At 39.3% G+C, this 72,089-nt stretch overlaps 1 pseudogene; it reads right to left on the bottom strand.

The window, feature by feature from the left end:
• Nucleotides 1–17,294: 17,294 nt before the first annotated feature.
• LOC148009192 (thiosulfate/3-mercaptopyruvate sulfurtransferase 1, mitochondrial-like) lies at nucleotides 17,295–24,791 on the bottom strand (annotated as a pseudogene).
• Nucleotides 24,792–72,089: the final 47,298 nt, after the last annotated feature.

Raw genomic sequence — 72,089 nt, 5'->3', positions numbered from 1 at the left:
TATTCAGGGTTATTTGTGTGTGATAAAAAATTGTGAACTTTGTGATAGACGTGGGATTAATTTTTGTTAAATGTGTGCTTTAATGCTTGATTAGACAACTATTTACGCATAATTTAAAAGATATCTATTGTGATCATGCTAACAAGCTATTAAATGATTGTTTTCACACACTGTGAAAATGCGGAGATCCCTAGTTCTCTACAATGGTTATCTTCACATTTTTATGAATGATAATTTCCACGAATTTGTAAACACTACAAGATATAGGCCTTATACTGACGTTAAAAGTGACGAAAATGTAAATAACAAAAATTTCCCTCGTCATCGCAAAAAGCATCATTATTAGCGACACCATATAACAGTTAGTATTAGCATCATTATTGGCGTCGGTATCTGCGTCGCAAATAATGACGCTGATACTAATGCCAATAACGACGCTGATACCGACGCTCTGCGATGATAATAACGACGTCAATAATGATGCGAGTAGTAAATTTACGACGCTAATAGCGACGATAACAGGGGAAAAAAAATTGTGGCAGGGCAAACATATAGCACTGTGTGCTTTATTTAGGCCTTACAAAATAATTTCTGCACTGTGTACAATACTCGTGTAAACAAAAACAAAGTATATTGAAATCATAACACTAATACATGAAATAAATACATGATTGCATAATGAAAGTGACTGGTACAATCATGATAAGATATCACTACTACATAGAAAATGTCTACACAGATCAGGCGACCAAAAAAGAAAGGTGTGTGAGCTCTAGGGATCCAAGGGGGAGCTACATATCCTTGCCATCCGAAAGCTCATCCCGCCGCAAAGGAGCATCAAACAGACTCTGCAAAAAAAGAAACAACAACACATCAATCCACCATACAATAATACATTATAATTAAACATGGTAACTACGGATAAGAAAGATGAGTGACTTACAGGGCCGCCGCATCTATACAATTGGTGGATCAATGGAGTGAGATCATACCTCTCTGCATATCGAGTCTCAAGGCCAATCGGATCGAATCGCGATTTGTAATTGAGTGCTGCAAAGAAAACAAAATACTAACTGTTAGAAACATGATTGTCAGTACAAAGGATATTGCAAAAAAATAAACAAGCAAAACAAAAGAAAAACTAACAAAGTCCTCCAAATATATCCTGTGGCCGCCACTCCCAAGATGATGGACCACTCCGGCCTCAAGTCGTGCCCTCGCTGCCTTGCACTGCCTCGCTACCTCATGCTCCGGACTCCAACGTCCTAGAGAATCTGTAGCCTTCTCCCTCATTCGGCGCTAGTCGTTCGTGTCTAGCCACACAGGCTTTGCAGCCCCACTCTTGAGTGCCTTGCGTGTGTCCGATCGTCTATGTGACATATATGCACACATGTAGTCCATCATCTAGCCCGTAGAAAATCTATCTATTGAGGCTAGAATTGGAAACTCCTTATGCAAGGATGCTACTATGTAGTCCTTGCTCCCCTACAGTATGTTCTTTCAATGATCTAAGACGTTGTGCCGAAAAACTTGTTGGCACAACTCTCTCATGCGAGCCATCACCCTCCTCCCCTCATAATTCATGATGATGGCTCCTGACCTATCATCGACTAGATAGGCATATCCCCCCTGGGGTATGCCTAAGATGGGTCCTCTCCCACCTGCATCCATGCTCCTTGGCATATCCATGAGACCCCTGTGCATCTGGTATACCGATCGGGGTAATATTTGTTGGAGTGGCACCCATAGGGGTACCACCTTGCACGCGGCTGAGAAAAAGCCGGAGTAACTAGAGTAGACGTCCCCACAGGTGTGACAAATCCTAGAGGTAACACAACTCCAGCTGAATGAAGAGACAGAGACAATGTGTCCGTACCTCCACACCATCCCCTTGAGCCTGAGCCACACTCCGTGGAACCGCTACGAGAGTGAAGAGTCGCAGCTATATCCCGTGTCGACCACGGGCTCATTGCCTCGCATCTCTATAGCATCCCCCTGACCCTGAAGCAATCCCTCCCTCTGGCCCAAATCTGAAGCGTCGACCTCATCTACTCGAAGCTAAAGCATTGGATCACGTTGAAGTAGATCTAGCAAAGAGACCTGACGATGTCCGAGACAGCTCCTTGTCTGCCATGTCTCCGAATCTCGCGATCTGGTTTGAAGTCATGCGCATGAAGATATCTTGTAACTCCTCATCGCTCATCCTCGACTCATCCTAAAAATGTCACCTGCATAGATAAAAAATGATGTTAGAATAATCAATTTAAATCATACAAAGCATGATAATATAAATCCTAAAAAAATAATCTCACTTAAAATGCATATCTTATATACCCTTATAAGTGATTGGTCAACGAATTGAGTAAGTGGATGCTCCAAGTATGAAGTATCCTATGGTCCCATATCAATCTCCTGACACAACTCCACATACACTCGGAGGTCGATAGACATATCACCACAAAAGGATGAGTGCATCTTGTTCTCAAAGAATTCTTGGACTCTTGTATTTCCATATTTGTTAGCCGATGCTGGCTCCAAGCTTTTGGTGGCCTCCACCTCTTGCAATATCGATCTCTCTATTTGCATATTGTATTCATTTATGCTCGGAACATCGCTTTGATCATATACTCTTGCACTTCGGGGAGCTGAAGATATAACATACCACCATCAAGGTTTTCGAGGGTTTGGATAGAAGATTACATGCTCACAAACATGAACAAGAGAGTTTAAACTATTGTGACTTGTACCATGTCATAATACAATTAATAAACAAATGAGTCCATGCACCTGTTCACAATGGGCCGGCAACACAAAGATATCGTGCAAATCCATCCATTTTTTTTCAGAATCTATTTTGAGAAATCTAGATGGACCTCGTTGAACTATTGCTCGAGCTCTTTTAAGTACCACTTTGAACCACTACACATCGAATAGTATCATGAAGCATCTACGGTAATCCACTGTAACAATACTTTGCAAGTTTCCAAAATACTCCATCTCATCTATAACCATGTTTGGATCCGTTGCTCGTCGCTAACTCTCCTGTTCGAACCTTGCCATGATACCATAGTCCATTGTAGAGTGCATTTTGTCAATACGCTCCACGCGAAAATGCCATCCGCACGACCTCGCTGCACTATATATTTTGTATTGTATATTGAAACACTCAAATTAGATGTCGCATATAAAATATAGATACAACAAATCCTAAATACCTCATCACCTTTGGACTACATCCCCTTGAGAATTCCCACTCCTCCATTGAGACCTCTGCCCCTTCGCAAGACGCTGCGATCAAAGCTCCATGCAACCAGCACGTTGGCATGAAGCGTGGCATATCCTCCATGCCCTCGGGATATCGAATCGATCGATGATGAGTACTACGTCGAAATTCAGATCACGCTTCCTCTCGATCTTGCCTAGCGATATGGTACTTAGCGAGCCATATCTCCATAGAGGCATGGTGCAGCATACAAAAGTGATTCACCTTCTCCTCCATTGTAGCATCCATTCTTTTTTCTACCCTATTTCCAACCACCACATCTCCAGTTAGTCTATCATCGTCCTTCAACGACCATAGCATTTTGTTGTCTGGATCCACCATTGGTAGCCATTGTGAAATATGTACTAGTGCCTCAGACACCAACCAACCTTCAGCCATGCTACCTTCTCGCCAAGCTTGTTGTCGCACAAAACCTTTCAAGGTTTTCATGAAACGCTCCCAGAAGAACATCCATCGTGTATGGACAGATCCAGAAATCTCCACTTTATCTATAAGATGCACATCATGCAAGCAACGATGTAGGGTTTCTACCTGAAGGATCATTGGACTGAATGCTAAAACTTGGTTTGAGTTGGAATCCCTAGGACTGAACATTGTCAGCCTAGTGCAATTAGGATTGGGGTGGGTAAGAAGACACCCTAAACCCCGCTTCTTGTCTAAACATAATTCCTTGATAAGGAAATGCCATTCAATGGGTGCAATGATCCCATGGAATAGATACGACACTTGTGCAATAGGTTGCAATGTCGCATGACCTTGTGGTTTGATCACAAGAGAGTTTGCCATTCCTTGGAATGAGGTTGGTAGGCTCTTGCGCAAGTTCAACTTGCAAGAGGATGAGTAGTCATCCTGTTATATCACCTTTCTTGGGGAAAATTGCCAAGTTAAGCGAAGTTAGGTATTTACTTGGAAGCAAAGGATCAATCAATAATTTGGAGTGACATGGTCACTAGGATTTACTGTTAATTTATGAAACCTAAGGTATTGGTTAAGTTAGGTTGACATGATATGGCCCTAACCCAAGGACAAAAGGGTGAACAAACAAACACTTGGGGGAACTTTCCAAGTCGTAATTGATCCCAGATCGAATGTTGGATGCATTCGGAGAGAAGGAGTCACTCCTTCAAAAATAAGTGACCACTGGATTGATTGTGCTTATAACAGTTTAGGAGCACTGTTTGCATTGTTTGCTCAAGGAACTAAAGGATGGAAAGATATTTAAATGCTTTAGGTTGAAGGCCTGAAGGGAGAGGCAGTTTTAGTTACCCCCGACTGTCTGCCTTACCCTAACGAAGGGGGTTGTTAGCCGCGCCGGGAACATGGACCAAATCCACCGCGTGAGGTCTCTTTGTTGAGGGCTAATACTTGGAGCAGGAGGACCTTTGGGTGCTAGGGGGGGCTCTAGCTGTAAATCCCTTGACTTCTGGGCTTTGCACAAGAGGCCAACGTGACTTGGGATTGGATCTCGAGGCCCGCATACTAGTCTATGGGTGGAATCTTGGATTAGTAGTCCCTATGGATTGAAGGATAGCTTTCAAGCAGATTATGGATAGCCTTTGGGCAGATTATGGATTAGCCTGCAGACTGGACTTTATGGATGTATTCCAAAGATAAGTAAGATAACCTATTAAAAAGGAACTTGTTTGACATTGTTTTTCTATGTCAAGTTCTAAGATTACGTGAAGGAACTACTGTCTAATGGGATAATTAAGGAAGCTCCTTGATACATGTCCAACTAAATGTGGATGTAGGTAATTAGACAACTTAAGCATCCTTGAGGAAAGTGTTGTGGATGTGGCCATGGGTGCGTCCTACGGATGGGTGGTCCCAGTTGGCTGGGAACTTTTCTCAAATGAAATGGACAGCAAGGAGCTCTTCTTGAAGGAAATGAATAGCAAGGGCACTGGCCTAGAGTTTAGGTTACTAGAATCTCGATTCATGTTGTTTTAGGGGGAACGGAACGAGACTATGCCTTATGGGCAGAGAGGTCGAGCCTTGCATCCCTCTTATTTCCCATTCTCCTTGAACCAAGTGCAGCATGAATCCGCTTCGTCCCTGGCATTTCTGTGTAAAGTAGTTCGCTTGGGGTTCAACACTAGCTGCCGTTTAGGAAAGTGACCATTAGGGGAAACCCTAATTTAGGTTGGTCCTAAGTGGGAACGGCTGGAATACTTCCTCTATGTGGCAGACACGGGAAGTCCTAGATCACAAACCCCATAACATTCCATGGGAGTGCCAGGCAGAGCTTCCTAGACTCTCTTTTTGATGGATTGCTAAGACGTATCCTAAAAGGGAGCAGATGGATACGTTACAGTTGGTATCAGAGCGAACCAACGAAGGATCTGTCTTTATAAGAAAATTTAATAAGAAAAAGTAAAGCAAATGTTACTATCAGGAATATTTCCTTACTTATTGATGTTGTCTTGCAAAATTATGAAGCATGGAACAGATTCATGGTGTTCCAGGTCATGTTTATGACCACGATGCATGCCTCAGATTATCGATGAAGGATCGATATGATGAACATCCTAGACCGTATTTACAATCCATTGCCTTTGTATGTGGAATGGAGATGGTCGGGTGACTCAGGAATCTATTATATAGCTACCCACCGGTTCGCATACCTTCGAACCAACCTAAAGAGAATCAAATGGTTGGAGGACCTAAAGATCATGAAGCTATTCATTTTTGTTGAGGCTCACGTAAACACAACTTTACATGTCGAAGGTCGGAGGGTTGAGCTGAACTCATATGTATACGAGGAAGTGACCCGCATAATCCCCGTCGACAGGATCAAGGTGTTTGGACGCTATGAGAAGAATGGGTACCAAAGGAAAGGATATCCTAATCTTCTGATGACTTATCGATTCATGAAGATCCATGACCCAAATCCATACTATTATCTAGTTCACATGGCTAAATGTAACACAACATTATTCTCCCCAAACTAATGTACTAGTTACTCTACCATCCCAAGAAATATTGTACTCCGAAAGGGCTATGCCCATATGAATGAAATAAGACTTTTTTTATCAATGATTATCTTTTCTATTAGTATTGATAAAAAGTTAAGTGGCTAGGTTTCTTGGCTGAAAGCTGAATTGGGTATGAAATATAATCATAACTATTAGCGAGTTGTTAACGTTAAGAATCCTCTACTCAGGCGCAAACCCAGGTACAGATTCCCAGTCCAACCCCTACATCAAGTACGGCTGTGATTCAGGAGAAGAAGTTTCCTCTCAAGCAGATCAAGTTGCTAAAATTTGACTAGAAAGGAAGGACTTTCCAAGCTGATACTGAGATTTGGATAGATTCCATGGAAGTTTACTTTGAAGTGGCCGGTATTGCACTCGCCAACTAGGCAATGCTCGCCAAGCTGAAGCTCACCAACAAAGCCAGGCTTTAGTGGAAGCAATGGTGCAGAGATCAAGGGATCTCGGAAGGATCCGTTACTTTGGAAAAGCTAAAAAAAGCTATGCAAGGAAGATACTTACCACCTCCGTACCGCATGCAAAAAATGAATGAGTTCTATGAGTTGAAACAAATAGGGCTAACTCTTGATGCATACTACTCAAAGTTTGTCTCTCTTCTGAAGTATGCACCACAAATGGATATGACACAACAGGTGTCAAAATTTTGTATCAATTTAAACCCACCAGTGAATACCCGCCTTGAATCTATGCACCCAACAAATCTACAAGACACACTCATTCAAGCTGCGCCCATAATTTAGGAAGTGCACGCCAGGCCAAGAAGTAACAAAACTTGGTCTTATAATAATTAGAACAGAGGAGCATATAGGTCCCAAGCCAAGAGAGTTCAAGGTCAAAACTAGGGACAAAGAAAGAAAGCAAGGACCAATAATGTCAATAACTTTGACCCTACCCAAGGTAATGGCCACAATCTCCGTTGTTTCCATTGTAATGAGCCCGGTCATTTCAAAAGGCAATGTCCCAAACTTGGCCGAGGACAACATCAAGGACCTTTCCAAGGAACTACCCTTGACCAAGGAGCAACCAACCAAGGCAGAGGAAGAACCGTCTATATTGCCAACAGAGAAATGTGCGAAGAAGAAGATCCGACCATGGAAGCAGATTTTGAAAGGGCAACGGTCCATGCTACCCTTCACAAGAAAGGCCCGAATTGCCAGTTTTTGGTGATTCAGACACCATCGGACTATCAAGGTAAAGGTTTCAAAACCTTGATTGATTGTGGTAGTATGCATTCCTTTATCTCACCAGCTTGTGCAAGAAGATTAGGAATAGCCACAGTAGAAGCACCTACCTTGCTTGTGGAACTAGCAAATGGTCGTGCGGTCACTTGTACCAGGAAAACTGCTAAGGTGGAATTCTTTCGACTTCGGTCAGATTCAGGGTCATGAACCTGGGTATCCATGAGTGTTTGCTCAGAATGGATTGGCTTAAACCTAATGACGCCCACATTCATTGTGGAAAGGGCCAAGTTTCCTTTCAAAAATCTGAAGGGGAATTGGTTACAACTCAAGGAGAGGTTGGAAAGCTGAAAATTCAATTGGCCAAAGCATCTTGGATTATAAAGGGAGTTAAAAAGGGACTACCTATCTACTTGATTAAGCTTAATAAGCTAGATCAGAAGTAGGAGTCTAATGAAGGACCCTCATGGCTAAAGGAGTACGTGGACGTATTTCCTGAAGAGCTGACAGAACTTCGCGTCAAAGGGAAGTGGATCATGAGATCAAGCTAGTGCCAGGAGTTGCACCAATTGCAAAGAGGCCTTATAGAATGTCCACCCCGGAAGTAATTGAGCTGAAGGAGAAACTCAAGCAACTGTTAGATCAGGGCTACATCCATCCCAGTAGTTTGCCATGGGAAGCTCCATTGCTGTTCCAAAAGAAGAAAGATGGAACGCTTCGACTGTGTATTGATTACAAAGGGTTAAATCAATCGATGATTAAGAACAAGTATCCTATTCCTAGAATAGATGAACTTCTTGACCGTCTTCAAGGTGGGAAGATCTTCTCCAAGATTGATCTTAGGTTTGGATACTATTAGATAAGGATCAAGGAAGAAGATATCCCAAAGACAGTCTTTAACATAAGATATGGATACTTTGAGTTCCTAGTCATGTCATTCAAGCTTATGAATGTACCTGCCACATTCAACAGGTTAATGTAGGATATCTTTAGGCCACATCTTGATGACTTTGTACTCGTCTTCTTTGACGATACCTTAGTCTACTCCAAATAGGAAGAAGATCATGAATTCCAGCTTCGGATTGTCCTTGAGACAATGAGGGCACACAAGCTTTATGCTAAGATGAAGAAGTGTGCATTCTTCAAGTGTTATATTGAATATCTGGGACTCATTGTGTCAGTGGAAAGAATCTTAGTGGGTCCCACCAAAGTCATAGACGTTCTAGAATGGCCAATACCAACAACTGTCAAAGAAATACAGAGTTTTCTTGGATTGACAGGATGGTATAGGGTCTTTATCAAAGACTATGCTTTGATTGCAGCACCTCTGACAGATCTACTGAAGAAGCTAACATCAATTGCATGGTCAACTGCCGAACAATCTAGCTTTGATAGATTAAAGCAAAGTTTGGTATCAACACCTATCCAGAAACTCTCGGACCTCAGTAAGGAGTTCAAAGTAGTAACTGATGCTAGCACACTTGCCCTAGGATGTGTGCTTATACAAGAAGGTCATCCTGTAGCATACTCTTCAAGAAAACTAAAGAGCCATGAGAAAAATTATGCTACCCATGATCTAGAGCTGTTAGCTGTCATCCATGCTCTCAAGCTTTGGAGACACTACCTGCTCTGTAACAAGTTTACCCTAGTGATGGATCATAAAAGTCTCAAGTGGATCTTTACCCAGAATGAACTCAATATGAGGCAACATCGGTGGATTGAAGTGTTGGAGGAGTATGATTTTGAAATCAAATATCGGCCTAGAAAGGAGAATGTAGTTGCCGATGCACTCAGTCTCACAAGGCATTCCTTAATTCTCTAATCTTGAAAAATCCATCAACAACTAGATCTCTTGCCACAAAGGTATCCATGCCAAACAACCCAATACTTGAGCTAGCTAGAGAAGAAGCATACCATGATCCAACCTATCAAAAGATGCTAAGAGAGATCCGTATCAAGGATCAGGACCAAAAGCTACAAGCTAAATATCATGAATTGTCTATCAATAGTGGACTTGTCTACTATAGAACGAGATTATGTATACCGGCAAGCCAATCACTCAAGCAAAAGATACTTTGGTAAGCTCATGATTCCCCTTTCGCAGGACATCCTAGCTATGCCAAGACGCTCAATGCAGTCAGGAAGTGCTACTATTGGGAGAGGCTTAAAGGTGACGTTCTCAAATCTGTCACTGAGTGTTTGTCTTGTCAATGTATTAAAGCCGAACATGTCAAAATGCCAGGAAAGTTGCAACCACTTGACATTCCCCAAATGAAATGGAAATTCATCAGTATAGACTTTGTTGTTGGCCTACCCCAAGTTCACGGAGGATACAACTCCATTATGGTTATGGTTGATATGCTTACTAAGGCTGCACACCTTATTCCTCTTAAGAAAAACTATAAAGCCTCAAACATTGCAAGGTTGTTCATCAAGGAGATATTCAAGCTACATGGGTTGCTGAGAAGAATCATTAGTAATCGTGATTCTCTCTTCACATCACACTTTTGGAGAGCTATCTTTGAAGCCATGGGGACTCAACTCTCTTTTAGTACAGCTTACCATCGCCAAACCGATAGTCAAATGGAGCGAGTCAACCAAGTCATCGAGGATATGCTAAGGGCACACTACTGCCGTGAACCAAAAAGTTGGATTCAATACGTGCCTTTGGTTTAGTTTGCCTACAATGATTCTTACCAACAAAGCATTTAGATGACCCCTTTTCAAGCATTGTATGGGCACGACTATCGAAGTCCTTTAAATTTCTCAAATCCAACCCTGAGGGTTGAAGCTTCAAGGCAAATGCTCGAAGATATGGAGGACCAAATGAAGTCAATAAGATAGGACATTCAAGCCGTCAAGGATAGACAGAAGGCATACGCGGATTTGAAATGTCCCGATAGAACCTGCGATGAAGGAGACATGGTCTTCATTCCCGTACGCCCAAAGAAGAGTTCCCTATCCTTAGGAGATTGCAAGAAGCTAAGTCCAAGGTATTGTGGACCATACAAGATCCTCAAGTGCCTACGACCCAATGCTTATAGACTGCAACTCCCTAAGAACCTAAAGGTTCATAATGTATTCCATATCAGCCTACTGAAGAAGTATGTACCTAACCCTAGCCATGTACTTGATGACCAACAAGTTGTAATGCCTAGCCAAGGAGTCCTTGAGCTACGGCCTGACAGGATCTTAGATGTTAGGGAGAGTCAATTGAGATCTAGAACCTTAAGAAAATGCCTCGTCCAGTGGAAAGATTATCCCGAGGAGGATGCTGCTTGGATGGATGAAAGCACTCTCAACCAACAATATCCCCAATTCTTCTCGAGATGAGGACATCTCAATTACTCCAAGGAGGAGATAATGTAATATTCTCACTCAAAATATTACCAAACTTGACTTCCCGCACATTGCGTAAACCCTATGCAAGGTTATCTTCCGCATTGTAATTGTCGGTAGTTTAATCCGTAATTACCCACACGTGCAAAAACAGGACCTCCGCATTGGGAAATCGAGCCCGGGGGTTCAAATCTGCATAACCGCGAGAGGAAACACCCTCTTGGGAGGGAGATAAATGGAAAATGTTCAATTTAATGCAATTTTTTTTGCTAATTCCCCCAGCCGATGCATGGCTGGAGGGAAGGGAATGGGAGAAGGGGGAGATGTGGTGAGTTGGGTGTATGGGGGGAGAGCCATGCACTAGCCACGTGGTGGCTCCCCTCTCCCCCTCTTGGGCTATAAAACCCCCATAGCCTTGGAGTAGAGGGGGAAAAAGGCTACATGGAAGAAGAAGCTGCGTGAGAGGCTGCCATGCAAGAAGTAGCTGTCGCCGTGTAGCGGGAAGGGCCGCCGCCTGTCGTGGAGGGCTCCAAGATCGCCGCCAGCTGCCAATGCAGCACACTGCCGCCATCACGATCAACATAATTATCCCTTGTCATTGTTAATATTCTCCCCCCTGCCCCCCCAATCATTTCCTTTGATCCCACGAGGTTCCTAGGGAGTAGAAGCTTCCTAGAATCTTTTGGAAGCTTCTAAAGAACAAGGCTTAAGGCCTTGTGCACATGGGTTCCACCTTGGGTGTTAAAAAACCTTCCCTTAAAGCCTCCATTCCCGCATCTCCATTCATAAGAGCCCCATTTCCACAAACCTCCTCGTAAAGCCTCCATTTTCGTAGCTCCATTCGTAAAAGCCCCATTCTCACAAACAAAGCTCCAACCCCGCATGCCCTCCCATAAGCCCAAATCCCACAAGCCTAGTATTCTCAAGGATCCGCACTTTGGTGAAGGGATCTCCTGTGTATGAGGGAGAAGGGCCAGATCTTAAGGCTTCTTATCAAGGCTGAGGAAATTCACCGATCATGTAAGGGTAAAGGCAAACCGAAAGTCCGTAATCACACCTACAATGGCCCCTAAGAAGTTGCAAGGTGTGCATGCGGGAGGTTCTTCTCCTAACATTCACATGGACATCTCCGCGAGCCCACAAGCCCAGGTTTTTACTATTTTGATTCCATGCAAAAGTAATGCATTAAGAACGATAACTTCATGGACTAGGAAGCACCTATGCATGTCAGATGCACCTAGCCTACTTAAATGCAATTGGAAATAAATTGACTATTTGAACAACTACTAGAATTAATTCATGACATGCAATTGGGTCATTGGTATTTTCAATGTGATGAACGTAAATTGTTTATGCATCTTACGACCTTATCATTAAGTTTCCTTTTCATGCATTTCAAAGTGACGAGCCTAGAACACCTATTGCCTATCATTATAAGGTTGAAATTATTAAGTGCACCTTTGATTAGACATGGAAAGATTAAGTGTATGTCACATTTTTAGGCAATATCTTCATTGTAATGATTCATTAGGGAAAGTCATTAACACCTGTAGAAAATAACAGAGCACAAAAATGATTCCATGAACTTGCATGTGGCATGTGCTTGAAAATAGAATAGGTTAACTCTAGCTTTAATTAACATGAACTTCATTTAACTACGTTGTAGTTAGGAAAAGGTTGCATGTTGCGCATTCTTCGTGTGTAAAATTCATTCATCAAGAGTTGGATTTAGCGAAAGGTTGCATGGTTTATTAAAGTATAAAATTCTAAAGCTTAGAAAAAGAGTTGTAGGCATGATTCTTGAATGTAAGTCCTAGTAGGTTCTATGAAAGTTATTCTGCAAATTATCTTGCCTCTTTATTCTAACAAGAAAGGTTAGGGTTATTGAGAACCTAGTGGTACGAAGAAGCAATGAATCGCGTGTTTACATGTATTATGACATGTTGCAACTGGTTTTCTCCTTTAGATCAAGTTTATCATCTCTAGGAATGGCTCGTCCTTGTCACAAGACAAGTAGATCGAATTATCTAGATCGCCTAACCCGCAAGGGATTCGTTTAGGCATGGTTCAATCGATATGATAAATATCCCAAGTGCTAACTAGGGTTTAGCACGTTAAGGATTTGGCCTAGTTTTGCACTTGTTGCCAAGTCAAAACCCTTATACCCAAATGTCCTACCCACATTCATGGAATGTAGGGTCAATTGGAGGCTCATGCAAGCAACGATCTAGGGTTTCTACCCTAAGGATCATCGGACCTAATGCTAACACTTGGTTTGAGTTGGAATCCTTAGGATTGAACATTGTCAGCCTAGTGCAATTAGGATTGGGTGGGTAAGAAGACACCCTAAACCCTACTTCTTTTCTAAACATAATTCCTTGACCAAAAAACGTTGTTCAATGGGTGAAATGATCCTATGGAATAGATGCGACACTTGTGCAATAGGTTACAATAGGTTACAACGTCACATGACCTTGTGGTTTGATCACAAGAGAGTTTGCCATTCCTTGGAATGAGGTTGGAAGACTCTTGTGCAACTTTAACTTGCAAGAGGATGAGTAGTCATCCTGTTATATCACATTTCTTGGGGAAATTTTCCAAGTTAAGGGAAGTTAGGTATTTGCTTGGAAGTAAATGATCAATCAATAATTTAGAGCGGCATGGTCACCACGATTTAGTGTTAATTTGTGAAACCTAAGGTATTGGTTAAGTTAGGTTAACATGATATGGCCCTAACCTAAGGAAAAAAGGGTGAACAAACAAACCCTTGGGGGATCTTTCCAGGTTGCAATTGATCTTGGAATCGAATGTTGGATGCATTCGGAGAGAAGGATTCACTCCTTAGTAATTGGCCAAAAATAAACGACCCTTGGATTGATTGTGCTTGTAACAGTTTAGGAGCACTGTTTGCATTGTTTGCTCAAAGAACTAACGGATGGAAATATATTTAAATGCTTCATGTTGAAGGCCTGAAGGGAGAGGCAGTTTCAGTTACCCCTGACTCCCTTCCTGACCCTAATCAAGGGGGTTGTTAGTCGTGCCCGAAACGTGGACCGAACCCACCACGTGAGGTCTCTCCATTGAGTGTTACTTGGAGCAGGAGGACGCTTCGGTGTCAGGGGGGCTTAGGCCATAAATCCCTTGTCTTTCGGGCCCTGCACAAGAGGCCAACATGACTCGAGATTGGATCTCAAGGCCTACATACTAGTCTACGGGCGGAATCTTGGATTAGTAATCCCAGTGGATTGTTGGATAGCCTTCCGGCGGATTATGGATAGCCTTCAGGTGGATTATGAATTAGCCTTTGGGATGGACTTTATGGATGTATTCCAAAGATAAGTAAGACAACCTCTTAAAAAGGAACTTGTTTGACATTGTTTTTCTATGTCAAGTGCTAAGATTATGTGAAGGAACTAGTGTCGAACGGGCTAATTAAGAAAGCTGCTAGATGCATATCCAACTAAATGTGGTAGGTAATTAGACAACTAAATTAACCTTGAGGAAAATGTGGTGGATGTGGCCATAGGTCTACCCGTCCTACGGATGGGTGGTCCTGGTTGGCCAAGAACTTTTCTCAATCGAAGTGGACAGCAATGAGCTCTTCTCGAAGGAAATGAACAGCAAGGGCGCTGACCTAAAGTTTAGGTTACTAGAATCTCGATTCATGCTGTTTTAGGGAAACAGAATGGGACTATGCCTTATGGGCAGAGAGGTCGAGCCTTGCATCCCTCTCATTTCCCATTCTCCTTAAACCAAGTGCAGCATGAATCGGCTTCGTCCCTGGCGTTTCTACGTAAAGTAGTTTGCTTAAGGTTCGATGCTAGCTGCCGTTTAGGAAAGTGACCATTAGGGGAAACCCTGATTTAGGTTGGCCCTAAGTGGGAACGGCCGAAATACTTCTGCTACGTGGCAGAATCGGGAAGTCCTAGATCGCAAACCCCGTAACATTCCATGGGAGTGCGGGGCAGAGCTTCCTAGACTCTCTTTCCGCGATGGACTGCTAAGACGTGTCGTGAAAGGGAATAGATAGTCACGTTACAGGTAGGCAGGTATTTCTCAAAAAGACAGACCGTCTCCACTTCTTCCCGCCTCGTGGATTCAATAGAGAACGTCTTAATCTCCTTCTGTGAGATCCATTGTATCAAAGTCGACAACCTGTAAATGGCCCCGCGTATTTCTGGATTAAGACATCCCGTGATCGCGATTGGTAGTACAAACTGCCACAAATGAGAAAGCATTATGAACAATGGCTACACTCCAAATAGCAAAATGTGCACACCAATTACAATCCATTCATAGTACAAACCTGACATATCTTATGCCACTCATGGGATTTTAGCCCTAATAATTGATCGTCTTTAGAAAATGCAGACTTGAGAGAATGCATCATACCCGTCAAAATGCGGATAGACTTGACTACTTGCTTCACAATGCACTCTTCTTTAGTGGACAAAACCCAAGGAGCATGAGGTAGCTACACGTGACCATCAGCTCTCGACTGTGGCCAAAGTGTCTCCATCTTACCTACCTCCTTCAAATCCATTCGTGCCCCTATAGTGTCTCTCTTTCTTGTGATGTGGTCCCATAGCAAGCTGCCCACATTCTTGAAAATAAGCATGGGATCCAACAAGTAGTTGACCTATAAGTGGGTCCAATATGGAAACTCCTAGAAAACTGAGAACCACCGCATTCTGTTTGGATGTGACTCCTCGTGGACCATATTCAGCTCATACCAGCTTGCGGCATTAATACATGTTGGAGGTCGTCCAAGAAAACCTTCCCTGAGTTCATGACCCTCTGGCAAGAAAGCGGTGTGTCCTTGATATACCATCTTCTTCATGGTTCGTGACCTTAGAGAGTCTAACTATGGCCCGCACAATGGACATGCATGATAACTTGAGGTAACCAGACCTATTTCAACACCACAACCCAGTGAATACAAGCTTGAATGAGATAAAATATAGATATTACCAATGAGAACAGAAGCCAATTTACCTGAGCACTCTTCGAATCCTGGAAAGTCATGTATTGTCCATATGATAATGGCTTGAATATTGGTAGACTTCCGACCATTGCGCTTGCTCATATCTTGCACGGTGTCGAAGGGTTTTCAAAAGCAAAGTCGCATCCACATAGGTTCTTATGAAATTCCAAGATAGAAGATTCCTCAATTCTGAAGGTCTTCAAATGCAGGGGCTTACTTCCTTAGGTATTAGAAGAGATTAGGGTGATGACAATAAAACTCATGTCACTATTATACCTATCTCAATCTGCAAAATTCTCATAGAGCTGAAGACTTTTCACAACTGTTAGAATTGGCATTGCAGCTCAAGCAATAGTCAAAGTCACTAAAAAATACATCAGCTATATCTTGATGTAAAACTCCTAATAACAAAGGCGCTTCCGGTACAAAGACTTAACAAGCATACCGAAGACACAGTGGTGTTGATTACTGGTCATGTCAAGGTAGGGAGTTGTTGATTAAGCTCATAGACAGTCATTCGTCCCAATGCGGCAGCAAACAAAGCCAATTCACCAACAACCAATGTTGTATTTGTGATGATAAGTGCATAGGTGTTTTTGCAGAGTGGCACAACTACAACTCTTGAGGAAGTGCCGCAGAGGGCAGCACAAGGTCAATACAAATAAGGAATTCCAAGTTGTTCCTCAGGCCAGAGAAGCGGTCTTACTGAAAGACAAGGCCTGTGATGCTACAACCTTTCGTGCCTCAGGAAAATCCTAAACATGAGAATGTCTGCTTGTAGAGGTGAAACATAGGTAGGCTAATGTCCAGCAAAAGGAATTATCCTTGTAATAAGATACCTTTCAACTGCCTTTAGATCTCCCGAATGTGGCGAAATCACATGGATGAGAGCGATGCCTGCAAATGCACAAAAACAGAATGCAAAAATCCTAGAGAGAACAAGATAGCAGAGGTGCTCTTGTATCGAAGGAGAGAGGGAATTGCATCTCCACCTCCCAAAGGAAGAGTTGGGAATTTTTGAACCTTCAAAATTCTCTCACGTTCATGCTGCCTCCCCATTCAGCGAATTTGTCAATCTCTGCATGTCCTCTTCCTTTAAAGTGCTCAAGGATACGTTTTCGGATTATATAGCCGAGGACATGAATCCTTGTTTTTCTTCCCCCAAAAACATTATTGTCAGCTCCACTTGACTCAATGTTATGATAGCTGAACTAGAGAGGATAACCTCTACGCTTATCGTTATCAGTCAGGGTCTGCTTTCATCACTAGGATTGTCTTCCGTTTGAGGCCCTGAATCCATCTCGGTTTCAGAGGACCAGGGATTTTCATAAACTTCATCCCTATCTCCCGCCTCATCTGATTGTCCCTCTTTGTATTCATCTGTATCATCATCCACTTCTATGTATCCAGTTCCCCCCAAAAGTCCCCCTTTTTTCGTTCCCTTCGTTGCTTTTTCTTTTGGCTCCTCTATTCCTGTGAACACAACGTCTCAAAATAGTGTTTCCCCCCCATTCATGCTAGGATCCATCATACACAGCAACATCATTGTAGCCAAGGCGATGTAGTGCCAATGATAAAACACAAGCAATTACCCCAGTACCAAAAGATGTAACAATTGGAGAACTCAGATCCACCCCTGCTTCCTTGAACTTGTTTTCTAACTCCTCCCGTCTTAGTAGTGTTGCACCATCCTTGAGAACTTCATTAAAGGGCACACACTTGCTTCCCGGAATATGACCTCCCCTGATACATTTCCGTGGCTTTGGCACGACACCCTCCAATCTAGCCTTGCTGCGTGCATGTATAAACTCTCGGTTTTTCTCCTCTATGTTGCATTTCATTTGTTCTAATGACCACACAAGATGTGATCAAAATTTTTCTTTGAAAGTTTGGGCATCAACCTATCATGGTTGTGAGGATATGTTGGTAGCTCACTCATGTAACTTTTGTAAGCCCAATAGTTGCATCCTCATTATATGTATTCTCATCCCATTGTCCACAAAGAAACTTTTGGATCCAAAGAAGTGGCCACATCTTCACCTTCTATCATAGATAAAGACATGGATTTTCTCATAGTGAAGAAGATGCTTGAGCCAATATCCATGATTTTAGGTGGAGATTTGCATTGCCTTTGATAGGATGTGGCCTGCTGTCCTTGGTAGACACACTTTACTGATTCAAATGCACCCTTTATTCCTTCTAGCACCTCCATAGGAGTGCTACTTTCCACATCAAAACCAACAGCGCGCCATTGTGGTAGCCCTCCATCTAGAACTATAATGTTGTCATGGCCAAAAGCTCAAAACATCCACCAGACTCGTGCTGCACTCAATATTCATGTCCCATCATATACAACCAAGGTATCACTATTGCAGATGCCTAGAGAAGATACAATAGCAGAAAAAGCTGACTCTGATGGCAACATGTGGGAAAATTGGAGGTGGGATCTACCACTCCATCAACATCAAAGAAGAGAGCACCTGGAATATGAGAAACCTTGTATTCTTGAAAATATCCCTTTGCTCATTTGGTATGTACCAAGATGCATCCAACACCTTTCACAAAAGTGAAGCCTAAAATTCTTTCCTTCATGACGTAGGAGACCTCTTGTGAACCCTTCATTAAAACTCTGATGAAGCTTTCGTGAGGTAAAGTTTACTTGCCTGCCAGCATAATGGACAACTCTCACAACAGCATATGATTTACAGAGAGTTTCTAACAACAAATCATGACTGGTAGTTTGTGGCAATGGGAGCATCAGGTTTGCTCCCCCCCAGCCGAAAGGAAAGGCAGCAGAAGACCCTTCTCTCTACTATACTGCCCACACACAACAAAATGAAAACACAACAACTAAGTATGTACAAAGTAACAAATGTCACACACAAAACTTTTTGGTGGATTCCACACCTCGGATACGTAGCAGTACGACAATGGTGACCCCCTCCTCCCACAAAATATTAAGCTCATTCACTAATGGATGAAGATACACGTCCATATTTTTGACTTTGTAATGGCCGAGGACGAGTAAGCTAAGGATGAGATGTCCTTTCTTCATATAAAGCCATGGAGGGATATTGTAGTTGACAAGGACTATAGGCCACACACTGTAAGAAGTTGAGCGTAAACCGAATGGGTTCATGCCATCCATTGCAAGACCGAGCCGAAGATTCCTTGGCTCTTGGGCAAAGCCTAGGAAGGTAGAGTCAATGTAGCTCCGTGCACGTGAATCCGCTGATATTCGTTGAACTCCATCCATGGATCTATTATGCACATGCCACATTGTCAAGCTCGCCATGCCAGATGTATGAAACATGTGTTTTATGCAGGGGATAAGCAAAAAGTGTTTGAGAACTTTTTGAGGGATGGTTTGCCCTTGCAAGTCCTGTCGATACCTGTGAGCACCATACTTTGGACATGTCTCCATAGTCTCATATTCTCCTCAAAACAGTATGCAATCGTTGATACATGCATGGATGTTGTTGTAGTCCATGCCAAGCTTTCATAAAACATGTCGTGCATCATCACGAGACTCAAGCATGGTATTTGCACGTGGTAATATATGATATTTAAATAACCTTTAAAAAATCATAAAACACCTTGAAAAAGCACAAATGTTTTAAATAATAGTGCCGAAAAAAATCAATGAAGCGTATGTACAAGGTAATTGAACAACTCAGTCACACTCGCATTGCTCCACCCGTATTTTCCTTACACACTTAAGAGTACAAGCAGTGTCTTCAGGCGAGATACTCGGCACCCATCATATAATGGTATGGATGCTTCCTCTCTAAGCAGATTAGAAGTCTCGACATCCATGGGAATCAATGCATTAATCAATGCCTCCATCTTAGGCTCCAAGATTGTAGGTAGGTCTGGAAGGCTGCATGTCTCCTCTGGCATTGACGGTATAGATTGGCCTTGCAAGTGGTGGATTGGCTCATACACTCCATCCATCGCACGTCCACGAACTCTTCTAATTGGCCACAAAGGGTGCACTCCTCCTTGGGATGAGACGCCACCTCCCTAGATAGAAAATTTGCGAGCCAAACCCAATCTTATTGTATATGGTATTAAATTAGCTTGTGAGTACAATGCATGATTGATATTAACTTTTCTTACCATTTGCTAAAAATTGGCAATCGCTTGATCAATGATCTCAGATTAAAACTTGCCAAATTGTCGTACGTGTTCTATGGACAATCAATGTTTTCGTCTAATTGCCAGCTTACATTGAGAGCAAGGACATGGGACACGCTAATTAAGATACGCCTTGGGATCTTGAACAACAGGACCTTCATCGTTTTCCATTTTGTTTACATTATGATAAACAATTTGTTTTTGTTATCATTATTTTCTTCTTTCTTAAATTGTTCTCCTCTCCCTCTATTTGTCTCTTTTTGTTTTCTTTCTTAAATTGTTATCCTCTCCTTCCATCTCTCTTTCTTTTTCTACGGTATGATTACAACCATGACCATGACCATGACCACGACCACGACCACAACCATGACCACGACTACGACTACGACCACGACCATGACCACGACCACGACTATGACCACGACCCACAACCACGACTATGACTACGACTACGACGACCATGACCACGACTATGGCCATGACCATGACCACGACCATGACCACCACGACCATGACTACAACTATGAATACGACTACGACTATGACCATGACTATGACTACAACCACGACCATGACCACAACCATGACCATGACTATGACTACAATGACCACGACCATGACCACGACCACGACTATGACTACGATGACCACGACCATGACCACGACCATGACTACAACTATGACTACGACCACTTCTATGACTACGACTACGACGACCACGACCACGACTAAGACCATGACCACGACCATGACCATGTTAGATAGACCATGACAACGACTACAACCATGACCATGACCATGATGACCACGACTACAACTAGGACGATGACCACGGCTACAACTACGACTACTTATATAGAGATGAAGAGAGAGAGACAAGACGAGAGAGGAGAAAGAGAGAGAGATCCGACTAGAGCATTTAACACCCATAGTCAACACACCATGGAAAACACAAGAATAAATTGACATTGAATTATGGCAAGAAAATCCACCACAAAACAATAGTTATAATACTCGAGGTAGGATTTCAAAGTCTTACTGATTTCAATCAGTCATGGATGCACTACTATGGATAGGTTGTACTCACTAAGAATAGAATTGGCGATTCACCTCATCTTCTCTCCATCATCAATAGAATTCTCCTTTACCATTTACAACTTACCCACCTTCTCTCCACACTATTGGACACTACAATCTCTATGAGGGCATGAGATTGGGATCTCCACAGATACCAAAGCATGATCTCTAGCTTGACGGTTGCATATATACTACTACTACTCGTGGAATAAAACTTAAAATAGTTATTATGCTCAAATATATGCTTGTTAGAGCAGAAATTTGTTCCTAAAACTATTCTAAGGAAGAAAGGGGGTTAATGATAAAAGAGTGTCCTTCGCACATGATTTTATATTATATTTTTAAATTAAAATTGATAGTTGAGGATGAGTTTCCTAAGAGATCTTGTGGTGATGCTATTTTAGTTTTGCGAAGCATATGAATGATACTGTTTTAGTTTTTTGTATTTGTCTTTTTAAGAAGAGATTGATTTTTATGGAATATCCAAAGTTATTTTTGGATTTAGTTATGAAAAATGAATATTTTTCTAATTAATAGGCTAATTTTCTTCGTTGTATACTTGCGTGGTGGAGGCTAGGACAAGCCCCATGCATGAGAGGTATCTTTGCAAGAAGAACATTATGCTAGGAGGCACAAGTATGCTAGGGTTGTCTAGCCATATATCCCTTAGGTTTGTTGAGGATCGGCCTAACCCCTATGAGCCTAGGATGAGCTTATTATAAGGTCTTATTTACTTTTCTCTCTTTCTCTCCCTCTCTCATTTCCTCTTGCTCCCTCACCTTCACCCTCTCTTTCTCTTTTTCCCTATTAGGTTTTATGATTTTTCTCTCTTTTTCTCTCTCCTCTCCCTCTCTCATTTTTTTTCTCTCTCCTCTCCCTCTCTCATTTCCTTTTCTCTTTTTCTCTCCCTCTCTCATTTCCTCTCCATCCCTCACCCTGACCCTCTCTTTCTCTCTTTTCCTATTAGGTTTAATGATTTTTCTCTCATTTTCTCTCTCCTCTCTCTCTCTCATGTTTTTCTCTCTCCTCTCCCTCACTCACCCTCACCCTCACCCTCACCCTTACCCTCTCTGTCTCTCTTTCCCTATTATATTTAACATCATTTCTCTCTTTTTCTCTCTCCTCTCATTCTCTCTTTTTTTCTCTCTCCTCTCCCTCTCTCATTTCCTTTTGCTCTCTTCCTCTTCTTCTCTCATTTCTTCTCCCTCCCTCTCCCTCTCTCATTTTCCTATTATGTTTAATGTCTCTCTACTGTGTTTAATGTCTCCCTCCCCCTCTCTTTCTCTCTCCCTCCCTCTCCCTCTCCCTCCCTCTTCCTTTCCCATTTCCTCCCCTTCTCCCTCTCCCATTTCCTCCCTCTCCCTATCCCTCTCTCTCATTTTCCTATTATGTTTGATGTCTCCCTCCATCTTCTTTTCCCATTTTCTCCCCCTCTCCCTCTCCCTCTCTTTCTCTCTCTCTCCCTCCCTCTCCCTCTCTCTCATTTACTCCCTCTCCGTCTCACATTTCCTCCCTCTCCCTCTCCCTCTCTCTCATTTTCATATTATGTTCAATGTCTCCCTCCCTCTCTCATTTCCCTATTATGTTTAATTTCTCCCTCTCCCTCTTCCTCTCTCATTTCCTCTCCCTCCCCTCTCTTTCTCTCTCTCTCCCTCTCCCTCTCCCCTCCCATTTCCTCTCCCTCTCCCTCTCTCTCTCTTTCTCTCTCTCCCTCCCTCTCTCTCTCTCTCATTTCCTCTCTCTTCCTCTCCCATTTCCTCCCTTCCCTTCTCTTTCTCTCTCTCTCCCTCCCTCTCTCTCTCCCATTTCCTCCCTCTACCTCTCCCTCTCTCATTTCCTCTCTCTCCCTCTCCCTCTCTTTCTCTCTCATTTCCTCTCCCTCTCTCAATATACACAAATTATATTTAAAAAAGTAAAAGAGAGAGATAATGCACTCTCCCTCCCTCTCCCTCTCTCATTTCATCCCCCTCCCTCTCCCATTTCCTCCCTCTTCCTCTCCCTCTCTTTCTCTTTCTCTCCCTCCCTCTCCCTCTCTCATTTCCTCCCCCTCCCTCTCCCTCCCTCTCTGTTTCTCTCTCATTTCCTCTCCCTCTCTCAACATACACAAATTAAACCCTAAACAAGTAAAGAGAGAGAGAATGCACTCACCGTAAAGATTCGAAGAAGGGTTTGGCGGCTCCTCTTCATGACGGAGGCTCCTCTTCGCCCTCCATACACCTCCTCCTCGTCTTCGCGAACGGCGGCGGCGGCGAGAGCGGTGAGAAGCTGATGCCAGGAAGCATATTTCACGGTGGATTCCGTGAGGTTTTACGGTGGATTCCGTAAACTTTGATGACCGGGTCTCATACACAAAGTGGATTCTTTGTGCGAGAAGTTGATGGGGACGCATGTCCTTTTTCGGCGTTTCATTAATTTAGTGTGTACATGGGTGATTCCATAGCGGGTGATTCCGCAAAATGCATATTAAATTAATAAACATTTATGAGTTTAGAGTGCGCACTCGTAATAAATTAAGGTTAGGATTTATTTCTAACCAGTTGATTTATTTATGTAGCTGAAGACTGCTAGGTATTCACTTTTGTCGGTTTAATTGTATTATTTTACTAACAATTGTGAATGCTTTAGTTGATGTGTAGAGATAGCAGCAATGGCGGAGGAAAGCATTGGAGTTTAGCGAGTATTCGACCTATGGATTATATTTTGATAGGTACCACGCCTATATTTTGTTATGTCTATTGAGGCATCGATTATTTATCATTATTTTGTATGTGCCTATGCGCACGGATATGTTATTTCTATTTGGACATTGTATTGGGCATGCCAGATTCTTTGGGCACCGTCCATTAGCTTTATTCCTATTTTTGTAAAAGCAAACTCAAAAGCTAAAAGCTCAATATATTTTTGGAAATTGGGCTATTATTGAGCATGAAGATGGAATATACATAAAATACATGCTTTCTGAAGCGCTCACACAAGGCATGGGGGGAGATTGAACCCAATTGGTCTCTTGCTCTTGTCGTTCATGCTTTTTACCTTGTAACTTGTGCAAAAAGTAGATTTCATTGTTCTTGGGGACCTTCCAGGATTCACTACGTGAGCATACAACAATCGATCTGCGCACCAGTAGTATCAGAGCGGAGCTGAGATCAAGAGCTTCCAATCGCTACCCATCTCGTGCGAAGGCGGAGCTCCTGGAACGATCGGGCTCTACGGTCAATCTCGTCGCGAACCGTCGATACAGGCAGACTTCAGGCGATCAAGAACCCCTGTTTCTATCATCAGATTGCGAAGGACCAGGCTGTACAGGCGGAGGACCACTCCTTCATCTCCATCAATAAGTCGTGGTTAATCAGAGAGATAAGTCTCAACTCCATATCTTTCAAGACTTAAGCAAGCTTCAAAGCTTAGAGTATAGAAGCTTAAAGCTTCAAATTTTTGAATCGAGGTCTCAAAGGGGCCTCCGATTTTTTCGCACGGCGAAAAAAACGCCCCCCCCCACGAAATCTGCGTCGTTTTCTGCCATAAACCCCCCTCCTCCAAAGCTTAAGCAATTAAGCTTAATCAACTAAGCTTACTCCTGCATGTCAACAACTCCAGGTCCCACACCAAAGAAATCAAGTCCTGCAAATAATCTGTGATCAAGTTCTGCAAGTTCATTAAGTCGGCTAAGTTCTGCAACTCTGCAAGTCAGACTAGTCAACTGGAGTCAGAACTGACTTGTGCTCAAAACTCCTAGAAGAACTATTCCTGCACAGAAACTCCGAACTGCAAAGTTGTTCGTTGGAAGATATTCTACCCATACGCAGGTTTGCTCAAGCATTTTCGGCATATGAAGAAGGAAAAATCCCAGATTTTCTAAAGATTGAGAAAGAAATACCCAAAAACACATAAGCCTTGTATTCCCGAACTTGAGCTACGCTCATCCCGCTAACCTGATTTTGAGTGAGAGAGGTCTTTTGAGTTTTACAGGATGACGGAACCACATATGGATGATCTTATGGATGAAGGCGACCTACCTAAACCTACAATGGAGAAAAAGCTAGACTTAATCATGATGCAATTGGAAGAAGAACGAAGGGCTAGGCAAGCATTGCAAGCGCAACTGGAAAAATTACAAAGAGCGTCTACCGATAAAGAAGAACCTCAAGCTGAAGTTCTGATTCGACATACCATCGATGCCACTCTTGAAGCTCAAACCATTCGCAAGGAATCAAAGATAAGTAAACGAAGTTTCAAATTTCGTACTTTCAATGGCATACGAGAAGGAAATACTGTTCTAGCATTCATTAGTCAATTTGATGGCTATTTCCATGAGGAAACCTATGCAGAAAAAGATAAAATCAAGTGTGTTACTAATCATTTGGTAGATAGAGCATCACTTTGGTGGACTGTAGTACGCAAGAGCATAGAATGTCCTACTACTTGGGAAGATTTCAAGAAGAAGTTCATGCAGAATTTCCTTCCACCGCAATTTCATGAGAAAGCTATCAAGCAATGGGATCTACTCCAACAATGGGATCGTGAGCCTATTCCTCAATATACAAAGTGTTTTTGGAATGCACTTCTCCAGCTACGCATGCTTGAAGATGTACCAGAGGTGACACATAAGCAGAAGTATATGTCTGGACTTCTTGGACATTACTACCCTGAAGTTAACATGTTCAAGCATGCTACTCTTGAAAATGCCATTTCACTAGCTCACGACACTGAAGATAAGCTACGCGATAGAGACAGATGACCACAACAATTCCAAACCAATGGTAATTATGGATCTAAACAATTCAATTTCAATTTTAGAAGATTTAATCCAGGTTGTTTCTTTTCATCATCTTTCCGCAAAAATTGGGCAAAACCACCTGCATTACCATCCAATGTCAATCAAAACCCTAAGCCTATTCCACAGCCAAATCCAAATGTACCTAGACTTCCCGCCATTGCAAACAATGTAACCAAAGCCAAGCCAATAGTATGCTATAAATGCCACCAGCCTGGACATTTAGCAACAAATTGTCATTTAAAGAAGCCACTAGCTCATATCAACTACCTTGGAGCCATGGACGAAGACGAACATGAAGATATGCCTGATTTCACTAAAGATGAGGACGACACTACTACTACTTCCGATATTTTACCAGGTATGCCTACTCCACATTCTTTATTGAGTATGAAATGTTTGGTGCATGGAAAGGAAAAGACTATTTTGCATGATGACGGTAGTACTCATGATTTTATTTCAGCAAAATTGGTAAAGGAATTGAAATTACAAACTGTACCTACGCATTATCGCATAAAAGCTGCATTTTTAGGCACTAGGTATAATGGTACACAAGAAGTGCAAGACTTAGAGATTCAAATTGGTTCACACACTGAAAGAAGAAATTTCTTAGTTGTTCCATTACAGTCGAGTGAAATTATTTTAGGAATGCCTTGGCAACACCAGCATAACCCAGATATAGATTATTCCACACACACAATGAATATTAATTTTAAAGAAAAATCTATTATATTATATGGTCTGCATGCATCTAATGTTTTTCCACTGCTTTCACATACTCAAGCTAAACGTGCATTACGCAAGAGTAGTAAATCCTATCTCATTTGGGTGAATGAACAGCAAGTAAAGGAAAATCATATGCACCCTAGGCATAAGGAATTTCTTGCATATTTTAAGGACTGTTTTGCAGAAGACCTACCACCTGGTTTACCTCCTTCATGTCCAGAAGACCATAAGATAGATTTGATCCCTGGCACACAACCACCTTGCAAAGCACCATATAGGCATAACCAGATAGAGCAAAAAGAAATCCAGAGTCAAGTTGAGGAATTACTAAATAGAGGTTTGATTCGACCTAGCAGTTCTCCATTCGGTGCACTTGTATTGTTAGTCAAGAAAAAGAATAATAGCTATTGTATGTGCATTGACTATCGAGCTTTAAATAAGATCACTGTAAGGAATAGGTTTCCTAGAGTTGATGACCTTATGGACAAACTTCAAGGATCTACTATATTTAGTAAAATTGACCTTAAGTCTGGTTATCATCAGGTGAGGCTAGATAAGTCTGACATATTCAAGACTGCATTCAGAACGCAGTTTGGTCATTACGAATTTTTAGTCATGCCATTTGGATTGACTGATGCACCTGCTACCTTTAGTAGAATGATGAACTGTATCTTTTTGAAATATCAGTATTGTGTAATTGTTTTCTTTGATGATATTTTGGTGTTTAGTCAAAATGAGAAAGAACATTATGAGCATTTGTCATTGGTTTTTCAGTTATTGAAAGAAAATCAACTGTATGCAAATCCTGAAAAGAGTGAATTCTTTAAAACGAAAATTGAGTATTTAGGTCATATTATATCATCTGATGGAATTAAAGTTGATCCTAAGAAAATTGATGCAATATTGAATTGGCCTATACCTAAAAACGTGCATGAGTTACGCTCATTCCTTGGTCTTGCTAGTTTCTATAGGAAGTTTGTACGTAATTTTTCGTTACTTGCTTTACCATTAACCAAACTTCTGAAGAAAGGAATTGTTTATCAATGGACCGAAAATCAACAGAAATCCTTTGACTTACTGAAACATGCATTAACTAATGCCCCTGTTCTACAGTTACCTGACTTTAATAGACCATTCTTTCTAGTAGTGACCGATGCTAGTGGATCAGGAATAGGAGCCGTACTTATGAAAGACAATCATCCTATAGCATATTCTAGTTGTAAGCTAAAACCCTCTAAGCCGAAATATTCCACATATGACAAATAACTATTAGCAGTTGTACAAGCATTAAGACAGTGGAAACACTACTTAATGGGTTCAGAATTTATGATAAAGACCGATCAGCAAAGTATTAGACATTTACTTAGCCAATCCCAAATTTCTGACCGTCATATCAAATGGGCTTCCTTTATTCAAAGTTTTCATCCTATCGTTCAATACCAACCTGGAAAAGAAAATGTAGTGGCTGATGCATTGAGTAGAAGACCTGCTATTCATAATATTTTTGTCATATCTTTTGATTCTTTGATTGCTATGAAAGATGCATATCACTAGGATATTACTTTTCATTCTGATTGGAATAAATTAGTTCAAAATAATTTCATTCCTGTTGATTCATTGTCATATAATGATGGATTTATATTTTATTAAAAGAGACTATGTGTTACAATTCCATTCCGATCTTTTGTTTTGAATGAAATTCATTGTCCCCCATATCAAGGTCATAGAGGTATCATATCTACATTACATATGTTAACTGAAGATTTTTATTGGCCGCATATGGATGCTGATGTATCTAACTTTGTTTCTAAATGTTTGATTTGTCAAAAAGTTAAGAGACATCATGGTAAACAGTATGGATTACTTATGCCTTTGTCTATTCCATTTAAACCTTGGGAACAAATTTCTATGGATTTCATTACTAGTTTACCTAATACTAAATCTAACCATGATATGATTTGGACAATTGTAGATAGATTTAGTAAACAAGCATATTTCATTCCATGTAAGAAAAATTTAACAACATCACAAGTAGCACAATTGTTTTTGAAAATTGTTTTTACTAACCATGGATTGCCAAAAGTTATTATTTCAGATCGTGATCCTAGATTTTGTAACAACTTTTGGAATACTCTATTTGCTAACCTAGGCACAAAGATTGATTTCTCATCTGCATTTCATCCAGAAACTAATGGACAAACAAAAGCCACAAACAACACAATTCTAGATCTTTTACGTGCATATACTATCTCTAAACCTCAGACATGGGACACTCATTCGCATTTATTACAGTTTGCATATAACAATACACCGCACACATCTACAAAGAAAGCACCGTTTGAAGTGATTTATGGATATAGATTATCTACACCTATTGCATCTTTGTCAAATAGAATTCAGAGTGTTGATGATATTGCTAGTATGCATAACAATATATTTGATGAAGTTAAAGATATGATTATTAAAGCCCAGTAATCATATACCAAACAAGCCAACAAGAAAAGACAAGCCATGAATTTCAAAGTTGATGATTATGTTTAGTTGAGAATAGAAAAACGTAGACTGCAAAGTGTAGATAGACATCCAGTTGTCAAATTAGCTCCCAGATTCTATGGACCATTTAGAATCATTCATAAAATTAATGACAATGCATTCAAGTTAGAATTACCATCTCATTGAAAAATTCACAACACATTTCACATTAGTTTATTGAGACCATTTAGAGGCCAATTATCGGTACACCTTGTTTATGAAAACCCACCTTTATTAGAGGAAGAGACTGAAATACTTGAACCAGAAGCTATCATAGACACTGACTATATGACCACTAGAACTGGCCGAAGGTATTCTAGATATCTAGTTAAATTTAAGAACCATCCTGTAGAGGAAGCACAATGGATGCACGCTAGAGACTTAAATGCTTTTCCCACTCTGTTAGCTCCACATTGAGCTAATAGCAATTGAGGTCAATTGCTATCCCACCCCGGGGGTATGATGCCAGGAAGCATATTTCACGGTGGATTCCGTGCCACGGTGGATTCCGTGAGGTTTTACGGTGGATTCCGCAAACTTTGATGACCGAGGCTCATACAAAAAGTGGATTCTTTGTGCGAGAAGTTGATGGGGACGCATGTCCTTTTCGGGCGTTTCATTAATTTAGTGTGTACATGGGTGATTCCATAGCGGGTGATTCCGCAAAATGCATATTAAATTAATAAATATTTATGAGTTTAGAGTGCGCACTCGTATTAAATTAAGGTTAGGATTTATTTCTAACCAGTTGATTTATTTATGTAGCTAAAGACTGCTAGGTATTCACTTTTGTCAGATTAATTGTATTATTTTACTAACGATTGTGAATGCTTCAGCTGATGTGTAGAGATAGCAGCAGTGGCGGAGGAAAACATTGGAGTTTAGCAAGTATTCGACCTATGGATTATATTTTGATAGGCACCACGCCTATATTTTGTTATGTCTATTGAGGCATCGATTATTTTTTTTCTCTTTTTCTTTTACTTGTTTTTATTTAAAATCATGTGTATTGAGAGAGAAAGAGAGGAAATGAGAGAGGGAGAGGAAGAGAGAAAAGGAAAGAAGGAACGAGAGAGAGAGAGAGAGAAAACATTAAACATAATAGGGAAAGAGAGAAAGAGAGGGAGAGGGAGGAGGGGAGGGAGTGAGAGAGAGGGAGAGGTTGTTGTTATTGTTGTTTTTGTTTTATTTCTTCTTTTCTTTTTTTCTTGTTTGTTGTTGTTGTGGTAGTAGTGGTAGTGGTAGTTGTTGTTGTTTAATTTTTTATTTTCTTGTTTGTTGTTGTTGTAGTAGTTGTAGTAGTAGTAGTGGTGATGGTAGTGATAGTAGTAGTAGTTGTTGTTTAATTTCTTCTTTTCTTGTTTGTTGTTTTTGTGGTAGTCATAGTCATAGTCATAGTCATGATTGTAGTAGTAGTAATGGTAGTAGTAATAGTAGTTTTCTTGTTTGTTGTTGTTGTAGCAGTAGTAGTTTTTTTTATTTTCTTGTTTATTGTTGTTTTGTTTTCTTGCTTGTTATAGTAGTAGTAGTTGTTGTTGTTGTTTCTCCTTTCTTGTTTATTGTAGTGGTAGTGGTAGTAGTAGTGGTAGTGGTTTGTTCTTGTGGTAGTCGTAGTCGTAGTCGTCATAGTCGTGGTTGTAGTAGTAGTAGTAGTTGTTTTTTTTTTTCTTATTTATTGTTTATTTTTCTTATTTGTTATTGTTGTTGTAGTAGTGGTACTAGTCGTAGTCGTGGTTGTAGTAGTAGTAGTAGTAGTTTTCTTGTTTATTGTTGTTGTAGTTTTTTTTTCTTTTCTAGTTTATTGTTGTTTAGTTTTTTTGTTTGTTGTTGTTGTGGTAGTAGTGGTAGTAGTAGTAGTTTTTTCTTCTTTTCTTGTTTGTAGTTGTTATTGTTTTTTTTATCTTCTTTTCTTGTTTATTGTAGTGGTAGTGGTAGAGACAGAGAGAGATGTTTTGTTAAAGGAAATTGGTAGTAGAGAGAGAGAGATGTTTTGTTAAAGGAAATGAGAGAGGGAGAGGAAGAGAAGAAAAAATAAGAAACGAGAGAGAGGAAATAAACATATAACATAATAAAGAAAGAGAAAAAGAGAGAGAGAGATGGAAGGAGAGAAGAGAATGAATAGATAAAAAACAAATAGAGAGTGCTGGCAAGGTTCGGTGAGGTTCAGTGCAATACCACGAGACGAGAAACACTCTGACATACGTTAATTTGTGGGTTGGTGGAGACTTTACAACATTAATTTTTCTGAGTTACAAGAGAAGAAATCCATTCTCAAACAATTTAAGAAAGAAAAAAGATTGATAACAAAAACAAATTGTTTGTTGTAATATTGACCAAATGGAAAATGACTAAGGTCGTGATGTTCAAGATGGCGAGGGGTATCTTAATTAGCATGTCCCATGTCCTTGCTCTCAATGTAAGCTCATTCCCTCCATGTGATTCTACGAAGAAAGGACATCTCACCATTAGCTTGCTCATTCCCGGTCACTACAAAGTCAAAAATATGGGTGTGTATCTTTGTTCATTAGTTGATGACCTTAAGATTTTGTGGGAGGAGGGGGTCACCGTGCAAGATATGAGCAAGTGCGATGGTCAGTGGTCGACCAATATTCGATCCATTCTCGTGTGGACTATGCATGACTTTTCGGGACTCAAAGAGTGCTCACATAAGTAGGCTTCCGCTCTCGTTGCTAATATCTATCATAGCTCGTTCAAGTTTGTATTCATTGGATAGAGGTGTTGGGATAGGTTTGGTCATCTCAGGTTATCATGCAGCTCCATTGTCTGGGCAACAGTTAGACTCCCTAAGGTCACAAACCATAAAGAAGATGGTATATCAAGGATACGCCACTTTCATGCCAAAGGGTTATGAACTCAAGGAAGGTTTGCTGTCTCCAGCACGTATGAATGCCCAAAGCTGGTATAAGCTGAAAATGATTCACACGGAGTCATATCCAAATGGAATGCAAGAGTTCTCAGTTTTCTATGAGTTGCCGTATTGGACCCACTTACCAGTTTTCTACGAGTTGGAGACAACACAGCGTGAGGTTGTGAGGGCACAACTAGAGGCCGGAGTGGTCCATCATCTTGGGAGTGGTGGTCACATCACATATCTGGAGGACTTTGTATGTTTTTCTTTTGTTTTGCTTGCTTATGTTTTTACAATATCATTTGTACTGGTAATCGTGTTTCTAACAGTTGTATTTTGTTTCATTTGTAGCACTCCATTACAAACTGCGATCCCAGCGGCCTTGAGACTCGATATGCAAAGAGGCACAGTCTCACTGCATTGATCGACTGATTATGCGGCAGTCCTATAAGTCACTCATCTTTATTGTCCGTAGTTACCAAGTTTAATTAAAATGTATTATTGTATGGTTGACTGATGTGTAGTTTTTTCTTTTTTTGCAAAGTCCGTTCGATGCTCCTTTGGAGCGGGACGAGGTTGTTGATGGCGAGGATCTATAACGCGCCCTTGGATCCCTGGAGCTCACATACTCTTCTTTTTTGGTCACGTATTTTGTGTAGACATTTTCTATGTAGTAGTAGTATCTTCCCATGATTGTAGTGGTCACTTTCATTATGCGATCATATATTTATTCCATGTATCAGTGTTATGATTTAAGTACACTTTGCATTTATTTACACGAGCATTGTACACATTACTGAAAATATTTTGTATGGCCCAAATAAAGCACATAGTGCTATATGCCACAATTTTTTTTCTCCCTTTTATTGTCATTATTAGCGTCGCAAAACGCGTCACAAAGCATTATTATCAGTGTCGCTATTTTATTTGTGACGCTAATATCAACGCAAATAGCGACGTTGATAACGACGCTAATACTGATTGTTCTGTGGTGTCACCAATAACGACGATTTTTGTGACGACGGGGGAAAATTTCTTTATGAACATTTTCGTCGCTTTTAACATCGGTATAAGGCTTATATCTTGTAGTGTTTGGTGCACAAACAAAGTTTAATATTATGTTCAATAAGGCATGAAAATTGCGAGCTCATTACATACAAAGTTCCATTAATATTGGCATGAAAATTACATTTAATCATGTAAATTTTCATGTAAAAATTAATGTTTATATGTCAAGATATAAATGCCAAATTAGACGCGGGTCTTTTGACTAGTAGCTTATCAGTTCAAAGACTATATCACTATGGCCATCTCTAGGCCCTAATCACTTGTAGTGAAAGTTCCTAGTTCAATTGATTATATAGGAATTATGTCAATGAAACCAATCACTATAGGAACTATATCACTATGGCCATCTCTAGGCCCTAATCACTAGTGGAACCAAGTTGAACCAGTAGAACTAAGAAAAGGAAGCAATGCTAAGATACATTTATAGCTCTAAAATGAAAGTATAAACTAAGTCATGAAAGGTAATCTCAAATTTTAGGTATCACTCTTGATGAAGTGTAGGAATATTAGTTTTTTTAAAAGGATTTTGTCAACCAGAAAAAAACATAACCTTCAACCCACTTATGGATGTGATTTCCAACTCAAAATTGAAATGAGATCTTGGTCAAGCCTTCAAAGAAAGATAAAAAATAAGGAAATTCAAAGTACACTCATCACTCAAAAAATTACCCAATACTATTTGCACATTGGTGAATCCCTGTCATAAAGGATAAGACATAGAATGAGCATACATTGATGCTCGTGTATGTATGATTAGTCATTTATGTGTAGAAAGGATTGGTCTCCACATTAGTTGAATGTCAAGATTGAGAATAAATCCCAAGGAAAATCATTTGAAAGTAAGATGTTTAGGTGTGGTAAAAGATTTGGAAGTCAAAGTGTTAGATTGGATGATACATTACCACTCATTTTAGATAGACCAATATGGCTAATGAAAATTGAAAACATATAATCTAATTGGGTAAGAACATTATAGATTTGTGATGCACAATGAGCATCATCAAAATAATAATACGATGAACATGAAAGTGCTTAAAGAAGAAGTAGAAGTAGAAGAGAAACTTCAATTTGAAGACTCTAGTTATATGTAAACGAACAAGGCAATGGAAGTTCCAACTTAACTCTAGACAATCTAGTGAAAAGTTCTTCACTCTGCTTTGTAGATGGATTAAACTTTTGAAAACATGCAAGTTAGCAAATGGATCCTTTGAAGAAATTGACTTCTCTTTGAAAAAAAGTATAGTCTATTGAAATGTGTTATCATAAGCTGTCTTATTCTCATTTTATTTAGGGCTAATGATAATCTTCAAAGACAATAGAAACTCCTAGGTATGTGATTGAATAACCCATACATCTACTTGGACTAAGATGATCTAAGGTTAGAGTTCACCAAGATCCTTATGTAGCAATAGGTATGGTTGGTATATTTGAGGTAGATCAAGACCATCATGTTTCCATGTCTCTTGCATTCCTTAGAATTTCACATATTGTTACATACTTAACATGAAAGTGGTAGTTAAAAGTAATATAGCCTTGTAGAATTTGTGACATGAGGGAAAACTAATACATAAATGATATCGAAAAATGTACATTAACAATTCTAACAAGATAGTAGCAATGATATTGCTTGGCATATGAATGCCAATTTAATATGTAGAGGCTATTCTAAATTTTTGAGCAAAGCTTCAATATAGCAGGTTAAAGACTTGAGATATGGGGAAATTGGATGCTTTAAAATGGTTTGGGACACTTTGAATATATGCAATATACCTTGTGCTCTAGCCCATGTCTTCATATATATTGTGATATTGAAGGCCTAACTTAAAGTAGATATAAGGTTTAAAAAAGGGGAGGAAACTAAAGGGCTTAGAGTAGTTGGAGAGAAGTGGAACGTAAGTAGTATCCCTTGATTTAAAGCTAGTATCTTGATAAATATAATCATAGCAAGTGCTTAACCCTATGTAGGGTTCAATATTGTAGGATCAAATGCAGTATTAGACTTTTCTTTTAATGGAAAAATATTTTTGGAAGGTCTTCAAAGACAAGAGAACCAGGAATAAAGAAAACTCTTAGAGGCCACCAACGAGAAAGAAACAATATAAAATAGGTTTGAGAAACCCATATAAATTTGGACTAGAAGGCTCTATGACCTTTCATTAGGCCATTGGTGAGCCTCATTGGAGTTTTTAGTGAATTGTTCACCAAGACTAAGGCATGCATGCCTCATACATATGCTAAGTACATATAACAAGACTTGTAACCAAGACAACAGGGTGAATTTTGCAAATTGAGCTAGAATTATTACCAAACATCATCATGCCTAGAGCCTCCAAGACAAACATTACACCCTTCAAGCTCATAGCCTTGGCAAGAATGTGACAAATATAAGAGAAAATGAGCAAGAGCAAGAAGTTGGGCACATTTCTTGGGTTTAAATTGCTGCTTATAGGTGGATATACTTGCATAAGGCCCCATCTCCATAATGGGTTTAGTCATTTTCCCAAGTGGCCTTCAAGAAAATTGAAATGGACCCTAAAGGGAGTTGTGATCCATGAGTTGTTGTGGATGTGCCCTTAGTGCTCGTTCTAGAAATTCATCCTAACATATCTAGTTATAGCGAAACACCATTGCCACCAACACAATCATGTGGAGATGAAGGTGTTTAAGACATTAAGAATAGGAAAATGGGGACTTGGGCTCTAACTAGTGCTTCCAGTACATCATGATAAGGGTGCATGGGCATGGCAAGTCCATGCCTTAATCTATCTTCTCTTCTTGGTTCATTTTAACATTGAGTTGTGGATTGCTCTTTTTACAGTTTGCATGTTGACATGAAAAGCGTTACAACGATATTTGGGAGTACCTTAGGAATAGTAAAGGTGAGTGCAAGAAGCTAGGCGATCAAGGGTTTGTCTACAAGAAGCACTCTAAGAATGTGCATGAATGCAATCAAGGATCCAAAGCATATTGCATTGATGAATGTTTTACTTTTGATGTTGATCAAATTTCTAGCATGGGTTTATATACAACCCTGTTGCTCTACTTGTTATAGGTTGATAAGCAGAAAGTGACATAGGTAGCGGACAGATAGAGAGTTCTAAAGGTTTCAAATCATGAGTTGCTTTACTTTCATTGGTCAAAAGGCCAAACGATCATGTGCGCAGTCTTTGAACAACTAATGAAATCGTGGTTTCTATTGGAATTTCGAAGTTAAAGTCAAGGGACCGACTCGAGTGTGGATGTCCTCGCCAAGCCTATGCCTATAAATTTTTAGGCACGTCCTTGGACAACAGGCAAAGTGGGTGCTTGTAAACTGCGACATGAGATAACAATTAGTGTGGTTGTAAACCTAATTGAGGCTTGGCACTAAGTCAGGCACTAAGTCCAATCCCTATACTGGCGATGATCATGAAGAACGTTGTGATAGTGGGCAAGTACTGGATCCTCGGCCACCATACAGTGTTGGGTCGTGGAAGTGAGGCCATGATGAAGCTGGCCCAGAACCTTGCACAAGGACAAGTTGAAGATGCTGAACAACCCATCGCATCTGCAATATTATTGGCATGACAATGATAGGTCGGTTGCAACAACTACTAGCGTTCTAGACAACGACAGTAGTAGCACAGTCTTGGGAGTGCAGGAGATAAGAAGCGCGCTTGTAATATTTCCACTTAAAAATATTACTAGAAACGACTTCCCGCACACCGGGTGAAACTCATGCAAAGGTTATTTTCAGTATTGGAATTACCAACAGTGTAACCTGTAAACCGCACACGAGGAATCAAGGCCTTCACATTGGCAAACCAAGACCGGGGTTCAAAACCACATAAACCGCGGGGAAACTCCCTGTTAGGAGGAGGTTAAGAGGATAAGGTGCAAATAATTGCAAATTTTTTTACTAATTTTCCCCCAGCCGATGCGTGGTTGAGGGAAGGGGATGAGCTTAGTGAGATGTGGACTACATGAGGAGGGGGGGGATGCCATGCAGTGGCCACATAGTGGAGGCCCCTCTCCCCCCCCCCCCCCCAACCTATACAAATCCCCCCTGGGGGGTAACAAGGGAGAGGGAGGCTGTTTGAGGCTCAGGAACTACGGACGTCACTGTAATAGGAGGAGGCTGCCGTTGTGTTCACCGTAGGTCGCCGATTATCGTCGCCAGCTCTGCCATAGGCCATCACGCCGCCACCATTCCCCTGTCAAGTCCACCTTTCTTCCTCTTGCCTAAACGATATCATCTACCTCCATGTTATTTCATGGCTGTTGTTTGAGTTAGAAGCTCCTAGAAGCTTCTTTTAGGAAGCTTCTAAGGGGCTTCCTTAACACCCATTCCCACAAGGCCCCCATAAAAACCAATCCTAGCCCCGCGACTTTAAAGCCTCCATTCCCACAAGGCCCATTCACAAGAGCCTTTTTCACAAACCCCCTCCTCTCCATAAGGCCCAAGCTCCAAACCCTAAGGCCTTCCATAAGCCAAATCTCGCAAGCCGGTACTTCTTCAAGGATCCGTACTTCAAAGGGGATCTCCACGTATGAGAGAGATGGACAAAGATCTTAAGGCTGCAAACCAAGGCAAGTAAATTCGTAAACCGTGAAGGCAAACCAGAAGCCGAAATCATGTCTACGATGGCCCCTAAAAAGTCACAAGGTGCGCCTGCAAAAGGTTCATTCACGTGGATATTTTTCCGAGCCCACAAGTCTAGGTTTTCTTTCTATTTTGATTTCACGTAAAAGTATTGCATTATGCACAATAATTTCATGGACTAGGATGCACCTATGCATGTCAAATCCACCTAGTTAAATGCAATTGGAAATAAATTGGCTATTTAGAATTTAGTAGAATTAACTCATGATACGAAATTAGTCATTTGTACTTTCAAAGGAATGAACGAAAAAAACATAAGGTGTCTATGCATTTTAGGACCTTATTACCAAGTTGCCTTTTGTGCATTTCAAAGTGACGGTCTAGAACGCCTATTGCCTATCTTTACAAGGTTGAAATTATTAAAGTACATCTTTGATTAGGCATTGAAAGATTAAATCGCATGTTGCATTTTTAGAAAAATCTTCTTTGTAATGATTCGTTAAGGTCTTATCAACTGTAGGAAATAGCAAAGCATGGAAAAGATTCTAAGGGTTGCATGAAATAGGTTAACTCTAGCTTCAATTGGCATACGTAGTAGTTAGGAAAGGCTGCATAATGTACATTCATCGTACAAAGAATTTCATTCATCAAGAGATGTAGTTAGGGAAAGGCTACATGGTTCATTTAAGTATAAAATCTTAAAAGCTTAACAACATGAATCGTGAATGCATGTCCTAGTAGGATCAATGGAAGCTATGCTGAAATTTTACATGCGCTTTGGTCTTAACAAGAAAAGTTAAGGATTGTGAATCTAATCGTACGTAGAGGCAATGAATTGTGTGGTTACAAGAATTCTGTCGTAATGCAACTAGTTTTCCCCTTTTAGATCAAGTTAACATCTCTAGAAATGGTTCATCCTTGTTGCAAGACAAGTAAATTGGATCTACTAAATCGCAAGGAATTCGCATAGGATGGTTCAATGGATACGATAAATACCCCAAGTGCTAACTAGGTTTTAGCACGATAAAGACTCGGCTTAGTTTCACACTTTTTGCCAAGTCGAAACCCTCATACCCAAAGGTCCTACCCACATTCACGGAATGTAGGGACAATTGAAGGCTCTTGCAAGAAATGATCTAGGGTTTCAACCCTAAGTATCACTTGTTCAAATGATGAAACTCCGATTGAATTGGAATCCATAGGACCGAACGTTGTCGGCCTAGTGCAATTAGGAATGGGTTGGGTAAGATGACACCCTAAACTCTGCTTTTTATCCAATCATGATTCCGTGGCCGGAAAACGTCGTTCGATGAGCGAAATGATCCCATGGAATAGATGCGACATTTATGCAAAAAGTTACAACGTCGCATGATCTTGTGGTTTGATCACAAGAGAGTTGCCAATTCCTTGGAATGAGATTGGCAGGTTCTTGCGCAAGTTTAACTTGCAAGAGGGTGAGTAGTCATCCTGTTATAACACCTTTCTTGGGAAAAAATTGCCAAGTTAAGGGAAATTAGGTATGTGCTTGGAAGCAAAGGATCAGTTGACAATTTAGAGTGACATGGTTGCTAGGATTTATTGTTAATGTATGAAACCTAAGGTATTGGTTAAGTTGGGTTAATAGGGTATGGCCCTAACCCAAGGACAAAAGGGTTAACAAAAAACCCTTGGGGATCTTACCAAGTTACAATTCATCTCGATCAAAGGTTGGATGCATTTGGAGAGAAGGATTCACTCCTTAGCAGTTGGCCAAATAAACGACCACTAGAAATATTTGTGCTTGTAACAGTTTAGAAGCACTGTTTGTATTGTTTGCTCAAGGAACTAAAGGATTGAAAGATATGTAATACTTCAGGTTGAAGGCCTAAAGCGAGAGACAGCTTCAATTACCCCCGATTTTCTGCCTGACCCTAAACAAGGGAGTTGTTAGCCACGCCGGGAATATGAACCGAACCCAACATGTGAGGTCTCTCCATTGAGCGCTACTTGGAGCAGGAGGACGCTTGGGTGCCAGGGGGGCTCTGGTTGTAAATCCCTTGCCTTTGGAGCCCTGCACAAAAGGCCAAGGTGACTTGGGATTGGATCTCGAGGCCTGCATACTAGTCTACGGACGAAATCTTGGATTAGTAATCCCTGTGGATTGCTGGATAGCCTTCGGGCGGATTATGGATTAGCCTGCTGGCTAGACTTTATGGATGTATTCCAAAGATAAATAAGATAACCTATTGTAAAGGAACTTGTTCGACACTGTTTTTCTATGTCAAGTGCAAAGATTATGTGAAGGAACCAGTGTCTAACGGCTGATTAATGAAGCTGCTTGATGCATGTCCAACTAAATGTGATAGGTAATTAGACAACTAAAGTAACCTTGAGAAAAGTGCAGTGGATGTGGCCATGGGTCCGTCCTACGGATGGGTGGTCCCGGTTGGCCGGGAAATTTTCTCAATCGAAATGGACAGCAAGGAGCTCCTCTCAAAGGAAATGAACAGGAAGGACGCTGACCTAGAGTTTAGGTTACAAAAATCTCGATTTATGTTGTGTTAGGGGGACGGAATGGGACATGCCTTATGGGTAGAGAGGTCGAGCCTTGCATCCCTCTCATTTTCCATTTTCCTTGAACCAAGTACAGCATGAATCGGCTTCGTCCGTGGCGTTTCTGTGTAAAGTAGTTTGCTTGGAGTTCGACACTAGTTGCCGTTTAGGAAAATGACCATTAGGGGAAACCCTGATTCAGGTTGGTCTTAAGTGGGAACGGCCGGAATACTTCCACTACGTAGGAGACACGAAAGGTCTTAGATCTCAAACCCTGTAACATTCCATGGGAGTGTCAGGCGGAGCTCTCTAGACTCTTTTTCCAATGGACTGCTAGGACGTATCCTGAAAGGGAACAAGTGAACGCCTTACAGCGCTGGAGCGCAAGATATGCTCCATGTGGCAAGTGCAGGGCCATGTGAACGTGCTGCAGCTGCATGAGGTCCTGGCGAGCGAGAGTCTGGTGTTTCTAATGTTGGAGTACGCGGCCGGCCGGAATCTGAAGACGAAGATGGCGACGAGCCGTTTCTAATGTTGGAGTACGGGGCCGGCGGGAATCTGAAGACGAAGATGGCGACGAGCCGGCAAGCGCGGCTGGGCGAGGACGACGCACGGCGCTACTTCAGGCACCTGGTCGAGGCACTGGACTTCTGCCATCGGAGGGGTGTACGTACCACCCGGACTTCAAGCTACAGAACCTACTTTTGGACGACTGCGATACTCTGAAGCTGGCCGACTTCCTGAGCGCCCTCGGATCACCTACCTCGTCTCCGGCAGCCGGCTATTATGATCATACCCGGGCTGAGAACCTGTTTCACGCTGGTAATGACAATATCCTGATCGAGCTGCCACAGGAGCGAGCTTTCCCTTATGTCGGGGATGAGCCTCCGCGCGGCGCCTGCGGCGCGCCGGACTACGTGGCGCCGGAAATATTAAGTGTGCTCACGGGCGCAGGCAGGAAGAAGACGCCGCCGCTGATGAGCTGGATTAAGAAGCACTCCGCCAGCGTCGCGTCAAGCGGCTGCCGACCTGTGGTCCTGCGGGATTGTCTTGTTCACCCTCCTGGCCGGCCGCACGTCCTTCCATGACGCCGCCATGAAGGGATTAACCCCTGAGCTCTACAAGAAGATATGTAATGCTGACTTCTCCTTCCCGCCCTGGGTATCCCCACAAGCCAGGACGCTTATCAGCCAGTTGCTCACTGTAGACCCCAGGGACCGCATCACAATCGCTGGACTTCGACGAGATCCATGGTTCTCAGTTAAGAATTACTCGTACGTTGGCCTGACTTCCTCTACTTCCGTTGATTATATTCCTCCCATACTGGTTGGTGACATGCAAGTATGGCAGGGACTGCCACCTACTGTGGCATCGGTTGCTCTAATGCGGTTCCAGCCGGACTTCCCCGTCTTCGACGACGATCTCGCCAACCCGACTACGCGATCGCCACCTGCACACTCTCCTGCAACTCCCGCTCCCGCACCAGCTCCTGCTTCTGCTGCAGCTGCATTATTGATGCCACAGCCAGCATCACTTCTCTCCGGATGGTGGTCAAAGTGCATGAGAAATCTCTTGCGCAGGGCCATTAGCACGAGCTCACATGCATTAGAAGGCACTGAGCTTTGATGAGAACTTCGGCTTCCGCCTTGTACCAAGAAAACTCCATTGTGCAAATACAGCAATTCCTTTTTTCATGTTCGTTAACCATTAGATTAAATCATCTCAAAGAAATGCAGAAAACTGCCTGCAACATTGATTTTGCACATGTCATTCGCGTCTGCCCGTGCAGGGGAGGCAGGGGATGGGGCCGACGATCGACGACAACAAGAAGCGTGTCGACGTATTCTCTAATCGTGATAATCGTGTCTCTCTACAATACACAACGATCGAATAGTCATAGTCTGCATCTCGTTGTTGTCGTGCAGTGTCTTTTTGCATCTATTGGTGGAAATGAGGCTGTCGGATATCATTCCGTTCACCTTTAGTTGAAACAGGTAGCCGTATATCATGCCCTTAACACTAGTCCTTAACGCTAGTCTTGTAGGGAGAAATCCATTTTTGGGGGCATTTGTAGGTACTCTGCAAAATCCTCTTGGTACACTAATCTAAACATCCGTAAGTAGTTGAAAAAAAATAGTGGGTATGTAAATCACTTTCACTTATTGAGACGAATTTTCTTATTTCTTCTAGATTTTTGACGTTCTCATGAATCATGATTCAAAAAAAGTTTTTGTAGAACCATTTTCACATAAAAATTTCCTCTTGTTGAAAAATCTTACAATGAATATTTTGGTACAAATACATTTGTCAATATGATGTATGAAGGTTCTCAAAAGTAATGAGTTCTTTCTTGCTAGAGCCATTTCTTTTGACTATTTTCCCCACTTTTGATTGCAACTAGTAATTTAGTATTTCTTCGTCTTCAATAGTTCATAGATCACGTACCTTCAAGGCTTTAAACATGTGGACACATGTGCGTGATTCCTATAATGTCACGTGTCTTCTTAGTGTCAAACACTGCTTTTCAACTTGTGGAATGTGCTAGATTTCATTCTTATTTTATGCAGTCCAAAGAGATCATAGGAAGTTTGGTCACAATCTTTATCAGAGTCATCTACTTTTTCATCACTATCGTTGCAGTCTTCTAACTCTTTCATCCCCCATCAGAACCTCATCAACAATATGTGTAATAATATCATCCTTCCTCATCTGAGCTTTCCAAGGTTAAGGACCCATATCTTAAACACTATTTACTTCAGCTTCCACAGTGCTTTCTCAAGATCGTGGTGCTCCAAAGGTCACAGCCTTCCAAACAGCTTTACATACAGAACAATACATATGTCTCATAAATTCTCATTGTTAGCCAACAAGTCAACTCATCTTTCTCTCTTACCACTTCGACACAGTCACAAGTGAGGACTGATGCATGGAAATAAAATAAAAACAAAACGATGAGTCTTCTCCTACTCTACTAAACACGATGACATCCTGCAGGAACACCAACTCCCTCAATATCATGGATGCCTTCTTTCGTTTGTCAATGTTGCAAACAAATTTTGTAGGCTGTATTGGATGATTAGAGTTGAGCTTGGATATGTTGCGCCTAAGGATGCTTTCGCTTAAAGCTATGCCAGAACAACTACAATGTGGTGGAATCTCCTACAATCACCCTGATATCCTTGTTCTCCAAGCACATCCTCCCCCAATACTATTTCTCCTCCTTACTTTGATCACCATGGTGGCCTGAAATCTTATTTGGCCCCGAACAGTTAAACACACCGTGCTTTCCAAAACAAAACTATTTTCTCATATCTTTAATGACAGTAGAAAAGCACACATGGGAGTCTCTCGAATCGCACCATCATCCATAGCTTTGCATGATAGGCTCCTTCATCCCCTTGCGTATGCTTTTTCTCCCCTTCTTTCCGTGTAAGAGTAGCATGAATGTGTCTTTGGGATACAATGTGCTCATCTTCCTCCGTCGTCAAAACATGTCTCATTGTAGCCTTCAAGATTTCAATCTAGAACATTAAACTCGACTGAGACACCAGTCTTCAAAGTTGATTAATCATGAGTATATGGTTCCCACATTCAAAGTCTTGTATCAGAGTCCACTATTGTACGCAAGATGAGCATTCTTCATAATCAATCAGTTGCAAAAAACACCCTTGTACTGGTTCTATTCATAGTTATAAGAGCCCTGATGATTTCTTTGATAATTTGGCATGCTAATGCTTAGTTTTGAAAGCTTCTTCAAGTCATAAACTTGTAGATGAAACCTATCATGGTCTAAAGCTTCAACAAGAGGTATAGAAGAAAATATCACTAAAGATTTTACAAGAGAGAATGCACAAAACGAAGATAAGGATGTTACCGGTCTTAATGTTTCATCAAGTTTCATTAGGTATAATCTGCCTACCGTCATATGATGAAATCTTTCGACCACCCACCTTGGAAAGGAGAGAAAAGGGTAGATTTTATGGGAAAAAACTCTTGGTTGAATGCTTTAAAGGCAACATGCACTCATGCTTGAAAATTATCGACGGGTACAAAGATGGTTTGACTCCTCCAAGTTAAATTATCTACTTTGCAAAAAGATTGAAAAAGAACGTATTGAATTAATAATCTCTCAAAATCACCATGAAATTTTACAATTGAAGTTTCATGGATGTGAGTACTTGTGGAGAGAGCATGATATTTATAACCAGTGAAAAAGTACAAGGCAAGATGAGATGAAGTATTTGAGGAGAAAGGGCCTGCTAAAGAAGGTAAGCTAGTCAATTTTTTTCTCATTAACTTTCCTAATATTTGAGAAAAATAATTTTAGTTGGTGAATCCATTAATTTTCTGGCATATAGAAAGAGTCCATAGCCTTTCTTGAAGTGGAAAGTTTGGATAACGTTGAACGTATACCTAAAGATGTGATTTCAAATACAATAGCATCACCAATAAGATAATATCATTTATATGTTTGGTTTTATGATTTTTTTGTTAGTTTCACTTCTTCCATACCTATATATATACCTTTTGATGGTAGTGTGAAGTACATACTCTTGTTTTTGACTCTCCGAAGCAAGATGTATACGTCCCGACTATGGATGATATTCCAATTGATCAAGCCTTGGAAAATGTATCTTATAAAATTGTGTGTTTATTTTTTAATGCATGAGTTTTAAACTTTTATGATATTTCATGTATTTAATATATATGTGTGGTATTATCTTAGCCTCCTGGAGAAAAAAACATCTTGAAAGGTTTGCATGAAGATAAGGAGAGAGGTTTATCATTACAAGTAATGATTTTATTTAAAAATTTTATATTTTTATGAGAAAATTTATATTTTATATGTGTTTATATGTGAAGATTTATTTGTCTTGGTAGATAACTATGTTTGTCAAAGGAGAAGAAAGCTTTCAAGAATTTCAAGATTATACAACAAATCTGGTTTTGGTATCTATGTTAAAATTTATTTTGACTACATATTTGTATTTTTAACATTTTATCTTATTATTTACTTTTAAAAAATGTGTTATTACTAAAGGATGTTGAAAATGAAGATGAGGATCTTGATGTGGAAAGTTATGTAAGCTTTTCAAAGTTGTTGTTACATGGTTTAACAAAAAGAGTATATTCTAAAGAAAGTATACAACAGAACATCAACACCTCAAGCAAAGATAAGGTATATGTTCTTTTTAAATATTCTAATTATATATTTTTAAATTTTATTACTAAGTTTATTTTCAAATATAGGTTTATGTAGATTAGAAAAATAATAAAGTAACACAAAAAATTTTGAGAAAGCGAAAGGTAAATATTAATATTTATGTGATGGTTATATTTACATAACATTGTGAAATTCTAAATGAGATTTATTATTTAATTATCTATATTTTTTTAAAGCCAAATAAAAAATGATGAATCGTTTGCAACAAACAAGCAAAAAAGGAGGTAACAACATCAATTAAAAGAAACTAAAGGTATTATACATAAATTTTGTATTTTTATAAGTTTTACATTGGAAGAATAATATAATCTAGTTATTTTATTTGGATTAGGAATGTAAGGATATTTCAAATTGAAGCATTGAAATTGATATTCTCAATGATATTCAAAGGGTAACTTTCTTAAGAGTTATTTTTTATTTATACATGGTATTCGTTTAAAACCATAATGATATCAATATGTATTTTTGAATATTATAATATAATTATTTAAAAATAAATTATACTAATTGAATATTTTGTGATTTATTTTATAATGCAAATTGATATGACGAAATAAAATATGCAGAAGGTACTTTGAAAGTACCTCGGTGTGCATATGACTCATGATATGTACTTTTCATATATAAATCTTAAAAAGACCTATGTTAGCTTTCGGGTCTTTTGTAAGGGTTCAAAAAAACCAACAAGTGATAATATAATACATGACATTATTCATTGGCTTTTAGAGAATGGTAAGATCGTAATAGCCACAAGCAACAATATGATTAGTTTGGATGTGAAGATTGTAGCATAGTGTTATTATACACTGCTCATTTGTAAACCCATTATTAATTTAGATTTTTTTTTCCTCTTTCATTGACACTATGTTTTCATGTTTTTATTTATTGATTTTATATTAATCAATTATATGTGCACTAGGTCTTATTTGAAATTAACTAAATAATCTCCATATAAATTTCTAGTTGAGAATTCTTAATATAAATTTTTTCTTAAAAATAGACAAAAGTAGGCATGTGCAAACTAGGAAAAATGTAATATCTCTAAGTTAGAGAAAAAATAGATTTATATAAGAAATTTCCTTGATAGAGAAATTATCATATGCAAGAACAATTTCCCATGTAGAGAGACAATAAAATTTACTTATGTTGGAAAATCCCCACACATGGAAATTTTTTTACATAAGAAATTAAAAAAAAGAGGATTCCCTATTAATTCCCTAGTTCAACACACATAAGTAGGAAAAGTAAATCACAGGGAAAATGGAACATTCCCTAGTTAAAGAAGGAGGGTAGGAAATTTTATTTTTCCCTACGTAAGAAAATTTTTCTATGTAGGAAAAGTAGGAAAATTTTCCTATGTAGGGAAATCACATTATTTCCCATGTAGGGAATTTTTTCTATGTAGGAAATTTCAAATGTGATTCTCTAGTTTCTCAAAGCAGGAAATGTTCCATTTTCCCTATGATTTACTTTCCCTACTTATGTGTATTTTTTACTAGGGAATTGATAAGGAATTTCCTTTTTTTTCCTACGTAGGGAATGATTAAAAGTTTCCCATAGTCTATTTCTGGTCAAGCAAGAAAGAAATTGTAAATATTTGGGCTTCTTATCTTGCTCTCATGCGGCTTTCAAATACTAGTATCGTAAGAGCAAAAGATGCCCAAAGTCCATGATCTTAAAGATAATTGAAGAAGGTAGCTACTCATAGTGGCATGCATGGTACCTTAACAATATACTATCAATAATTTAGTATAAGTAAGAGAAGGAGCATACCTGAACCTACACATCAACTCCACTATGATTGTACTCCACATACAAGTTTCTAGAGAATTTTCAATGCGCCTACATAATCAAAAATTAGATTATAACAAAAGACAATGCAACTTCTGGGTAGCCATGTTTTCCATACATGCCTACTCATTACCAACACATGTAGAAGAATTTCACATGTAGGATACTTGCTCTTGATGCACATAGAGACAAAAGCAATGTACCCTATGGTGCCAATATATATAATATTGCATAGACGGGATGTGATGCTAGTATTGACATAGCTCAAGAACCAATGTTCACAATGGCACTGCACTTGTCATTGAGCATGCCTGGAAGCACAATCAACATCGTCTTCACAATTGCTTCCACATTTACATATATGATGTCCGCAGTCAACTTCCCATCAATATCATGGAAGAAGTGTGCATATGGATAACATTGCCCGTCGTTATTGATTAAGATCCCTACATCAAGGCCAACGATGGTTTCGTTCACCTTAGAGAACCCCCCATCAAGGTCAGGATCAAGAAAATCTAGCACCACAATCACAAGCATTGGAAGCACAATTAGCATCATCTTCACAAATGCTTCCACATTCACACGTATAGGTCCCTAGTCAAATTTTCATCGACCTCATGGAGGAAGCATGCATATGGATAACATTGCCTTGGTTTATTGATCAAGATCCCCACATCAAGGTTGACGATGGTGTCCTTCACCCTAGAGAGCCCCCTTGTCAAGGTCAAGATCCAGAAAATCTAGTACCACAAACTACACCTCCATGAATCTATACTTTGCCTTCAGGTGAGATGCTAGGGTTTCAAGCTTCTCATGTGAGTGATTGATGAGGACAAGGTTAAGGCTGCACTAAGCTGGAAGTAGAAGCCATAGTCGATGCAATCCATGTAGCCTCCTAGTGATAACGACCCAAGAGCCATAGAAAACATCACAAGAATTTTGGAAAAACTCCATTGAACAACAAAATGCTTTGCACAAAAAAGATTACAAGGGTTATTTTTTGGCTTTTTTACAAGATTGTTCACATTAGAGAGGATATTGATGAAGTATGCCTTGCCATCTTGCTAATTTAGTGTAGCTATAAGTGTGTATATTTTGTGCTAAGTCCATTTAATTATAACATTTCATGTGCCACAATCATAACTAAATTTGCATAAGTGTCTCGAGCAAAAAGGAGAATGTGTTAGCCCATAAGAACTCCAAAACAATAAATCTTGATTATGTGAAAATAAAACCACTACCTATATAGAATACCATTGATAGTCTTTTGCCAAACACCTTGCTATGCTTCATGCTCATTTCCTTCGTTTCACATAAGGGTCCTTCTCCAACATGTTTCAAATCAAGACACCACAGTTTGATGCTCCCATCTACTCAGCACATAGCAAATGCGTTGAAAAGGAAGGAGTAGTCTATGAAGAGGGTGGATTATTCGAAGAGTCTCCCATCTTGATGATCAAAAACGGCACTTTCACGTCGAGTTTATCAAATATCACATGGAATTTGCATGGGATTTCATGAAAGTCATTTGCCGTAGGGACGCTTTGTGATGTGAGAACTCAACATAAAATAATTATCCAAAAGAATTTTAGATTCAAGAAGAATGAGAAAACAAATTCTTTGATTGAAGATATACACAAGATACAAGCTCAAAAGACTCTCGAATATGATCAAAACATCTCGGGGAAGAAAAGGTCCAAATCTCAAGCTGAGAGAGAAAAGGAGAAGGTGGAATGCCAGGTTTTAAGGAAAGAACTTCAAGGAAGGCAAAAAGCACCAAGCTCAAACTCAAGCCACTCTCGCAAAATTTGATGATGAGGACTTTGAAGAGGGTAAGGAGCTCATATCTTGACTCAAAAGCCACTCCATGGAACTTGATGTCACCTTCAAATTAGGCAAGAAGCTTAAAGCTCAACACAAGCCACCTTCTTAAGCGACTCAATAGCGAAAACTTGAATGTAGACAAGGGACATAAAGTTCAACCTCAAGCCTCTCTCCCCAATTGGATGGCAAGATCAAAGAGGGCGAGCGATGCAAGTCCCACTCTACTCTCTCTCACTTGATTTTGATGGCCCTCCCAAGATCTCATAGTCCTCCTTTATAGTTTTTCCTCCTCTTCCTCTCACGTTGTGCTTTTTCTTTATCCAAAAAAGCCTAAGGATTTTTAGCTTCAAAAGAAAACATTAGTGTTTATGTTTTCTAAAAGTTGACGCTTTTAAAAAACAACTTAAACGCTGATCCCATCCTTTCATTTCATTTTTAAAAGCTTACATATTAAACTTTTTTGCCACCTTAGGTATCAATGATGATCTTCCTACCAGTAAGACCAACAACAAGCTCTTCTTTATCCATTACACAAATATGAAACACACAAGCATGATGACGATAATGATGATGATGACGATGGTGTCGATGATGGCAGGGCGATGACATTGTAGAGAGGTAGGAGTATCAGGTGACAATGTATGAGCTTGAGTGGCAACAGTTGGGGAAGGTCATCCCATGGACCCCGCAACAACGAGTACTATCTCACATCTCGATTGGTGGTTTTCTGAGTCATTGTGGTTGGAACTCGATGTTCAAGGGCATAAGCATGGGTGTGCCCATCATCGCATGCCTTGAGATCTTGGACAAGTGCACTAACACCTAGTTTTTAGTGTATAATTTGTAGGGCAGCATCCAATTTCTTGCATTATCAAACTGTTGTGCCAATGATATCAAAGTTGTAGTTCAGTGCCTGCTGCAACATCTCACTGGATCCCATTTGAAAGCATGTGCTTCAAAAATACAGATTACTATGAGATCTGTTGTCTTCTCTTCATCTTCAACCACTCTTCAACCATTCATAGATCACATGCCTTTAGCATTTCAAAAACGTGGGCACATATCCGTGATTCATGCAATGTTATGTGTCTTCTTAGAGTCTTCAAACACTACTTTTCAACCTATGAAATGTTCCAAAATTCATTGTTATTTTATGCAGTCGAGAGAGATCATAGGAAGCTTGATCGCCATTTTCATCACTGTCATCTACTTTTCCGTCACTGTTGTTGTAACCTTCCAACTCTTTCATCACCCATCAAAACCTCATCAACAACATGTGTAATAATATCATCCTTTGTCATCCAAGCTTTGCAAGGTTGATGACATGTATCTTAAACACCATTTACTTTGGCTTCCAAAGTGATTTCTCACAATCGTGGTGCTCCAAAGGTGACGGCCTTCCAAACAACTTTACACATAGAACAAGACACATGTCTCATAAATTCCCGTTGTTAGCCAACAACTCAATTCGTCTTTCTCTCTTACCACTTCGACACAGCCACAACTAAGGACTATTTCATGGAAAGAAAAAAAAACAAAACAATGAGTCTTCTCCTCTTCTACTGAACACGATGAAGACCTATATGAATACCAACTCCCTCAATATCATGGATGCCTTCTCCCGTTTGTCAGTGCTACAAACAGTTTTCATAGGCTCTTTTGAACGGCTAGAGCTGAGCTTGAATATGCTGCACCTTAGGATGCTTTCTCTTGAAGCTATACTAGAACTACTACAACATGGTGGAATCTCTCACAATCACCTTGATATCCTCCTTCTCCAAGCACCTCCTCCCCTGATACCGTTCCTCCTCCTTACTTTCATCACCATGGTGGCATAAAATCTTATTTAGCCCCGAACAGAAAAACACACCAGCCTTTCCAAAACAAACCTCTTTGCTCATATCTTTAATGATAGTAGAAAATCACACATGGGATTCTCTCAAATAGCACCATCATCCATAGCTTTGCATCATAAGCTCCTTCACCCCTCTGCATATGCGTTTTCTCCCCTTCTTTCCCTTCAAGAGCATCATCAATAAGTCTTTGGTATACAATGTGTGCATCTTCCTCGGACATCAAAACATGTCTCATTGTAGCCTTTAAGATTTGAATGTAGAACATTAAACTCGGTTGAGACACTAGTCTTCAAAGTGGATTATTCATGAGTATATCATGCCCACATTCAAAGTCTTACAGCATGGTCCACTATAACTTGTACACAAGATAAGCATTCTTTATAATCAAGTGGTTGAAAAAATCACCCTTGTACTGGTTCCATTCATAGTTATGAGAGCCCAATTGATTTTCCTCATAATTTGGCATGCTAATGCTTAGTTTTGAAAGCTTCTTCAAGTCATAAACTTGTAGATGAAACCTATTTTGGCCTAAAACTTCAGCAATAGGTATTGTAATAACTTTTCCATCAGTACCAATATACCAATTGGGCATTCCATTTGCAATTCAAACTTGTTAGCTTATCAACACTTCATGTGCTTCTTGTAGGCTAGGACACTTGTCATACATGTCCTCTTTTTTTCAAGAAATACTCACTGACGATGTAAAACTTACGACCTTTTCATTTGATCCTTGAGTCTTCAAAATGGATATAATAAACCAGTTCTCACATCAAATCAATTAATTGGAAATTCATGAAATATACCACTCTTCAAAAGAATACAAGAAATACACCATGTTGGTAAAGTATCCATAGCAAGGTAGCTAAGCTTGAAGTAATATTACGATGGAAAGCTGAGAATCAAATATGTAAGCTGCAACATCAATATTCACCTCACGTCAAGGTGAGACATGGTATGCACCCCATATCTTGGTGGCTAAGAGTATGCACCCTCTTAGTTGGTGGGAGGAAGGAGCCTCAAAACATGTATTGTTGAAAATGGCAAAAAGATCCCTCACAAGTTACATCTTCCCCCTTTTATACTTAACCCTGGCCTACTCTAGACTAAGGTGACTTATGCTTTATTACAAGCCATCCCCGCCTAAAAGAGCGTTGTCCTAAAAGCTTAATTGGGAACAAATTACAAGGATGATTATAAAGATAGCTTGAAGCATTTGGAGTTCATACTGAAATAAAGTTCCATGTTGATGAAGATCATAGAAGTTGATGAAGATGGTCCACATAAATGGAATAGGTTGTTGTAAATTGTCCAAAACACGTTTTAGTACAAAAATGGGCCATATCTTGAGCTAGAAGTGGCTGATTTCCATGTTTGAAATTCAATACAGGAAGTTGTTTACTGCTTTGTTTATGAATTGTCCTCTTGTTGAAGCCATGGAAATTGTTCCAAATATGATGTTTCTTGCGATTAAGTCTCTTTGATAGGCAAATCCTTCCATTTGATAATGTATTCAATAGGATTATGGTTCCTTAGAACCTTCTCCCACTTGCCAATAATCTTCTTAGGCTTATAGATGATTAGACCATCATCATCCAAGGGAGGTAATTCTTCAAGAATTTGAATTTGAGGTCCCACATACTTTTTAAGTTGAGACACATGAAAGACATTATGAATTCTTGTGTTGGAAGGTAAGTCTAGTTGATAAGCAAGATCCCCAACTCGCTTGATAATACGATTAGGGCCATAAAACCTATGAGCAATTTTGTTGTGTCCTCCTTTAAGACAAGCATAACATGACTTGGGAACCTTCAAAAATACCCATTCATCCTCCTCAAACTCCACATGTCTTCTTATCTCATCTGCATAGACCTTCATTGTCTCTTGAGCTTTATGAATGTTGTCCTTGCATTGCTTCATAAAGGGCATCCATCTTTTCTAACTCCTCACGGGCTTGTGGACTTATATCTTCATGAAACAATGCAGGGGTACTTGTACTTTGTAGCCATATAAAGCCTCAAAAGGAGACATTCCAATGCTCATATGGTAAGTATTGCTGTAACAAAACTTTGCAAGATGGAGCCATTGGTCCCATACATTTTGTCTCATGGCAAAAGTGCCTCAAATAAACCTCTAGCCATTTGTTAACTCTTTTAGTTTGCCGATCCCGTTTGCGGATGATATGCGATACTAGGAGTCAAAACAATTCCTATTAAAGAGAACAAACTTTTCCAAAAGCTGCCCATAAACTTAGTGTCGCGATTGGACACAAACTTAATTGGCAAACCATGAAACTTGAAAATACATTCCATGATTTGTTGAGCCACTTGCTTTGCTATAAATTGGGCCTTTGTAGGGATGAAATGGGCTGATTTAGTCAACCGATCAACTACTACATAAATGCTATTCCACCCATGCTTATTTGTAGGCAATCCTATAATGAGATCCATAGAGATATTAGTTCACTTTCCTAGAGGAATAGGAAGTGGCTAAAGTAAGCCATCAAGTGTAGAAGAGATGATTCTTTATTTTGTTGACATGGAGGACATTATATTACATAATCCTTTGCATCCCATCAAATGCCCTTCCAATAGAAGCTCTTATGGATGTTGTCAAATGTTTTGAACAACCCATGATGACCTGCTAAAGGTGAAGAATGCATCTCAATATGCAAAATACGGTCTTTGAAAGAGGATTAAGGTGTCAAGTAGACTCTACCATGATACCATAAAAGACCATTGTGCGAATTCAAATTGGGATAATCTTCTCATTTTCCTTGGTAAAATTCCTTCATCATCTTTGATGCTTGCTCATCAAGCAAATATTATTCTTGGATGTCATGAATTAAATCCTTATGTATGATTGAAATTGAAGATAAAGAACATGCCCACATACATGATAAAGTTGGTTGGGAAATGAAGTATTTTAGCACATGATGATCGATTTTCACCTTGAAATGAATGCCATATATATAGTGATGCTACTTTGTGATAGCATGCAAAATTGCTAATATTTCTTGTTTGTAGACATGTAGTTGATGTTCCTTGTCATCAAGTCTGCGACTTTCATAGGCTATAACTCCATGGTCTTGATAAAAAATAGGCCCAACTCCTTGTCCACTAGCATCTGCACATATAATCAATTCCTTAAAGAAATCTGCGCATACAATAATAGGTGCTGAAGCTAATAGAGATTTCAGCTCATTAAAACTCTTGTTGACTATGGAGTCCCAAAAAAATTCTTCTTTCTTCAGCCTATCACTAAAAGGAGCCACCACATGAGCATAATTTTTAATAAACCTTCTATAGAAGAAAGATAATCCAAGGAAACCCCTTAAGGAAGTAGAATTCATAGGAGTAGGCCACTCTTTGACACATTTCACCTTGTTAGGATCCACACGAATGCCTTGCTCTCCCACAATGTGATCCAAGTATTCCACTTAATCTTCCATTAAAGGATACTTTGACATTTTGGCAAAGAGTGTATGTCTTCTTAATGTGTCAATGACCTCTCGAACATGCATCAGATGATCAACCTTCGATTTACTATAAATGAGGATATCATCAAAGAATACAAGGATTGTTTTAAATGAGAAATGCTGCAATATCTTATTCATGAGTGCTTGAAAAGTAGCGGGAGCATTTGAAAGCCCAAATGGCATAACCAAGAAGTGATACAACCCTCTTTTAGTCCTAAAGGTTGTTTTATATTCATCCCCTTTCTTCATTCGAATTTGATGATAACCCAAACAAAGATCAATATTAGTGAAGAGCTTTGCATCTTTGAGCTCATCCAAAAGGTCATCAATGCAAGGAATTGGGTATCTATTCTTCACCATGGACTTGTTAAGCTCCCTATAATCAATGCACATGCAAAAAGATCCATCTTTCTTATTCACCAAGAGCACAAGAGAGACAAAGGGAGATTGACTTAGCTGAATTAAATCCAGTTGTAGCAGCTCTTTAACTTGTCTTTCCACTTATTCCCTTTCAAATTTTGACTGGTAATAGGGAGATTTGTTGATGGGTTTTATGTTGGGTAGCAAGTCAATAGGGTGGTCTACCTCTCTCTTGGGAGGCAAAGATGATGGTTGTTGAAATAAATATTTGTATTCTTCCAATGGCTTTTCCATTTTTGGATCCTTTTGCTTTGAAGAATGTGATGGCTTATTTGGTGACTTCTCTTCATCCACTTTCGCAATATGCATGATCGTGTATTGATTTATTTATGCATCTTCTTCCTGGAAATGAGTTCCATTTGCTTTTGACCAATGCCCTTCAATATCATAGACTGTCAATTCCATTGGAATTCTATCAACATGTTTTGCAAATCCAAAGAAAACTTTCCAATGGTTTTCAACCAATCACAGCCAATGACAATATCTATGGGACCCATTTTCAAGGTAATCAAGTCTACTTCCATAACACATGAGGAGATAGGGTAATAGGAGTGTGTAGGCATACTTCATTACTTGATTCATAAGCTCCATTAGCAACTTGAATCTTCAATGGCGCTTGCATTTGTTGAGGAAGAAATATTAACCCATGCAAATATTTGGTAATAATAAAGCTATGGGTGCTGCCCATATCAATCAAAAGATAAACTTTTTTGCTATTGATCAGCCTTTCAAGTCTAAGGGTATTTTCTCCTTTACAATCGGTCCAAGCATCATGAGAAATTGCACATAAAGAGCCACCCAGATCAAAATGAAAACTATCCACAATATCATAAAATTCATAATTATTTCCTTCCTCTTCATCATGCATTTCTTCAACCATAGGGTTTGCTTCTACCTGAAATACATTCCCCTCTTCACTTTCATCATGATCTGTCTCATCAATGATGACAAAGTTGAGCTTGTTGTTTTTGGATTTGCATTTCAGCCTATGGTCTTGTGTCCACTTTTCTCCACACTTGAAGCATAACCCTTTTGACCTCATGTCTCTAATTTGTTCATTTGAAAGAAATTTGTTGTAAGTGCTATTCTGAAATCCCTTTTGTGCATTTTCAGCCTTGCAAAGCTCTATTTTTCTTTAGCCATTGGTCTATAATCATTTCATCCACTTGGTTTTGATCCATAGACAGTTGGATATGTAGGCAACTTGCTCCAATTACTGTTGTAGTTACTAGTTCCCTTTCTTTCTTGCCTATAAACATCCCTTTGCTAGCTGAAATGTGCTCCAATCTTTGAAGGTTGATTAGATAATGAATACCCACACTTTTTGGTTGAACTCCCATTGAATTTCTTCTATATTTGTGCCCATACCTTTCAGTATATAAAATGACTTCATGAATTGTCTTCGGCTGCATTGCACCTACTTCCGAAGAGAGGGTTGAATCTAAACCAAAGATATATTTGTTTAATTTGGCCAAATCGTCAATCCCTTCAATGTACATAGAAAGATTAAGAAACATGTTAGAGTAATCACGAACCAACATGCCCCTTTGTTGAAGACCATACCATCTTCTATGTAATCTTTCTTTTTCCATTGGAGAGAGAAACACTTCCAACATTGCCTTCTTAAAATCCTCCCAAGAAGCAAAATTGTGACAAACTCTTTGTATATATCTCCACCATGTATGCACGAAGTCTTCAAGATGGAGTGTAATGCAAAATAGATATTGGCTTTATCATGGCGAGAAAAAAGTGTAAGGTACATCTCCAATTTGTTTACCCATTCTTCCCACTCTATTGGAGATGCATTATCCCCCTTGAAGTTGAAAATGGTGATCTTCTCTTTGTACACCCTTTCATTATAAGTTGGCTGAAAATTGTTGGAATGCTGCCGCAAAGATAATTGTCTAAAAAAATCTCTATTCATTGAATCTCTTCCAAATGAATTTGGTCTAGGTTTATTACCACTATGATGTGGTTGTCCCAATCCAAAAGAATGATTCTACCCATTAGTGGGTTGACCATTAAATGACTTATCTTTGTTGGTAATATTATGAAATGACCTTCTTTCATCAAGTCTTCCACTCTTATAATGAAACTCCATTTCTTTTTACTTGATGGCAGATCGAGAGGGAAAAGATTTGTAGAAGGGGTCACATCCATGGAACTCCTCATTCTCCTCACTTCTTATATCATCCTCTTCTTCATAAGTATCTTCACGTCTTAGAATTGAATTGAGGACAAGCATGGTGCTTTGATGATATTGGTGGCTAGTAATGACTCCTCATTGTAGATGGCTCTCCTTTCTCAAAGGTTGACATAATAGGCTGATCAATTCCCTTTCCTTTCATATTGGATGGTTGAATTGAAGTGTTTTTAATATGAATAGTGGGCTCATTTGGTGAATAAGATGTGGGTTGAGTCTTCAAATCCTTGATAGCTGCTACTACATCCTCAAATCCACTCTTCGTGAACTTGACTAGCTTCTAAAGTCCTTCATCCACTTTGTTTGATGTATTCTCAATCTTTCCCAAGGATTTGGAAAGTTTCTCATATTGATAATGCATCCCAATGTTCAACATACGCATCTCTCTTGAAAGCATGGGCTTTTTAAAAAGATTGTGAGACAAAGGATTCCCATCATTATCCAACTATGCACTATGGGCATTACCAACACTTACATAATCATCTTGTCGATCATGATTAAGAGCTTCATTAGTATTGTTTTGATCGTTGATATATTATTTGATATTTTGTTGAATGGTCAACATGACTTGATATTTTCTCTTGTGTTTGGCCATTAAGGATAAGTGTTGTCGAAATGATTGTAGAGGAGAAAACTGTCAATAACCTGCTTAATATTACACCAATGCCAATGAATTATTGACCCAAATGAAGCTTATATATCAGGGATATTTTAGATTTTGTAATATCTCAGCTTACAATAGGGTATATGGGTAGAATGAACTCAAACAGTGCATCCAAGATAGCATGTTTAGGTGCAGTCCACTAGACGCCCTGTTAGTAAATTTGCCATAACTTTTTCTCTTGATGTATGATTACTAAATTTTTTTATTCAAATGAAATTTTAGCATCCCCTATTTGAATCAAGCTATCAATATTCCAAATCAAATCATGAAATAATTTTCTATAATAGGAATTCTGTACCTGTCCAAAGAATTCCAACAATCTGTTAACACCCTATAGGAATGTTGTTTGACTCTGAAATGAATCCTGTAGTACTTGTAAACATTCAAAGAAATTAATAGACCTGTGATCGGCTATAAGATACCTATCAATATCTAGTAAATACCTACAACTGATAGGTACCTGTGTGGAAAGACCTATAAATCTGCCCAAGGATGTTACAAACTGCCCTGTTCAGTACCCCTAGTCTTTAAATCTTAATCTACTATTTTCCAAGTGGTCTTCCATGGTCCACCACATGTGGTTAGGGATAAAATGATAGGATGGGCATCTAAAAGGGCTTTGAAACTCCAAAAGATGTGCAAAGTTTCTTCTGGGCTAGTTTATGCACCCCTACAGAGTCTTAAATAGCAAGGGAGGGTCACCTCTCTTTTGTCTTGCTATCTCGTCTGGCTTTGACCTTTCTCCTCGGTTGGAATATACATGGAAAAGCTAGTGTTCTAACAATCAATGCATGCAATGCATGGCTAAATCATGATTTTTCCATTTCATGGTATGGAAGAATTGAAAGGTAAAATATATGAAAACTGAGGATGAGAAAGGCTTACCAATAGTAATCAGTGAATCACTAATTTACTATGCTCACCTTTTACAGTTTATTGGGCATTCTCAATGGATTGAATCACAAAAGACCCCAAAGTTAGAGGTTAAGCAATTCTTTAGCATCAATGAAAAGAAATTGCATGAGCTTATAATATGGGCTGATGAAGCATAAAGCAAGGAGTAATGAATCAATCAATGTCAATGGGCTCATCAAAATTGGTTTGATTTTCAATCAATTCATGCTTGGTTAATTGACCATAATGGTTCAATAATTCAATGATGAAATTGAAGCTCAATATAATGTATCAATAATCAATCAACAATGCAATAGTACTCTACTTAAGCTCTCCTTCAGCAATAGGAAATGCAACAACAATTGAATGAAGGTTGGAGAGATTTAAGAAGAGTAGTAGGAATATCTCTTTCAATGATTGAAGAAGAATACTTGTTTGATTGAATCCTCAGTCACAAATATGGAGCTAAAGTTTTGATCCAAGGATGAAATATGGATCAAAACTTCAGCTCCATTGAATAGCATAGATGATAATCCCTTAAATTTAAAGCCTCTTTGATGAAGATTTTCAGTAAATTTCTTCAATCCCTGTCATAGTTGCAATCCAAGAGAAGATTGAGCTTTAATCTTGAATATATTGCTTGGATTATTCAATATCTTAAGTGGTTGAAGTAGAAGGAAGATCCCTGGATTGGTTTAGAGTAAAAGCCCTATGAAATTGAAAGAAATAATCTAAAAGTTGGATTCTTAAAGCTTGTTGCCGTGTTTTGACTCCATAACCACCATTCTTTGAAGCTTCAAGTCCAAAAATGGATGAACGTTGGTATCTTGAGTGTTGATGAAGACCCAGGATACTTGTTAGAATAAAATCCCTTTGATCTTTTGAAGAAATTTTAGAAAAAATTCATTGATGTCCTGAATTTGCCATAGCCAGGGTTTTGAAAGCTCAAGAATGATCAAGGATGATCAAGAAGTTTAAAGAAACCATGTATGCTTGCTGGAGACCTCCAGTAAAGATTTCTTAAGCTTGATATGCTTTGGCTTTAGCCTGGCATGGCTGAAATCGTGAATAAGAAGGGCTGGGATTTCAACACAAATTGTGCTAGCTGATCCTCCTATCTTGGAAGCTCATACCAAGGCTAAGTTATAGGCTACTCTAGTTGAAGCTCATGACACCAGGAATCAAGCATTGATGTCTCCTCGGTGGGAAATGGGCATTGGAAGAAGATTGAAGTAGTTGAATCGATGGATTCTTGGAGAAAAGCTTGAGAGGAAAAAGAGAGAGAAACTAGTGCCCAAAAAGTAATCTCAGTTTTACCTCTGTAACCCCACTTCGACTCTAGTTAGGATAAAAAACCTTCAAAATGGAACTCCATTTGATCACGTCCTGCTATTTCGGCCAAGAACCTCCATCTTCCTCAAGATCTTCTTCAAGAAACCTCCAAAATTAGTCCCGACTTGTTCTAGAGATCTCTCACTAGTCAGAGTTTGAACTATACCAAACCCTGTGACCAAATCTTGGTGCTCCAATGAACTAATTTATGTCCCTCTGACTAAATTCTCCATGAAAATAACTCTTCCCATGGATCAATTCCATGCTTTGATACCAATGTAATAAACTAGTTCTCATAGCAGATCAATGAATTGAAAATTCATGAGATATACCATTCTTCAAAGAAATACAAGAAATACACCATGTTTGTGAAGTAAGCATAGCCAAGGTATCTAAGCTTGAAGTAATATTGCCATGGAAGGCTGAGAATCAAAGATGTAAGCTACAACATGAATATTCACCTCATGTCAAGGTGGGACATGGTATGCACCCCATATCTTAGTGGCTAAGAGCATGCACCCTCTTAGTTGGTGGGAGGAAGGGGCCTCAAAACATGTATCATTGAAAATGGCAAAAAGATCCCTCACAAGTTACATCTCCTCCCTTTTATACTTAACCTTGGCCTACTCTAGACTAAGGTGACTTATGCTTTATTGCAACGGATTCCTTTATATGAACCTGTTTTTCCATGCAATGTGCCCTATCAAGAATATGCTTTGGAAGAGAATTTTGTGCTCAATCATTCATGTGGTTTACAAATTAAAATCCATGCAATGAAATCAATCAAACAATGCTTCTACAAAAAAAATTATAAATGCACTGAAGGAAATGTGCCTAGCCTAACTACATGTGCTCATGCATCATGCAAAAATGCAAACAAAAAGACATACAAAATGGAAAATAAACTACTAATGATGTTTAATAATGTGTTCAAATTATTGGCAAAAAACTCCACCCTAAGGTTTGTAGTGGTGGACGTGGACCATCATGACAATGTGCATACATGTCACACAGACGATCGGAAACATACGCAAGGCACTCAAGAGTGGTGCCTCAAATCCCAAGTGGTTAGACACACATGACTGGCAGAGACTCAGGGAGGAGGCTACACATTCTCCAAGATGTTGGTGATAGCAGCAAGAGGCAGCAAGGGCACAACTGGTGGGAGGGATGGTGCATCATCTTGGGAGTGGCAGCCACAAGACTTTTCTGGAGGATTTTGTAAGTTTTTCTTTTTTTCTTCTCACTTTCTTATTTGCAATATTACTTGTATTGATAATCGTGTTTCTAATAGTTTTATTTTGTTTTCTTTATAGCACTCAATTCTAAACCGTGATCCCACCAACCTGGAGACTTGATATACAGAGGGACATGGTTTCACTACATTGATCGATAGACTGTATACACGCGACGGCCCAATAAGTCAATCATCTTTCTTGTCTATTGTTATTATTTTTATTAAAATGTATTATGTATGGTGGACTAATGTGTATTTGTTCATTTTGCAAAGTTCGTTTGATGCTCCTTTGCATCAGGACAAGCTTTTAGATCGCGCTTGGATTTATGGAGTGCACATCCTCTTCTTTTTTGATCCTATGATTTATGCATGCATCTTCTATATACTATGTTGTTATCACACTTTGTATCTTTCTATAATTCCATGAGTTTTTATCAACCATCTCGTACTCATTCTATGTATCACTCTTGTGGATTCAAGTACATTTTGTGCTCATCTTGATGGCCATTGCACACTTAGCATGTAATCCACTTGTAGAATATAAATACATCACATAATGCTATATGTGGCAGGGCCACAATTTTTTTTTTCTTTATAATCGTCACTATTAGCATAGCAAATTTATTGCATGTGTCGCTATTGAAATCGCAATACACATTGTAAATCGTCACTATTTGCGTTGCTATTAGCATCACAAAATTGACAAAAATTAAGACGCTAATAGCAATGCAAATATTGATGCAAATAGTGACAATTTTATGGAGATGCTGATACCAACACGTTTAGTGATGACATGGGTAATTTTTAAATGAACAATTTCGTCGCTTGGAATGTCAGTATGAGGCCTGTATCTTGTAGTGTATATTATATATTTCAAATCATAAATTGCACTAAAGATCATTTACTTAAAATAAATTTACATAAACACCACATTTTATGTACATTTTCATATAGTGCATTGAGTACATTTCAATGATGTTATAAGAATCTTCTTGGTTTTTATTTTCTTCATTCCACTTTTGTGCCCATACCACACATTGTTGATTGCTTCTCCCTTTGTACTATACAAGCACATGATTGTCTATCAGCAAAGCATTTTTATTTCCATTCATGTTTGTATTCATAGTGCCATTGTGATTTATTGCTCTTGCTATGCACTATGTTGTGCCATAAATATTGTCAACCAAGATTTCTTGTAAGGTCACAAGGAACTAATGATGTGATACCTTTGGATACCAAGGCTTATGGATTATATATACAGTAGTATAGATTTCATCCACAAATCCCCAAAATGTTATATGCCACCATTAGTAATAAGGCATGCTCTAAAATGGTTGAGACATTATTCCTATCTACATTACAACTACAATATCTTGTGCAAGGGAGAGAAGGCTTTCTCCTTTGCTCTAAAATGATTAATCCTTGAGTGGAGACATAGATTTAAACTTTGATCATTGGTTCATTGAATATGCATCAATTTGCAAGTATTGAAACCAAGATTCTCTAACCTACCACTGAGTTCCATCTTCTCTCCCCTCTATACCAATAACATAATCCACTATAATGTTTGATGACTTTAGAAATTGAAGTTTATGTCTAATAGTTGGACCAACCATTAAATTTTTCATCTTTGTTATGATCAAATGTAGATTTCTATATCATTTTTATTAATTTTAATCTCCTTTCAGAAGAGATTTTGTAGACTTGCAAATAATGTAAGTGTACCCATTTAATATACACATTGCTTAATCCTTGAGATTTTATGATTCACTACAAGATACAATTGTTTGTTGCATTTACAATGTTTGAAAATTCTTGAATCTTGTGTAAAGGAAAAGATAAATAAAGGATGGACAACAACTCTACCACCTCTCTCATAACACATGAAATGATAAATTATATTGCTACTAGCTATGTTGAAAAACCTAGCTTTGAGACCTTCAAATCAAACCTAGAGATCTTTAACGTTTAACAATTACTCACTAGTATTTATGTTACCTATTTAGATTTCTGCTCATTTTGGTATACATACTCTAATTTTAGACTCATTTATGGTGCTATACAAATTTTCAACATAGAGAAAGACAACTTCTAGTTGTAAGAGATGAACTCCATGTAGTAAAGGCCCATAATTAGAAAAAGAAGAAATTGATAGTAAAGCTAACTTTTAGGGAATCCCTAGACTCTAGAAATTTGGGGATCAATAATGATGAAAATACTTTGTAACACAATATTAATGAGTTTGGGAATCTCCCAATTCCCCATTTTGGAATACTAAAAAGGTGGCACCCATATAACATGCCCATAAGTTTCTCAAAACTACATGATGTGACCTATCATGGGAAAGCGCTTGAAAATTGGAATCTATTGAGCTATAGAGCACTCCATTTGGAGTTATAGTGTTCAAGTTATGACAAATCCAAAGAAAATTCCCATATTTCTCAATATTGTGTTTTGTATGGAATAGTGGAAGCTATATATAAACCTATATATTCAATTGACTAACTCGTGTAATCCTAGACTCAAAATCATGCTTCGTAGACTTAATTATACTTTCATATCCTAAAATTATAAAATTATATACCCATAATCAAAGTAGTAGGACTAAGAAATATGCTCATATTAAGATGAAGGATTTTGAGGCATAGGTTGACATGATTTAAGTAACCACTACAAGATATAGACCTTATACCAATGTTTAAAGCGACGAAAATACAAACAACAAAATTTGCCCCCGTCATCACAAAAAGCGTCATTATTGATGACACCATAGAAATGTCGCTATTGGCGTCGCTATATGCGACACATATAGGAACGCCAATAGCGACGCAACCAGTAAATTTGCGACGCGCATAGCGATGGCAATAGCGATGCGAGCAGTAAATTTGTGACGCTAATAGCGATGGTAACAGGAATTAAAAAACTTTTGTGGCAGGGCAGCAAGCTGCCCTGCCACATATAGCACTGTGTGCTGTATGAGAGCCATACAAAATAGTTTCTACACTACTGTATTCAAAGCCCTTGCAAAAAAAAAGAATGTATACTGAAATCATAAAACTGATACATGAAATAAATACATGATCGCATAAAAAGCGATTGGTACAATCATGACAGGATATCATTAATACATAGAAAATGTCTACATAGATCAGGCGACTAAAAAATAAAGGTGTGTGAGCTCCAAGGATCCAAGGGGGAGCTACAAATCCTTGTCCCCCGAAAGCTCGTCCCGCCGCAAAGGAGCATCGAACGGATTCTACAGAAAAAGAAACAACACATCAATCCACTATACAATAATGCATTCAAATATCTCATGGTAACTACGGACAAGAAAGATGAGTGACTTACAGGGCCGCTGCGTCTATACAATCGGTTGATCAATGCATTGAGACCATGCCTCTCTGCATATTGAGTCTCAAGGCCTTGCGGATTGCGATCTCCATATTTCCAACCACCACATCTCCAGTCAATCTATCATTGTCCTTCAACGTCCATAGCATTTCATTGTCTGGTTCCACCATTGGTAGCCATTGTGAGATATGCACTAACGCCTCTGACACCAACCAACCTTCGGCCATGCTACCTTCTAGCCGAGCTCGTTGTCGCACAAAGCCTTTCAGGGTTTTCATGAAGCGCTCCAGGAAGAACATCCATCGCATATGGGCAGGTCCAACAATCTCCACTTCGTCCACAAGATGCACAAGAAGGTGGACTTGTATCGTGAGCATGCTAGTGGGCAGGTATTTCTCAAAGAAACAGATCATCTCCACTGCTCCCCGCCTCGCGGATTCAATAGAGGACGTCTTAATCTCTTTCTGTGAGATCCATTGCACCAAAGTCGACAACTTGTAAATGGCCTCGCGAATTTCTCGAGTAAGGCATCCTGCGATTGCGATCGGTAGGACAAATTGCCACAAATGAGAAAGCATTATGAATAATGGCCACTTTTCAAATTGCAAAATGCCCATACTAATTACAATCCATTCGTAGCAGAAACCTGACATATCTTATGCCAATCATGGGATTTTAGTCCCGACAATTGGTCATCTTTAGAAAATGCAGACTTGAGAGAACGCATCATACTCGTCGGAGTGTGGATAGACTTGATTACTTGCTTCACAATGTGCTATTGTTTAGTGGAAAAAACCCAAGGAACGTAAGGAAGCTGCACGTGACCATCAGCACTCAATTGTGGCCAAAGTGCCTCCATCTTACCTACCTCCTTCAAATCCATTCGTGCCCCTATAGTGTCTTTCTTTCCTGTGATGTGGTCCCATAGCAAGCTGCTCACATTCTTGAAAATATGCATGGGATCCAACAAGTGGTTGACCTATAAGTGGATCCAATATGGCAACTCGTAGAAAACTCAGAACCGTCCCATTCCATTTGGATGTGATTCCGGATTGACCATTTTCAGCTCCTACCAACTTGCGGCGTTCATACGTGTTGGAGGTCGTCCAAGGAAACCTTCCCTGAGTTCATGATCCTCCTGTAAGAAAGCGGTGTGTCCTTGATATACCATCTTCTTCATGGTTCGCGACCTTTGGGAGTCTAAGTGTGGCCCACACAATGGACATGCATGATAACTTGAGGTAACCAGACCTCTAAGGCGAGCCACGACCTAGTGAATACTTGATTAAATGAGATAAAATATAGATATTACCAGTGAGAATGGAGGTCTGCTCACCTGAGCAGTCTCCCAATCCCGGAAAGTCATGCATCGTCCACATGAGAATGGCTCGAATGTTGGCTAACCACCGACCATTGCGCCTGCTCATATTTTGCACAGTGACCCCCTCCTCCCACAAAATCTTAAGCTAATCGACTAATGGACAAGATATACGTCCATATTTTTTACTTTGTAGCGGCTGGGACGAGCAAGCTAAGAATGAGATGTCCTTTCTTTATAGAAAGCCATGGAGGGATGTTGTAGTTGACAAGGACTATAGGCCACACACTGTAAGAAGTTGAGTGTAGACCGAATGGGTTCACACCATCCTTGCGAGATCGAGCCGAATATTCCTTGGCTCTCGCGCAAAGCCTGGGAAGGTAGAGTCAATGTGGCTCCATGTGCGCGAATCCGCTGATATTCATTGGACTCCATCCGTGGACCTATTCTGCAAATGCCACATTGTCAAGCTTGCCATGCCGGATGTACAAAACATGTGGTTTATGCGGGGAATGAGCGGAAAGTGTCTGAGAACTTTTTGAGAAATGGTTTGTCCTTGCAAGTCATATCGATACCTATGAGCACCACACTTTGGACATGTCTCCATAGTCTCGTATCCATCTTGAAACAGTATGCAATCGTTGATACATGCATGGATGTTATTGTAGTCCATGCCAAGCTTGCGTAAAACATATCGTGCATCATCACGAGACTCAGGCATGGTATTTTCAGGTGGTAATATATGATATTTCAATAACCTGAAAAACATCATAAAACACCTTGAAAAAGCACAAATGTTTGTAATAATAGTGTTTTTTAAAAAAATCAATGAAGCCTATGTGCAAGGTACCTAAATAACTCGGTCACACTCGTATCGCTCCACCTGTATTTTGCTTGCACACTTAAGAGTGCAAGTAATGTCTTCAACCAAGATACTCGTTACCCATCATATAATGGTATGGATGCTTCCTCTCTAAGCGGATAAGATGTCTCGACATCCATGGGAATCAATGCATCGATCATTGCCTCCATTTCCGGCTCCAAGATTGTAGGTAGGTGTGGAAGGTTGTCTGTCTCCTTTGGCATTGACGGTATAGATTGGCCTTGCGAGTTGTGGATTGGCTCCTACACTCCATCTATTGCACACCCACAAACTCTTCTAATTGGCCGCAAAGGGTGCACTCTCCCTTGGGACGAGACATCATCCCCCTAGATAGAAAATTTGCTAACAAGACCCAATCTTATAGTGTATGGTTTTCAATTAGCTTGCGAGTACAATGCATTATTAATATTAACTTCAAATTACCATTTGCTAAAAATTTTCAATGGCCTGATCAATGATCTCAGATTGAAACTCTCCAAATCGTCGTATGTGTTCTATAGACAATCGGTGTTTTCGTCTAATTGCCAACTTGCATTGAGAGCAAGGACATGGGACACGCTGATTAAGATACGCCTCGCAATCTTGAACAATAAGACCTTCTTCATTTTCCATCTTATCTACATTACAGCAAACGAGGCTCAAATGGATAGCTTTATGGAGATGTATTTCAAGTTGCAAGTTGACCATAAGCTCTTGCTTGAGAGGTTTTAGCCTCTGCAAGAGCTTGAGAAGTAAATTTTGTAAAACACGCTTGGTTGATATTGATGCATCCATTGTGTTTAAATATAAACTTCAAGATATAAGAAATGCTTTACTGATTAATGTAAAGAATACATTATACATAGTCGTTGAGAGATTTATTGATGTTATATCTTGGCCATATACCATGCTCAAGGATTTGTTTATCCCAGTAGATAATTACTCGTTATTGTAAAAAAAAAAGAAGCATTGATTCATAAGGTTCATGAGTCGAAGACTAAATGTTTGGACTTGACTAAAAGATTGGATAATAGCTTAGAATTGATCTCTTAGTCTAATAATAAATTAGTCTCAACAAAAAGCATCTTAGAAATGTGGTTTTTTTGTCCTAGGTCCATGTATTAAAATTAATGCCATCTATGAAATTTATCAACTATAGTAATAAAATTTATTTCAATCAATTCTATTCATAGTCATAACATTTGAAGAAAATATCCTATTCTCAATTTAAGGGATTCTTCTTCTATAACAATACTGTATGGTTCATTTTGATGAAGTACCGTAATGACCATTAGCTAGGGTATCATTTTCTTTTAGTCCTTCTGTTGACTAGTTGGCATGATTTCTAATTTGTTATGCCTATAAAGTTAATATAAAAACAATGAATTATGCATATCACAATTAGATCCCCTACTTGGACATTATGAAGGATATGACCAATTTTAAGCCATCTTAAAGAGTTACCAATGTACGTGGCCCATGGCAAAGCACATTGCATACCATTATCGATAAGTCCATTATCGTGCATCTTAAATTTCCTAATTACACTTTATAAAGTGTATGACTAATTTTTAGCCCTCTTAAGGAGTCGATGTAATGGTACCCATAAAAAAACCAAAGTCGATACCATTACCATAATCATGGATATGCTATCGTTCCAATATATGTTATCTTTCTCTTTCTTCCCCTCTCTCTCCCTCTCCCTCTCTTTCTCTCGCATTTCCTCTCCCTCTCACAACATATCTTAACACTCTCCAAAAGTAAAAGGGAGAGGGAGAGAGAGAATGCACTCTCCCTCCCTCTCCCTCTCCCTCTCTTTCTGTTTCTCTCCCTCTCTCATTTCCTCCCCCTCCCTCTCCCTCTTCCTCTCTTTCTCTTTCTCCCCCTCTCTTCCTCTCCCTCTCTTTCTCTCTCATTTCCTCTCCTAAAAAAGCAAAAAAGAAAGTGATTTAAACATTAAACAAGCAAAAGGGAGAGGGAGAGAGAGAATGCACTCTCCCTCCCTCTCCCTCTCTCTCTCTTTCTCTCCCTCTCTCATTTCCTCCCCCTCCCTCTCCCTCTCCCTCTCCCTCTCTTTCTCTTTCTCTCCCTCTCTCTCTCTCTCCCTCTCCCTCTCTTTCTCTCTTTCTCTCTCATTTCCTCTCCTAAACAAGCAAAAAAGAAAGTGATTTAAACATTAAACAAGCAAAAGGGAGAAGGAGAGAGAGAATGCACTCTCCCTCCCTCTCCCTCTCCCTCTCCCTCTCCCTCTCTTTCTCTCTTTCTCTCTCATTTCCTCTCCTAAACAAGCAAAAAAGGAAGTGATTTAAACCTTAAACAAGCAAAAGGGAGAGGGAGAGAGAGAATGCACTCTCCCTCCCTCTCCCTCTCCCTCTCCCTCTCTTTCTCTTTCTCTCCCTCTCTCTCCCTCTCCCTCTCTTTCTCTCTCATTTCCTCTCCTAAACAAGCAAAAGAGAAAGTGATTTAAACTTTAAACAAGTAAAATAAAGAGAGAGGGAGACTCACTGATGAGATATGGTGAGTGTGAGGTGACTCCTCTTTGCGATGAAGGCTCCTCCTCTCTTTCCCTAACAACGGCGGCGGTGGTGGCGGCAAGTCTTCTTCCTCTCCTTCTCTCACGACAGTCGCTCTCTCCCTCACTCTCGCTCTCAAAACACAAAACGTGAAAATGCGAAATAAAGCCGCGCTCAGTTTCGGCCCGCTTTTTTCCCTGTGGAGCATTGCTATATAGTGACGCATATAGCGATGTCAATAGCGACGCAAATAGCGACGCCGCTACCCGCCGTCGCTAATCGCCATCGCTACTAGCTCAAATCCTTGTAGTGAACCCAGTATTCAATTGCCTAAGTCATGCCACCTAAATTTCCAATTCTTGTACCATGAATCCAAATATATTTCCCCATCCTTACATTCTAATCATGGGTAAACAATATTCAAAATGTTAGGATTGAGAAATATACTAAGGTTCAAGTATAGGATTTCGAGACATGGATTGTCATGAGTAAATTCTTGGTTAGTATTTTTGTTTAGAGTTTCTAATTTTATGGTTTTTTTTTTTGTTTAGAGTTTCCACTTGTTAGGATTATTCATATTTAGTGTTTCTTTAAGAGTCTCTATTTTTATGGTCTTCTTATGCTCAATATAAGTGTAGATGTAAGCATAAAGTGCACAATTGGTAGGATATTAGAGTTATGGGTTCTATGGGATTGCATAAATATCTTTTTGTTTTTATATTAAAATAATGAATGGAATTTTGTCATTTCTTAATGTATAAAATCATTTGTTATATGGAACCTATAGAACTATATCATTGAATATACATTGAATGCAATATGAAATTGAAGATATCTTTGCATTAGGTTCCATTCTCCATCGTCCATAGGTGTGCTTGTATGTACTAAAGAACATTGGTTGATGTGCATAATATGAGACATATACTTTCATTTCTATAAGAAAGTGAGAGGAGAAAAGAGAGAGACTAGGACAACATACTAAGATGTTGTGAGTTCACACCCCATGAGTTACAACTTTGGTTAATCAAGTACTTTAAGATAACATGGATGCTAATATGGACATTTGCATGTGTTGGACGTGCAGCTAGCCAAATCCATTATGTTTATGCAAATTTTCAATTCCATAGATAATCAACACCCTTCATGTAATGGGGTTCATGCCAAAGTATATGTATAATTATGCTCCATTCCATCATCTCTCTCACTTCTCTCATGAGAAAAGAAGTTATGGGCCATATTGCCCAATAAATCCTCCTTTTTAATTTCATGAGGAGGCTCATCACCCTTGAAGCCATCAATTTCTACATAATATGGCACCTATGTCTCCTCTCATTAGTTCTTGGCCTCCTTTCATAGTACATATGGTAGCATGTGTGGATGCCCATTGGACTCTTATATTCAGCAAACCTCCAAGTCACTATAAACATATATCTTCATTTCAAGTGGAAGTTCATTTTACTCTTCATTGAGCATGACATTACCAATGATTTTTGGGATCCCATTCTTCATAAATTTTTATTGTGATTCCATGTGCCTCTCAAATGCATCCTTGACAATGGTTACACATACATTTTATCTTTAGCTCCAACCATACCAAGTAATGATACAAATGTAAGGTTTCATCATCTATATCACTAGAAGAAAAGAAAGCTTGAGGATGTGGAGGGGACTTCCCTCCTAAGGATATGGACATATTCCCCAATCAATCAATGGACCTTGCACAACCCATGCACTATCATGAAATTGTGCAACTATGTTAAGTATTTACAGATGTTGTCTATCATCGTGCATGCATTATCTCTCCTTATCATGTTGCAATGTGCATCAAAACATGCCTCTGACTCTACCAATAATAGAAACTAGATGTTCCAAATCTTTTAAACCCTTTCATTCCAAATGGCATCCAGTCTCATTTTTTATACACTATTTCAAATACCAAAATAGAAGAAGAAATGAAGATTGATAACCAATGGCGAGGAGAAGCCTTACCTTTCTCAACCCACATGTGTGAGGAGCCCTTTACTTCTCCTCTTACTCCTCCTCTTTGATAGATAGAAAAGGTATGATCTCTATTGGTATCCTTCTCTTCACTAATGATACATGAAGCTTATTTATTCAATGGTTATCTTGTTCCTTTGTCTCTTCCATTGTTTCCTATTTCTTTATGATTAGCTGAAAAAAGAAGTAGCAGTCATAGATGAGATCTTTAGATCAAGATATTATGCTTTGTGATCATTGGTCAAACAAGAGTTGGGGGTTTTCCTTGTTATTTACATGGGTACATCAAAATGGCTATGTACATTAGTCACCCTACAACTTTCCTACATAGGTAAACACTTTAGTAAATGTTTGTTTTCCTATTTCCTCATTATGGTGGTAAACATGGAATAGAAGATGGCTTATCATATGTAAAAAAACATGTTTTTAAATGCTTTATCCCACAAATTCATGCATTGGTAAACATGTAAGTAAATTTATAGTCAATCACTAAGTAAAATAGATGTCGTATTATTGAAATCAAAGTGGTATCACAATGGTAACAAGTCATTCTCATATGTTAAAAAAAGTTAATAATAAGTAATGTTAATCCTATATTCTTATGCAAAGTCTTTTACTTATGTGTTGTTATTTGTTAACTTGTGCTTGTGTTTGCTAATGCAACATCTTCTTTTTCAAAGCATACATCAAGGTACATTTTTCTCCTCTAGTGTTTTGTTCCATGTTCACCTATATGATAATAAAATGGATTTTTAGATCTATTTATACGTTAAACATTACAAATTAGCTTGTGGATGCTTATTTCAAAATGCATATTTGGTTGTTTATTGCCATGTTATACATGTCCCTGATTTCATCCTCCTAGAAATCCAACTAGGAAAAGATGGTGACTGAGATGCGGCCTTATTTTATGTATGCCCCCACCCCTAAGGAGATGTTTAACTATATGTCAAAGCTTAGACCATATAAATTCTGGAATGCAACATAGCCTCAAGGGTCCAAACCTCAATTTTCTAGATCACATCCATCAACATAGACTATGAATTCTTGTCC

Source organism: Lygodium microphyllum, unplaced genomic scaffold, assembly GCF_053477565.2.
Source record: "Lygodium microphyllum isolate KBCC unplaced genomic scaffold, Lygodium_microphyllum_v1.1.10 scaffold_33, whole genome shotgun sequence".
In the NCBI taxonomy this organism is placed as follows: domain Eukaryota; kingdom Viridiplantae; phylum Streptophyta; class Polypodiopsida; order Schizaeales; family Lygodiaceae; genus Lygodium; species Lygodium microphyllum.
Note: the sequence above shows the minus strand (reverse complement) of the source record. Positions and strands in the feature narration are given on the sequence as shown.